This window comes from Larus michahellis, chromosome 21 (assembly GCF_964199755.1).
Source record: "Larus michahellis chromosome 21, bLarMic1.1, whole genome shotgun sequence".
Taxonomy (NCBI): Eukaryota; Metazoa; Chordata; class Aves; order Charadriiformes; family Laridae; genus Larus; species Larus michahellis.
In genome coordinates, this window is record NC_133916.1 from 3,038,833 (window position 1) to 3,102,392 (window position 63,560).

Genomic DNA, 63,560 nt, shown 5'->3' on the forward strand with positions numbered 1-63,560 from the left:
GAGGTCAGGCAGCATCTCTCTGCCCACCCCAGCCTGGAGCCAGCAGTCCTGCCCTGCCGGGGACCCCACGCAGCCTGGGGGGAGCCCTGCACCCGCAAAAGGCACCCGGGGTCCCATTGACGCCCTGTGCCCCCCGCAAGCTTCCATAGGGCCCCCTTTTCCTGGGATTACCACCCTGCCAGCTGCTCTCCCAGCAGGCCTGGCCGGCAGCCCCTGAAATCCTATTACAGAGTTTCAGGAGAAATAAAAAGTTAATCATCTCCTTCACCTGCTCTTCTTCTTCCTCCTCCTCCTCCTCCCACCCCAGGGGTATGTGGAGGCAGCCAAGCTGATGCTGCCCGGCCCCTGGGACCGTTGGCACCGCGGCTGAGCCCATGGATCGGGCCCCGGGCTGGTAGGGGCTGCAGCGCCAGGGGGGGTCAGCGGCCGGTGCCGGGGCAGAGGGAAGGAGGTCAGGGCAGGGAAGAAGGAGCCATCCCGCTGGGAGCCATGCCGCTGCAGACAGAGATCCTGCGTGAGGTCTGGGCTGCCGAGAGGTGAGTGTCGCTGGGCAGGACGTGACCCCTGGGGGGGTGGGCAACGTGCTGGGCATCCCCACCTGACCCCCGTCTCCTTCGGTGCCTTTCCCTCCTATTTTCAGTTTAAACGCAATTTAAGGAGCCGTTTTATCATTTTTTTTGGGCCTGGGGGTTGGTGCGATGATGCTCGTTGGCTTACAGAGAGGAAGACGGTTTGTTGGGGGGGGGAGGGGATGGTGTGTGTCCCCAAATTAGCCTCACCCTTGGCCATGGCAGAGCCCATCCCGGGCTCCCTGCTCAGAAGGATGCTGTCGGCCGAGCTCGACCCAGTCGAGACACCGGTGGCTGGTTCTGGAGCCAAACAAAGGCTGATTTCCCTCCCCCCAAATTGGGGTGGTGCTCGGCCAGAGGGTCTCAGCCCCCCAGGAGCTGTGGGGGGGCTGGAAGCCCTGACCCCTTTGCTTTCTATGCCCCACAGCCCCAGCGAGGAGCCGGGCAGCCCCCAGCTGCACAAACCCAAGCAGGTGAGAAAAAACACCCCCGGTGCCACTGTCCCCTGCTGCGGGCTGTCCCCAAGGGCTGGGGACATCAGAGACCCCCAAACCCCGTCCCCACACCGACATCAACTTAGCACTGGGCGAGCTGCTCTGTTGGGGTGCTGCAGACATGGGCGGGGGGCATGAGCTTTTGGGGACCCCCCCCTTCCAGAGCAGGTGGGTAGAGGAAAAATCCCACAGACCCCCCCGCTCCTTCCAACCCCCCCCTTCCATCACTTCAAATTACCTCATGAGGTGGGTTCTCAGTTCCTAATTAATGCTTTAATTAAGCCTCTCAGTTAAACCGTCAGCCGTGACTCACTTTCCCCATGCTGTGACCCCAAAGGCCAGACCCCCCCCCCCCCCCCCCCCAGCTTCGCTGCGTTTCGGCACAGCCCTTGGGTAAACCCCCGGCCCCCCCAGGGGTCTCACCAGCGATTTCATCAATCACCTGATTTAATCAGCAGCCCCTCCTCGAAGGGCTTCATTAAGTAATGAAGCAAGTGGCCGTCCTCCCCCCAGCTGCTTAAGGGATTAAAGGATGCGAAGGAGCTTTTCGGTGTGAGCTGATGACATGGAAGAAACCAGTCGGTTCCCAGCGCCGCTGTGGGACCCCCAGCTCCCCCCCAGTCCCCCCGCAAAATCCACAGCCCTGGGATCCAGACGGATCCCTCCTTTGGCAAAACACTGTCACCCATTGCGCTGGGACATCCCGGAGGGACGGAACTCCTGCGCGGGGGAAGGTGCTTTGTTGGGTGGTGGATGCCCTGGTACAACTGGATTTGCTTCAATCACTTTCCGAGGGCCCTGAGCTGACACCCACTCCCCAAATAGCTCCTGTCCGCAGTCAAGCGCTGCCCCACATGCTCCCTATTTGGTAAATCGGGGTTATTTATAGCCCCAGCTAACCGGGATTAGGTGTGCTGTGCCTAATCCCCCCGCTCCTGCTGACCTCCATCCCGGCTCCTTGGCTTTGACGGGAGCCTTTTGCATGGGCGAGAGGAGATGGAGGTGCGTAGCCGCGCTGCCTGCCCGTCCCCGTGTCCCCTGGCCCAGCTCAGGTCCCCCGGGACGCCCACCGAGAGATGAGCCGGTGCCCGGGGTGGCTCCTGGCTGGGGTCCCCACAGCACAGGGTGGCTTGTCCCTCCGTGCTGGCATGGTCCATGGTGTCGGGGCAGCACCAGCATCACGTCCCTTGTCCCCCGGGGCTGGCATGTGGCTGTCTGTCCCGGCGCTGACACTGTCCCGTCTGTCCGCTAACAGCCTTTTCTCTTTTCTTCCCTCTGCCTTCCCCGGGGGGGCTGCCCCATGGTAAGTCGCTCCCTTTGGGCTTGTTTGAAGGTGCGAGCGTGTCCCTGTCCCCGGAGCGGGTCCCCTGTCACCCCACCCCCGCCCAGGGCCAGGGAAAAGCCCAGCTGTATTTCGGAGAGGCAGCCGGTGCTGTGGGAGCAGGGGTTGCCTTGCAAAGGGAAAAGGGGAGTTAGGGCCGGCATTACCTCTGCAGCACCGGCCACGGGGGCAGAAAGGGAAGAAGAAGCGGCAGGAGCCCACACTGGAGCCCGAGGCCAAGCCCCGGCGGCTGCGGGCGAAGAAACTGGGTGAGGCGGGGGCTGCAGAGGAGCCCCGTGTCCCGGCACAGGGTAAGGACGGACCCTCCCAGCTCCCATGGCCCCCCCACGGCCCCATCCCGCACCCCCGGTGCTCTCCATCGTGGGCATTGCTTGAAACACGTAGGGGTGAAGAAGCTGAGGAAGAAGAAGGAGGAGAAGGGGGAGGAGGAGAGCGACAAGGACCCTTACTCCAAAGTCACCAAGGAGCCGCGGAAGAAGAAGGAGAGCCCGGCCCCCCGCTCCTGCGCGGCCAAGGGCCCCAAGAAGCAGCAAGGTGTGTGTGGGGGGGCAGCACCCACCCCTCTGTGGCACTCGCTCCTGTCCCCTCGTGTCCCCGTGCACCATGTCCCACCTGTGCCACCGATGGTCCCGGTGTCTGCAGGGGCTCTGCACATCCCTGGGGGGCTTTTTGGCCCAAACCTAGCTACGAGGAAAGGGGATGTGGCATGGGACCCGCGTCTGTGGCATCGGATGGGGAGCTGGGATGGAGCGGGGGGGACACGGTCCTTGGGGATGTGACAGTCGGCGGCTGGCCGGTGCCACCAGCTCCCGGGGCATCTTTCCAAAGCAAAGAGATGGGGTGAGCAAAAAGATGGGGCTGGTGTCGTCGTCTTCGTCCCCCCCCCCCCGCCCCAACCCGGCACCCCGGGGTTCAGCCGCGAGGTGGCGGTGTGACTTCGCACGCCGTGTCCGGCACTGGCCACCTCCGACGTGCCGCTGGCCACCGCCGCCGGCCCGGGCACCCACGGCCCCAGCACCCTGGCCGCGGTGGGGGGGTGGGTGCCCAGCCGGGGACGTTCCCGTCTCACAAACCACGGGGCTGCGGGTCCCCGACGCGAGAGGCCATCGCGTTGCTGATGCCATGGCGTCCCCTCTGGGCAGAGCCAGCCGAGGACTCGGAGGATGAGGAGGAGGAAGAGGAGGTGGAAAATAAAGACCCGCCAAAAAAGCTCAAGAAGAAGCTGCCCAAAGACCCCCCCTCGGGCGAGAGCCGGGAGAAGAAGCCGAAGCCGAAGGGTGAGTGTCCTGGGGACAGGGACAGCTCGAGCGGGGCTCTATTGTCACTTGCATCCATCCTTGCTGGGACGAGGGGACAGCCTGCGTCCTGTCCCCATTGCTGTCCTGGGGGGCTCAGGGGCAATCACCCACCCCCCCTCCCTGCAGTCTCACCCCTTCTTGCTGCCCCCTTGCCACCCCCCTGTCCCCTGTCCCCTCCTGTCCCCATCCCTCATCGGCTCCTCCGTCCTGCCAGGAGACAAGAGCGACCCCGATGGCAAAGCTAAACCTGCCAAAAGCACCAAGAAGGAGTCCATGTCCATGTTCCAGGTGAACGGGGAGAAGAAGGAGAAGAAAAGCAAGAAGAAAGGTACGGGGCGAGGGTGTGGGGGGGTGGCAGCCGGTCCCACTGCCCCACGGCATCACCCCAAGCCAGCAGTACCCGGTGCCGCATGACAGTGTCCCCCGTGTCGTCCCCCCCCAGCCGCCACCAGCAGCGACGAGGAGGATGATTCTGACGCCAGCACCAAACCCATCAGGTCGGAGAAGAAGAAAAACCCGGCGTCCCTCTTCCAGACTGGCGGGGACCCCCCCAAGGAGAAGAAAACCAAAAAGAAAGGTGAGAGGCCGGCACCGGCGATGCGCTGGGGGGTGGTGGGTGCCGGAGGGGCTCGGGGCCGGGGGGGCAGTGCGCGGGTGAGCCTGGCCACGCAGAGTGGGGCTATGGTCGATGGTGTTGCTGTGGGTCTGCGCTGAGCCCGGTTTGGGGGTTTGGCAGAGTCAGGGTCTTCCCCCGCCCCGCTCTGTGCCCCTGCCCGTTCCTGCCCCGCAGCCCCCCCCAAAGCGGCCGAGAGCGACGAGGACACCCCGGAGACCCCGCAGAAAAACTCCAACAAGAAGGGCAAAGGGAAGAAATCAAAGAAGGTATGAACCGCCCCCCCTCCCTCAGAGCTGCAGGGGTCCCGCGGGGGACCCAGAGTGGGTTGGGGTGGGGGCGGGGTGTGGATCATTCCCCGGAGAGACCTGCAGAGCATCATCCCCAAAACTGCAGCCCTGGGGGGGATCAGAAGCAAGGAGCGATGAGCTGGGAAAGGAGGGGAGGTCCTGGGGGGGCTGGCTTTGGCGTCACCATCCCCTCTTGCGGTGCAGGCCAAGGAGGAGAGGCCCCCGTCGCCCGTCATCGAGGTGGACAACCTGGAGGAGTTCGTGCTGCGGCCGGCGCCGCAGGGGGTGACCGTCAAGTGCCGAGTGACACGGGACAAGAAGGGGATGGACCGGGGGCTTTACCCCACCTATTACCTCCACTTGGATAACGACAAGAAGGTGAGCTGGGGCAGGGACCCCCAGGGCTCTGCGCCCACCCCGGGGAGCACCCTCAGGGTTGTGGGGGGATGTCTGCCTGCATCCCACTGTGGTGGGGGGTCCTGGATGCGGCTGCTCCCCCTCCCTTGCAATTCCTCTTGGGAATCACAGAATCCCAGAGTGGTCGGGGTCGGAAGGGCCCTCTGGAGATCACCCCCTCCAACCCCCTGCCAGAGCAGGGTCACCCACAGCAGGTGGCACAGGAACGCGTCCAGGCGGGGTTGGGATGTCTCCAGAGACGGAGACTCCCCCACCTCTCTGGGCAGCCTGTGCCAGGGCTCTGCCACCCTCACAGCAAAGAAGTTCCTCCTCGTGTTGAGATGGAACTTCCCATGGTCAAGTTTGTGCCCGTTGCCCCTTGTCCTGTCCCCGGGCACCACTGAGAAGAGCCTGGCCCCATCCTCCTGACACCCCCCCCTTTCAGTATTTGTCAGTGTTGATAAGATCCCCCCTCAGCCGTCTTTTTTCCAGGCTGAAAAGACCCAAATCCCTCAGCCTTTCTTCATCAGAGAGGTGTTCCAGTCCCCTCAGCATCTTGGTAGCCCTTTGCTGTCCCCTCCCCAGCAGTTCCCTGTCCTTCTTGAACCGGGGAGCCCAGAACTGGACCCAGTGCTCCAGCTGTGGCCTCCCCAGGGCAGAGCAGAGGGGGAGGATGACCTCCCTCCACCTGCTGGCCACACTCTTCTTGATGCACCCCAGGATGCCACTGGCCTCCTTGGGCAACTTGGGAAGTGCCCCATGTCGATGGTGCCTGGGATGGTGACCGAATATTGGCTGGAGAGTCACGCTGATGCCGGGCTGGGCTCAGACCCTCCCGATTTTGGGGATCATCTTTGCTCCATGACTTGCGCAAGGTCATGGCAGTGACCTCTTGGGCCAAGCCTTGCGCAGGGTGGCAAGCTGGAGACGGTGATGGCAATGGCCATGCCGATGCCCCGTCCCCACACGGTCCCACCGCCCTCCCAGGTGTTCCTCCTCGCCGGGAGGAAGCGTAAGAAGAGCAAAACCTCCAACTACCTCATCTCCATCGACCCCACCGACCTGTCACGGGGCGGGGAGAACTTCATCGGGAAGCTGAGGTAGGAGCGGAGGTGACACCCCGTTTCGGTGGCACCCCATTCCCGCAGCGCCCCGCTCCCGCTCTGTGGGATGCCGACCGCCCCGAGCGGCGGCTGGGTCAAGCAGGAGGCTAAATTCGGCATTCGGAGGAGGGTTTTGGGGGGGCCACGAGGGGAAAACAGGCTCGGCTGGTTCCTCCTGGCAGACAGGTCACGGCTAGAAGCGGCGCCCGGCAAGTCCCGGCCCGCTGCACCGCCGGCAGCCGCACGGCGACGCTGGGGGGTCCCCGCCGCAGCAACACGGTAGAACACCCTGATTTTAGGGTGCCCTGAACCCCAGAGAAGGGCTAAAGGGTGGGAAGGACCGTGTGGGTTTTGCATTCGGAGTGAAGCCAGGCCTGTGCCCGAAGTGCGGGAGGGGACGGGGAGGGTCGGAGGGGACTCGGTGGCATCGGCGGCGGCCACCTCCCCTCCTCGGCTGCAGGTCCAACCTGATGGGAACCAAGTTCACGGTGTTCGACAACGGCGCCAACCCCGACAGGGCCAACGCCAACTGGTCCAACGTGCGGCAGGAGCTCTCGGCCGTGGTCTACGTAAGGAGCAGCGCAGGGACCCCCCCCCTGCCCCGGGACCCCCGTGCAGGCAACGAGGGCGTCCCAACCCCGGCCACCACCCCGGGGGGGTTGCAGAGATGCAGGATGGGCTGGATCCGTCCCTGAGCCCTCGTTGAGCCACCGGGAAAGGCTGCAGCCCGTGGTGGCCGCTGGTTTTAAGGACGGGGTTTCTCTTGCAGGAGACCAACGTTTTGGGGTTCAAAGGCCCCCGGAAGATGACGGTCATCATCCCCGGGATGAATGCCGACAACGAGAGGGTGCCCATCCGGCCGCGGAACGTAAGTCTGGGGCCAGGCTGGGAGAAACTCCTCAGGGGCTGGATTTGCTGGGGTTCACCTTGGATTTTACCTCTTTTGGGGTGTGGAAATGCTTTCGGGTGTCCCTGAAATTCAAGGCACCTCCCTGGGAGGTGGGAGACGGGATGCCTGTATTTTGTTCTCCGTGCTGGATCCCATCTCCCATCGGGATCCTGCTGCGGAGCATCCCCCTGGGCACCCCATGGCGGGCGGCAGGGCTTGCAGGGGGGTGGGGGGGGATCACCCCAACTCCGCTCTCGCCCTCCCCAGGACAACGACGGCCTCCTGATGCGGTGGCAGAACAAGAACATGGACAACGTGATTGAGCTGCACAACAAGGCGCCGGTGTGGAACGATGAGACCCAGTCCTACGTCCTCAACTTCCACGGCCGCGTCACCCACGCCTCCGTCAAAAACTTCCAGATTGTGCACGGCAGCGACCGTAAGCCGGGGAGGGGACGGGATGGGACGGGGTGGGGGTGATGGTGGGGGAAGCTCTGCCATCAGCCAGCCCCAGAACCCCTTTATTTTTTTTATTTTTTTTTATTTTTTTTATGAGGTTTAGTTTTTCCCACACGTGGCCGCGTCGGGCTCCTGCTGCCCTGGGGGGACGTGCTGGCCCCGGGTGACGGCAGAGGGAGTGTGCGGGTCACCCTTGTTGCCAGGCAGATTAGGGCAAGGACAGATCCTGCGGGGGGCTGAGCCCCACTTTTACAGCCACCCACTCACCCCAGAGCATCTCCCCCCCCACCCCCGGCACGCACCCCACGTTGCCACCGGCCTCACCCCGGGGTGCATCGCACCCTCGGGGACAGTCCCTGGGGGGGGTGGCGGTGGCTGTGTCCCCGCACGAGCGGCCGGACGCGGCCGTTTGTCACCTGTCCGGCGCAGTCAGAAACCCTCGGCCTCCGGGGGTGTTGGGTTACGGGACAGAAAAAACCTCTCGGGGGCCCCTGGTTATTTTTACAGATTTCCTGTCACCCGCCCTCCGGTAGCAGCAGTCCCTCGGGGGGGGTGAGAGGGGTCCCTTGTCCCTTGGGGGGCTGCAGCTCCCGGGGACGGGGCGCTGGCGGGCACACCGAAGGGCGCCGTGGTCCCGCGCTGGACCACGCAATGGGAAAACGATGCTTTTTGGTACAACGCGCGGCCGTAGGGTGCGGGAGGAGCTCGGTGGAGAAGGGGTGGCTTTTTTTGGGATGCCGCTGCGTGGGTTCCCCTGGGGAAAAGGGGCGGGATGGGGGCGCGGGTGCCTCCCCAGCCGCTCGCTCTCTCTCCCGCAGCCGACTACATCGTGATGCAGTTCGGGCGCGTGGCAGACGACGCCTTCACCATGGACTACAACTACCCGCTCTGCGCCGTGCAGGCCTTCGCCATCGCCCTCTCCAGCTTCGACGGGAAGCTGGCCTGCGAGTAGCGCCCGCGCCGGGGTCACCAGGGCCACGTGCCGGTGCTGGGTGGATGCTCCTGCATCCCCATCCTGCTCCACACCCTCCGTTTCCACCTTCTGCACAGTGAATTCTCGTGGTGACAGTGGCTCCCGGCATGGCTCGAGGTGCTCAGTGCCCACAGACCCCTCCATGGGATGCTCAGCTGGCCACGGCCACCCTCTCCGGGCAAACTGGGGAGAGATCGCTGGTCTGGGGCAGATGGCAGAGTCAGGCCTGGGGTATATTTAGCAGATGAGGCTGACTGCGATCCCGATCTCATCCCTTTGAGACATTTCTTGGACTCGGATCCTGGAAACTCATCCCCCCCTTTAATTTTTTTTTTTTTTTTTTTTTTTTTAGGCTCTGGTTTGTATTTTGTAGCTCAGCCTCTTACTGAGAGGGGGGGGTTGGTGGTCTCCTCCGTTTGTGTTTCCTTACCCAGCATGGCCGGGCTCTGCCCAAGCTCCTGGCGAGGGACCCCTCCACCCGGCTCCATGCCCACCAGGCCCCGTTTTGCCCCATTTTGCCGCGGCACGGGTGGCTGTGCGGTGCTCACGGTGTCTTTGCACGCCCCGGGCTCTCCACCCATTGGAAGCCTTTGGGGATTCGGGTCCCCGGGGAGCAGCCTGGCACACAGGGCACCAGTGGCACGTGCCGAGGAAGCCGGCGGAGGGGCCGGTAGCCACGTGAGGCAGAGCCGGCATCACCGGCACGGGGCCGGGTTGGGTCGGTGCCACCAGGAGGGACCTGGAAGGGAAAACTCTGGGTGCACCAGGAAGCGCCGGGGTGACTCACGAGGTGTGGTGCGGTGCTGAGTCACGCTGGGTGCCCGGATGGGCACTGACGAGCCCCCTCCCCCCCCATGCCCATGCCACCCCAGCACTCTGCGGCATCCCTCCGCACCCCGCCGGGCTGGGGGTCCCATGGAGCCCCTGCACACCCCAGGTGTCCCCGCTGCCAGGACCGGCCCCGCTGGCGCTCCCTGCTCGCGGGGAGGTGGCAGAGGGGAGGTGGCACCCTGTGGCACAGACCCGTGGGGTGTCACTTGGGGCGGGGGGTCGTTGGGAAGGGGAGATGCTGGAAAGGGGCAGTTCAGGGGGGAGCAGGGCAGCCCGTGCCCCCATTTCCAGGATTTGGCTTCACAGACAGTCCCAAATCTGATTAATTCAGTGGTGAGAAACACCGGGACACGCCAAGGTGTCCCCAACCACCGTCCTCAACTCCCCGATAATGCTTCTCTCACCTGCTCGGCTCACACATTGCCCCCGGGGGGGGCTGATAAAATTTGGGGCCCCCTTCCCGGGACACATACAGGTCCTTCCCCCATCCTGGGGGTGATCTGAGCCCCCCAAGTTACCGCCCTGAGGGGCAGCTGGAGCGGGAAGGCCGAGGAGCAGGAGGCGGAGGAGACAGATGGAGTCGTACAAGAGCGATGCTTGTCCTCGCTGGGCAGTGTCACCACGCCGCCGTGACCTGCGCCCGTCCCTGTGCGGGGCTGGGGACAGATGACAGTGACAGTGGGACCACGGGCGGCAGACGGACCGTCGGCCAACATCTGCCCCGGTGGCTCTGCAGGCGGAGCAGAGGTTTTCCCACCAGCTGCACGAATCCAGGCTCCGTGATTCATCGTCGGACGTTCGTGACGGGGGCAGATGGAGGCGGGCAGCTCGGGGACAAAGTGGGACATCGTCCCGTACCCCTGCGGCCAGATCAGAGACCTTCTCGTGAGCTAAAGGGAGAACAAACCGCCGCGGTTCGGGGCCGGTATCCCCTGGCTAGGGATGGCCAGCAAATGTGGGGAAAGCAAGAGCTTTCTGCCCAAATCCAGCCCTGATCCCACCATCTGTTGGAAATCGGGAAAAGCTCAGGAAAGGGTTGAGGTAACGCTTGTCCCCATTTCCTTCGGTGGAAGCAGAAAAGCCGAAGCAGAAAAGCCAAAGCAGGGTGAGAGGGAGGGATTTGGGCTCCCCAAGCTCTCACTGGAACACAAGCTGCCGTTAGCCCAGCCGTTCCCCGCGGAGTTTCTCCCTCTCCGCACCCAAAAAGTCTCCGTGTTGCCCATTGTGGCTTGCAAACGCCCCCCCCCCGGCTTCCCAAGCGGAGCGAAAAAACCTGCCGTGGGTGTCCAAGGCGATGCCACCCCATCCCGGGACACGGTTACCGCACCAGCCGCCCGCCCCGAATCGCTTACACAAACCCTCTAACCCAAACCAACTGCGGCACGAGAAACAAATGAAAACAATTTAACAGGGGGACGGAGATTCGGGCCCTTTGTTTGCGCTAGCTGTTAACACCCGAGGAGCCGAGGAATGGAAGCAGTCGAAATGTGTATCTACTTTGGCCGACGGAAAGTGTGACGGATGCGCCGGCAGACCAATGGCTGGGGATGCTGGGGCGTGCGTGGGTGTGAAAGGAATGCTCGCTGCAAGAAAAGATCAAAAAAAAAAAAAAAAAAAAGACGAGAGAGAAGAAGGAGCCTTATCAACGGCGTTTGAGCCCAAAGTGCGCGCCTTCCTTGGAGAAAGGGTTTTCTCGATCCCCAGGGATGAGGTTTTTTTCCCTGTGGCGCGAGACCATGAGGCTTCCGCAGCTTCAATTTTAGGGGGCTGGTGGTGAGGATGGATTTAACCCCCTGAAGTTACAGCCGGCGGCTGGTCCAGGGAACCTCCTGGGAAATGCGTTTTATTTTTGCAAAGACGGTGATAAAGCAAAGGGAAAAAAAATCAGGTCCCACCTCGACGCCAAGTGCTGCATCCTACCCAGGACCAATGTGGCGGCGGTGCCGGTGGCTCCGGCAGGCGGTGGTCGCCGGCGTCCCCATTCCCTGCCGATGGGTGGGAAGATGCTGGTCCAGGGCTGAGCAGGAGGATGGGAGCTGGGGGCTCTTCTCCCACCGCTCGCTTCTCCCTCTGCCCCAAACCCCCGGGGCTCGGAGCGGGGGCTCCATGCACCCGTCCCCAAGCTCAGCCCCTGCACTCTTAGAGTGGGCTGCGGGGTAATTCCATGGGGCTCCAAAAGGCCAATGCCCCGCCGGCCGGGCAACCTGCAGAGGGAGAGGACTGGCCGCATCCCGGTGGGTGCGGGACGGGGGGTCAGCGCAGGGAAACCCATCGCCTGGCGATGGAAGGGCCGGAGCTCTTTGGTCCCCAGCGGAGAGCATCACCTCAGCCCATGGCTTTGAAGTGGTGATACATTAATTAATTAAAGGAGCGATCGTGACGGGGTGTTTTTCTCTCCCCTTCCCCTCCCCGCGTGTTTATTTCGGTGACCTTTTTTTAGGGGGAAAGGCCAACCAGTGGCCGGTAAACTGGGCTGCGGGTTTGCGGGACGGGCTCTTTCTGCAAGCGACGGGCAGTAATGGGAAAGCCAATGTTTTTCAACTGCTTTTAAAAAGGAATCGTTTTTTAATTAGTGAATCCATTCTGGAGAAGTGTTGGAGTTTTACAACGTTGTAGCTGTTCTTGGTGTCTTGCCTAGACTTGGATGTTCTGGCCATAAGAAAATATTATTTATGGCGTTGCTGCTTGCAGCTCTTTTATATTATAATTTGGGAAAGGAAGTTGCTGTTCCCACCAGCGGACGAAGAATAGCAGAAACGAGGATTACGGCCTTCTGAAGGAGGAAAAAAAAAAAAATAAAAAAAATTAAGAGGCAGGAGAGAAACAAACCACCGAGCTGGGCTTGAATCGCCCGGCTCCAGAACGAGCTCATCCCGACATCGCCAGCGGTTGGGTCGGATGCTGTAAGCGAGCCCAAGCCCCAGCCCGGCGCAGCGGTGACCCCCTCGGCACTCCCCTGCGCGGCGTTCCATGTGTTCCTAAACATTTGCAGATCAGGCTTTTCTTCACGGGCTAACGCATGCCTGTTTGCTCATGCCTTACTCAGCCTAAACTCCCATTGAACTCAATTAAGGCTGTCATCTCCAGGAGCAGTCAATGTCATTTTTGCCCAAGTAAGGGATGAGTAACGAGGGTTTCGAACGGCCCTTGGAGAATAGCAGCCATTTTGTTGCAGTTTTGGGTCCAGCTTTCTTACAAGTTAGCAGCAGGCCAAGGGGGGAAGAATGCGATACGGCTTTATTAATCACACACGATCGCTGAACGCCCTGGATGCTTCGGGGACTGGCGCTTTACGGGCTGCGGCATTGGCTGTCTTGTCCCGAAATGCTTGAATACGACCAAGCTCGGCAGGAAAATTAGAAAAATATGTTTCTAGAAGGGATGGGATGTAAAGAGCATCCCTTCTCCAAGAGGGGCGCAGGGACGCTCCCTCTCCCCGATTTACCTCTGTAGGTTTTGGGTTCCTCGGTGCGTGCGGGACGCGACGGCCGGTGGGGACAGGGTTTTTGCCGCGTGTTGCCCGTATCGGGGCCGCGGTTCCCGACATTGGGCTGGGTCGCGGCCAGGGACTCGCATGCAATCAGCCGGCTGCGGCTTAGCGCGTTACCACCCATCGGCTCGCTCCGAGGAAATGACCGTGGCCTGGCTCCTGGCTGGGTTCCCTTGGGAAATCAAACGGCGTGGGCTGAGATCCCTGTCCTGGGGGTCCGGGCGAGATGGGGAATCTGCATGCGGGCAGGGTGCGGGGGGGCTGAGGGTATCCAGGGAGGGATAAGGAGGGGGATGAAGGTGTTCGGAGAGGATGAGGGTGTGAGGATGGGGATGAGGAGGGGGATGAAGGTGTTTGGAGGGAGATAAGGGTGTTAGGATGGGGATGAGGAAGGGGATGAAGGTGTTTGGAGGAGGATGAGGATGTGAGGATGGGGATGAGGAGGGGTATGAAGGTGTTTGGAGGGAGATGAAGGTGTAAGGATGGGGACGAAGAGGGGGATGAGGGTGTGTGACAGGGCATGAGGGTGTACAGAGGACAATGAAGGTGTGTGGTAGGGGATGAAGGTGAGCACAGGGAGATGAAGGTGAGTGCAGGGACGAAGGTGAGCACAGGGATGAAGGTGTGCGGAGGGGGATGAAGGTGTGCGGAGGGGGATGAAGGTATCTACGGAGGACCGTGGCTGGCTGGTGACGAGACGGGACAGCAGCACCCTCAAGCCCCGACCCGGCGCTGCATCCCGGCTCTGCGGGCCGGAGGAGGAGGAGGAGGAGGAGGAGGGTGAGGAAGGCTCCTAGAGGGCGCTCCCAGAGTCCGGGCCGGGCCGAGCCGGGCTCCCGGGGCTGCCCTTTCCACAAAGTCCCCTCCCGGCGCAGGGGAAGCCCCGCGCCCCGGCGCCCGCTGCCCGTCGGGGAGCGCCGCCGCTCCGGGGGGGCGGGCGGGGAGGGAGGGTCGGGAGCAGGCGGGAGAGAGGGAGGGCCGGGAGGAGGAGGAGGAGGAGGAGGAGGAGGAGGGCAGCGGGAGGAGGGAGGAGGGTCGGCCCGGCCCCGCCGCCTCCTGATTGACTCCCAACTTTCTGCTCCTCCCTTGCATAAACTTTCCCGTCCCTGCGCCTGGCTCCGTGCGCGGACCCGGGAGCCCGCCGCGCTCCCCGCATTCCTGCCGCCCTCCCCGGCCCGGCCCCGGTCCCGGTCCCGGTCCGGTCCCGGTCCCGGTCCCGGTCCCGGCACCCGCGGCCGGCCCAGCCCCTCCGCAGCACGGAGCAGGTAAGCGCTCGCCGGGAAGAGACTCCCAACCCCCCCCTTCTTCCTCCTCCTCCTCCTCCTCCTTCTCCTCCTCCTCCTCCTCCGGCGCCTCCTTCCTCCCGGCCCGCAGCCCTCCGGCTGCACCGAGCCCCGACGGGCGGGCGGCGGGGTCGCACCACCCCTCGCCTCTCCCCCCCACCCCGCCACCCGGTGACACAGACACACACACACACACACCCCGGGGGGGCTCCCCCTATGTGTGTGGGGCACAGCCGGGGTGTCCCCACGGTGTCCCCAACCACCCCCCCACCCGTGGAGTCCCCAGGCTCCCGCCCCGTCGGGGCTGTGTGTCCCCCCCCGCCTCCCCTCCGGTGCGACCCCCCCCCCCCCCGCTGCATCCCCGGGGTGCGCGGCGGGCGCGGGCTATAGGGTTACAAAGAGGCCTTGTGTACGGTATGGCCCATACGTCGGGAGCGGGGAGGGCGCGGGCGCCAGGCCTTATATAAAGCGATAAACCGTCCCGTCTGTCTCCTGCCCCCCCCCTTTCCCCCCCCCTTCCCCGGCTCCCTCTCCTCCCCGGGAAACGGGGGTCCCGGGTGGGGTGCGTGTGTGGGGGGCCACACGCGTGTCACGTTACATGTGTGTCACACGCATGTAGGGGATGACCATACGCTGACTGTATGCTAAACACTTTGTGCCTCGTCATAGGGGCGCATTGCTAACGAGGCAGCAATTAGGTGTATAATTTTCAGCAGTGTGTCATCTTTATTATTATTATTATTTTATTTTTGCACCCGCCTCGGGTTTGGGGTGGTTGTGTTGTGTTTTTCCCCCCCCTCCCCCCCCCAACCCTCTTGGAAGGGAAATAAGGCCAAGCCCTCGCAGTGCCGCCCACCTCCGCCCCCCGAAACCGCTCAGGCCCTATGCGTTTGGCCTATACCAGCTGAGAAAAAAACCCCATATTTTGGGGAAGAATCAGCTGGAAATGGTACCGGAGGCTGTGCCACGGCGGTGGGCACCCTGCAGCCACCCATCGCTGTTGGGCGGTTGGCGTGGGGTGGCAAGGGAAAAGGCGCGGGAAGAGTTTTTGGGGGGTTTTGGTGCTTTGTGGGGAGCCGAGCCGGGCGGCCGTCCCACCGGCGAAGCGATAATCTCCGGTGTCAGGCGCGCCGGGGTATTTTGGGCTCCGGCGTCCTCTCTCCCCTCCTATCGCTTTACCCGGCGCGGGTACGTGCGCGCCGTGAGTCAGGGCTTTGGCACTGCCCGGCAACCCCGGGGGGCCCTGCCAGCGAGGCTGCCACCCCCCCGCACCCCCCACCCTGTTTTGGGGTGCTCGCGATGATGGGTGGAGAATTGGGGGTCTGCCAGGCTGGTGACCCCCCCGTGCACCCACTGGCCCTGGGGGCCTCCGTGGCCCCAAAGTCCTTCCCTGCACCCAGGTTTCAGGTTGGGTCATCGGGTTGGGTCATTTCCCCCCAGGGATGGGAGGAAGAAGGTCCCCAAATTGGACGGGGGGATGAGGGCTCGCCAAGGTCACCCAACGGCGAAGCCATGGGAGAAATGGGTGGGGGGTGTCGAGGCTGGGACGCCGCTGGCGGGGGCAGGTGACAGTCACCGCGGCACCGCCTGAGTGGTGTTCCCAGCACTTGCCCACCGGAGAGGACGGGCACAAGCGTCCCGTTGGGAGAAGGGGCTGGATTTGGCCCTGTTTGGGTTTGCAGAGCCGGCATTCCCGCGGGAAAGGACTGTGGGTGGGTGCGGAGTGAGTAGCTGCCCCCTCCCGGCCGGGTGGCACTGGGGGACGTTCCCGTCCCCAGGGGACCTCGGGCACCCAGCTCCCTCTCCGCGGCGGGCGCGTGGCTGGCACCGCACCGGCTTTTCTAACAAAAATAACCCTTCGAAAGCAGCGGGCTCCGTGGTGGGCTCCAGACACCTTGTGTAAGTGGCACCCGGGTATTTCAAAGACCCTTGTCCCGACCGGGGTGACCGCGGTGTCGGGGCTCAGCTCAGAGCAGGGGAGGATGCTTCAACCAGGGCATTTTGCGGGGGCAAAGGGGCTCAGAGGTGACCCCCCCCCCCCCCCCCGGCATCCATCCCACCTCTAACATCCCCCTCCCGCAAAGCAAAACCCCCTTCCAGCCTCCACCTCCGTCTCTAAAAGGGACTCGCGTCCATTTCCCGTGACGCACGGTCGCTATTTATCACGATACCAGAAACAGCATCTCCTTTTAATCGCCATTTTCAGCCTCACCGAGCGGGTCGTGAGGCAAGTCCCGGTGGCCCCGGGGCCGTGCCCAGGGAAGGAGCCTTTTCCCAGCGGCGTGTGAGCGGGTCATGGCTCTGGGGAGGTGGGGGTGGCAGTGATAATCAGCTATAATTAATGTATTAAAAAGCGAGTAACCGCGCAGCTCCCGTCAAACGCGCACCGGGCACGGGGCCGGCGGCAGGTGAGCTTGGCGGCGGGAGCGGTGCCGGCTGGAAAGGGGGGAAATGGGCAACTTTGGGCTGTTTGCAGGGGAAAAAAACGGGTTTTCCTGCCTTAGCACCTCTTCACCCATCCGTGGGAGCGGAGGATGGAGGGAAAGAACAGAGAACGAGCTGCAAAGCCCTAACCAAGGGTGCTCCCGGGATTTGGGAGGCAAGAGCCATCCTGGTGCTCTTTCCAGGTTTGGGATCCCTCTGTCCTCAACGGACAGGGTGGATGCCGTCCAAAAAACGTCCCATTTCTAGGAACTTCTCTCTCTCATTAAATCCTTGGCGGCAATTCCGCGGGGCTGCCACGGTGTTTGCACCACCTTGGGCGCTGCTGGCGGATGGGATAGAAGCAAATCCCTTGGATTCCGGGAATCTCCCATGCCCGGGGTGGCCAGGCCGTGCTCTGAGCTTCTCAACCGTGGGTCTCGGGTGTTATTTGGGGTCGGTGGCCGGGTCGGGGGCCGCGGTGGCCGAGCCCAGGCACCTGCGTGTTGCGGTCGGGGCAGGCACCTGAAGAGCGTGGGCGTTCGCTGTTGCCACCGTCACGTGGCGGCTTATGAAATGTTTTTTTGGAGGGAGGGAGGGAGGGAGGGAAGGTAATGATGGGGTGAGCCGGCGGGGCCGTGCCCCGTGCCAGCCTGCAGCGGGCACGCAGCAGGAGCTCCCCCCCCCCACCCCTGGCCCCTCTCCTTCCTCCTTCCATGATAACGCGCGGCCGGATCCTGCTGCGGGTCTGGACACGCCGTTACAGCTCCCGGTGCTTCGGTTTTCCCCGCCTGTGAAATGGAAGCGAGGGGCCCCCCAGTAAAACCCTCCTCGTGGTGCCGGACGGCCGCTCGCCTGCCCGTGGGGAGGTGGGCGGGGGGGGGGGGGTGTCACACCGTGGTGGGTGGCGTTTTGGGCTCACCCTGCAGCGCGTTGCGGGGTTTCGTGGTGAGAGCGCGTGGCTGAGCTCTCCGGAGGTGACGGGCCACGAACCCCATGGTCCCATCCCCGGGGGTGGCCGCTGGTGGCCCTGTGGGGACAGCATTCGCTCAGGGCTCCACATTGGCACAACCGATGGGGTCCTGCGGGCAAAGGGTCCGGAGAAATACGAGTGTCCGATCGCACGAAGCACGTCCCATCCCGCTGGTGCAAATCCCGCAGGAGCGTGTCCCTTCACCTGATCCCCGACGGATGCAACCCTGTGATGTCCCCGGCGTCCCCCGTTAACGTGCCGTGAGACAGCAGTGGTGCCGAAACCCAGCGCGCACGAGGCCGTCGCCTTCCAGCTGTCTGTGTCACGAGATGCGCCAGGTCTCAGCTGGCCAAAGCCGACCCGGAGCTCATCCTTGGCCATCCTTGTACGAGCCGGAGGCACAGAAGGTGACTTCCATGCATTTTAGGGCCACGCTTCACGCCGTAAGAACTAACGCTGGGAAAGGCTCGCTTGCAGGTGGCTCGCGGCTGGTGAGATGCGAGCGATGGAGGAGGCTGGTTTATCCCTTTCCCCCTTGTCGCTGGGGGGGGCGGTCGGTACGGAGCCGGAGCGTGTTTTGGCAGAGCTCCCCCGGCTGCAGGGGGTGGCTGGGGATGGGACGGCAGAGCTGGAGCTAATTTTAGGAGGTGGGCAGAGCCTCGCGGGACGCAGCCGGCTGGAGGGACTTGTTGTGCCATGGTGCCCACGAGCATTGAGAGCCGTTGCCGGATCTGAAGATGCTGCCATGGGTTGAGGAGGTGGCCCCGCACCATCAGCCTGGCTTTCCACCATGGTGAAGAGCCGTGCCATCGCTGGTGTCCCAGCTGCTGGAGGGGTGACAGCTCTAGGGACGCGGGCAGGGGATGCCTGGACTCCTGGTTTGAATTACCCAGGACTTGGTTGAGCCCCGCGCCGCTCCGTGCCTCAGTTTCCCCACGGCCGTCTCGCCGGCGCTCTCCCCCGGCGGGGTGCGGTGGAGGCAGGAGGGCCGGCCGGGCTCGGGGATCCTCGCCTGGGAGCGCCAAGCCTTATTATTTCCCCACGACTGTCTCCTCCTCGCTCCTCGTAAAATTAGATCCAGCTGTTCACAATAGCCACTAACTTCTCTCCGGAAGATGTTCAAAGTTTACAGACGCGGAGCGGCGCGGCGTGCGTGGAGGATGGGCTGCCGTTCCCATGCCAGCTCCTCGCCGCCCGCCCTTCCCCCAGAGGCAGCCAGCTCCTGCCTTCCCCCCCCGCACCCTCCCGCCCCCCCCCCCCCCCTCGGCTTAGGCAATTCGGGTTTAGGAAAAAGCACGCAGGCACGCGAGCCCCCGACCCAAGCGAGCGTCGGGTTTTTATTAGCAGGAAGATTTGGGCGCTTCGCAGGCCAGGAGCAAAGGTCTGGTGGCGAAACCAGACCGCTCTCTCCCTGCCCGGTTTCTTGCCCGCTCGCTTGGTGGACGAGTTGGGCAGGGTGCTCGCTTGGTGCTCGCCGGCGCCTGTGCTCCTCTATGGCGTGAGCTTGGTGCTCCCTTGGTGCTTGACGGAGCCTGTGCTCCTCTATGGCGTGAGCTTGGTGCTCGCTTGGTGCTCGCCGGCGCCTGTGCTCCTCTATGGCGCGAGCTTGGTGCTCCCTTGGTGTTCTCTTGGTGCTAACTTGGTGCTCGCCGGCGCCTGTGCTCATCTATGGCATGAGTTTGGTGCTCCCTTGGTGCTAACATGGTGCTTGCCATCACCTGTGCTCCTCTATGGCGTGAGTTTGGTGCTCCCTTGGTGCTCTCTTGGTGCTAACTTGGTGCTCGCCGGCGCCTGTGCTCATCTATGGCGTGAGCTTGGTGCTCGCTTGGTGCTCGCCGGCGCCTGTGCTCCTCTACGGCATAAGTTTGGTGCTCGCCAGCGCCTGCGCTCCTCTATGGCATGAGTTTGGTGCTTGCTTGGTGCTCACTTGGTGCTCGCTGGTGCCTGTGCTCCTCTACGGCGTGAGTTTGGTGCTCACTGATGCCTGTGCTCATCTATGGCATAAGTTTGGTGCTTGCCAGCGTCTGTGCTCCTCTGTGGTGTTAGTTTGGTGCTCGCTTGCTGCTCGCTTGGTGCTCACTGGTGCCTGTGCTCATCTATGGCGTGATTTTGGTGCTTGCTTGGTGCTCGCCGGTGCGTGTGCTCGTCTATGGCGTGCGTTTGGGCTCCGGCTCTCGCATGGGGTGGCCGCGGTGCCCCACTCGCAGCCTTTCCTGGGCGGCATCACAGAGCGGAGGGTCGGGGGCCGGCTCCGAAGTTTGGACATCAGTGTGCCAGGCAGGGGCTTAGCACGCCGTGCCAGGCTCTCCGGCACTTTTTGGGCCATCCTCCTTGCCGGAGCTCCTTCTTTTACCAAGAACACCGCCTTGGTGTATTTTTAGCAACTTGTTCCCCGAGGATTCCAGAGCCATTTTTCAATCTGCGGAGCGGGAGTCGCCGCGGTGCCCGTTTCCAGCTCTCGGCTCGGGCAGCGGCGATGAGAAGGCGATGCTCTGCCACGGGCACCCGGCGCGCTGCTGGCGTGCTCGGGGTTTTGCTCGCCGCCGGGCTGGGCCGGGGTGATGGCACGCAGGAAACCGGTGCTAAACTGAAATCTCCCTTTCTGGGAATAAATCGCCGCCGCGGTTCGTGCGGGGCAGTGGGTACCTGCTCGTACGGCTCCCGCGTTGAGTGCGGGACCTCAGCGTGGGGCTGCCCCGAGCTTCGTGAGCTCAGGGCAGGAGGGCAGGGAAGCGTGACTCCGGGCAGGGGTGACAGTGGCCAAGTGGCATTGCCCTGTCACCTTTTGCCCCGGCTTCTGGCGGCGGGGGACATCTCGGTGTCTCAGCCGGAATGGTTATGCCTGACATCCCCCCCCGCCCCTGCCACGAGCCTTGTGCCTGGGGTGCCTGGGGGGGGGGGGTCAGCTCCTGCACCCCCCCGGGGTGGGTTTCTCCTCCCGGTGGCTCCGACGGGTGCTGTGACACGGGCAGCGGGCGCAGCTGCTCCCCGGGCAGGGTTGGGTTTCGCGGGGGTGGAGGCGGCCGGGGGTGGGTGTGAAATGCATTTGCAGCCTTCCTCCTCCTCCTCCTCTTCCTCCTCCTCGCCTGGCAGCCGGCGTCCCCCGGAAGATGTTTTTCCCTGCTGCAATGGCGTAAAATGGGGTCAGCAGCACCCGAAACTCCTCCGTGGAGGCATTTCTCCTCCCAGGAGTGGGTCCAAAGGGTGACAGGACACCAGGGACGCCTGGCCCTGGGCTCCCCTGTGGCTTCCCCGACCCCAGGGACACTCGGCTTCCCCCTGGGACAAGCCGCGCTGGGAGCCTGGAGGGACTTGGGACACGGTGGCCACCCTGCGCTCATCTACAGGGGATTTCAGTGGGAGACATCCCAGGACGGGCTTATTTTGGCGCAGGAGCAAAGCCACTTCAGTGGTCCCCAGTGGGTGCCATGCCTGGGCACTGGCCGTGCCATGGGCCACCGATGCTGGAGGTGTCACGGGACGGCCATGGCGGTGGCCCGTCCCCAGCAGGCGACTCTAACCCTGTTGTTTCCATCCAGCTCGTTTCATAACGTGGGGAGCAATTAATGCTGCAAAAGCTTTCTATTTATGCGCTGCTGGGTGAAACGCCCCGTCCGGGCTGGGCAGGGCGGCCGTAATTGGGCCAGGGAGGGGAGCCGGGTTTATGGTGTCCCTCTGTCCCCTACCCTCAGGTCTTGAGCCCGGAGGCTTGAGCAAAACCGGCTCTCAGGTCCTCCAGCAGCCGAAACCCAGCTCCGCCGCCCTGCCGGGGCCGGAGGAAGAGGAGGAGATGGAGGGGTTGGTTTGCACGCCCGCGGTTCCGCCGTTAGGAGGGAGCATCTTGGGTTTGTGCCCTGGGGTTTGCCTGATCCCCCTCCTTCCTCCCTGCCCCAATTTTTTTCTGGGCAAATCGCTCAAGTTGTGCCCCGTGTTCGCCCACAGCCCTTTGGGACGAGGGGTCTGAGCATCCTTCAGATGCCGCTGAGTGAGGACCAGCCGCATCCCTGCCGGGAGGGGGCTTGGGGCTTCGCTGGGAGCTGGGGGACCCTTTGGGTGCTGGGGTCTGGATGGAGCTGGGGAGGGGGGGGGTGGTGGCACGTGGCTGGGGCGGCCCTGGCAGCGCCGCTGACCCCGGTGGGATGCTGCCACGTGGCCTCCTGTGGTTTCCCCGCTCCGATTGCTTCCTGAGCCGCCCGCCAAGCCGGAAGGGACAGGAAGCGATAGAGGGGAGGAAATTAGTCGGGCTGTCTCATGGGGAGCCGGCCCTGGCGCTCGGGGGGCTTTGCCACCGCCCGGGTCCCCAGCCCCTGCCGGGGGTCCCTTTGGGGAGACGGTGGCCGGTCCTCCCCGTCCGGGAGGTGCAGACCTGGGTGGGAGGGAGCAGGGTGGCCGCCCGTCCCTTTCCGAGCCGGGGAATCCCTCACCGCAGCCCGAGAGCTGTTTGGAAGAGGAGCGGGATGTAAACAAACCTCCTTCCACCGCCCTCCCCGCTGAGCTGGGTCTCGCTCGGCCACCGCCACCCGCCTCCATGGGTGCTGGTTGTCCCCAAGACAGTGCCGTGCCAAGCGGGACGGTGTCTCTTGCAGAGTGTGGGGCAGGACGTGGGGCAGGGTGTTCCCGAAGGGTCCCGTGGCGAGCTGACAGGGCGCCGGGGCTCCTGCGAAAAGCACTTGGCTGTTGCGAGAAAAGCGCTGTAGGGTCGTGCGCGGACGAGGCCAGAGCGTCCGGGCTCGGCGCAGGGTCTGGGGTTGGCAGCGGACGGGGCAGCGTCGTCCCTGGAGTGTGGTGACCCTGCCGGGTTCCCCCGGGATGCCCCGAGGCTGTCGGGATTGCTTGGAAGGGCTCTCTGGAGCCGGTGGCCATGTCCGCGCTGCGGGCAGTGTCTCTCCTGTCTCTGTTCCCAGCCGTGTCACGGGGTGGGCAGTGGGGAGGTGGCAGTGGGGACACTGTCCCCGGCCAGCCATCCCCTGCCCGAAACGAGGAGCACGTTAATGAAGTCCTCTGCCTGCCTTCAGATTCCTGCCTGCTCTCAGACCCACCCCCCCCCGCCCCCGGCTCCCGCTGAGCCCCGATGTGCCGGCGGGATGTGGGGAGGAGCTGGGGTCCCCAGGAGTCTCGGCTTTGGGGTCTTGCAGAGCCTGCTGCGTGACGGAGCATCCCCTCTGTGTCCCCGCAGGACATCTGTCCCTTGGGACCTCACCGCAGCGGGGCAGGGTGGCTTCGTGGCCCCCCATCCCGTGCCAGCCCCGGCAGAGGGCTGCCTGCCCAGCACCGGGCAGGATGGGGGCTCCTTTCCCCCATTGCCCCCGGGGTGCCATGGGTCACGGTGATGGGAAGGGGGTGACGGTGGCCTCACACGTTCCCCCTGCTGGGGGTGACGCAGGTGGCGGTGCTTGGCCTGTGCTGGTGCGAGGCTGAGCACCGTGTGGTGCCTGCCCGGGCTTGTCGGTGAACTTTTATCCTTTCGCCGTGGGGTCCGGGCGCAGGGGGAGAGGGAGGAGGGCTGGATCGCCCCAGGGCCTCCGCATGGGATGGCGGGATGGAGCTGGGGTGCAGCCGCCCCCCCAACCCCGCCTCCAACCCTTGCAGGGTCTGCTGCCCCCTCCAGTGTCCCCAGTGCCGTGGGGGATTGTCCCGTGGGGTCCCGGTGCTGCCCTGACGTGGGTCAGGGGAGCCTGGAGTAAGGAGGGGACCTTGGGGCTGCTCTGCCCCACACCTTGTCCCCCGCCGATGGTGTCAGCTGGGGACACGCTGTGCTGCAGGCCCCCTCGTGCAGTGGATGCCGGTGGCCGTGCCCCGCATCCGCGGGTGTTCGGGGGGATGCTGCGCCAATAGCCCCCACACCCGGTTTGCGAAGGGCGAGAGAGCGGCAGCCCGGGGACTGTGCCCAGGGAGGGGTGACACCGCCGCTGGCCGTGGGACCCGCCGGGAGGGCAGGGGTGGCCAGGACCAGCAAGGAGCATGTCAAGACGCATCGGTCCCTGCGCCGCGACACTGGCCCAGGCAGGGCTGGGTGGCAGGGGGGTGCTCGGCCAGGGCTTTGGGCAGACCCTCGTTCTTTGCAGCCGGGACATGGGGCTTTGGGACAGTTCAGGGGCTGCCGGGGCCGGGCACGAGGTGGGGCAACGCTTGTGGGGCTGAGCACGCTGGGGAAGCGGCACGCATCGCTCCCCCCAGCTCAGCAGCATGGGACAGGGATGGGGACACGGTGCTGCCCCGCGCCTGGGGGCTTCGCAGGGGTGATGGCATCTCTGCCTCCATTGCAGCCCCCCGCAGCCCTCGGCTCTGAGCAGTGATGTCCCTGCTCTCCCCCCAGCGCCGCCCCCCACGCCCCCGGCCCGATCCCTATCGCGGCTGGTTGTGCTGGTCCCGGCAGCACCCTGCTCCCGGCCTCGGCACCCAGCGGGGTGCCCACCGCCCCGCTCCAACCGCAGCTGCTGCCTTCGAAATTATTTCCTTCCCCCCACCACCCACCCAGCAGAAAACACCCGTCTCCCGAGCACCCCTCCCTCCTTGCACCCCTCCTTTTCGCTTTTGCAGGGTTCAAAGAGGCTTTTCCAGGCTCCCCAGCCCCAAGCGGCGCTCGCCGAACAGGCAGCTGCCTGCAGCCCTGCTGCCTGCACAAGCCCTGGGTCTCCCTCATCGTCCCCCCCCGCCCCCCGCCCTGGCCCCACACATGGTGCCGGGGCCGAGCTCGGTGAGGCCGTGGGAATGCCGTCCCCATCTCCTGGCACAGCCTTGGCCTCGCGGGGAGAAAAGGGCTGCCCCGGTGGCATCCTCCCCTGCGGGCACCCATCCCGCACCCCCTGGGCAACCTCGCAAGGGTGCAGCCCCCCCCCCCCCCCAGCACCCTTGGGCTGGAGCGTGGCACCCCGCAAAGGCAGGGTGCAGAGGAGCAAGTGAGTTGGGTGTGGGGGCTCCCTCCTGGCGGGGGTGCCGGCAGGCATGCCTGCTCAGGGGGTCTCGCATCCCTGCTCACAGGGAGCAAGCATCCCCACGGGGGGCTCGCACCCCACGGAAGGTGAGCGTCCCCATGAGGGTGAGCGTCCCCATGAGGGTGAGCGTCCCCACCGCGCATCGGTGGTCCTGGGGTCCCCAAGCCCCACAGAGCTGCCTGCGCCGGGGGAGGGGGCTTCTCCCCCTGGTCCCTGGGGAGCAGCCGGGAGGCAGGAGCCGGTGACATGTTTTCCGGCAGGTCCGGTCCCCTCCCTGCCCGGAGCAGGTCTGGCCAGCGGTCCCTCCGCAGGCCGGCCAGCCGTGCCGGTTTCCTAATTGCTCCTGTTGTTGGTGTTTTGTAAGGGCTGGGTGTAAGGCCTGGGTGGAGCGCGGCGCTCGGCCGTGCCTTGCGTCAGCGCGGTGCCTTGCACCCTCCCTCCAGGAAATCCAATGTCTCAGCCTGGCCAAAAGCAGGTTCGGTGGAGGAGGAGGAGGAGGAGGAGGAGGAGCTGCTTCCTCACACCTTGGCCGAGGCCCCGGCATCACCCTCCCTCCTCTCCCAGCTTCCCCAAAAAGGCTGGGCTGGGGTTTCCCTGCCGGGGGGTGGGGGGGTTGGGCAGTGGGGTGGGGGTGTCAGGGGGGCTGGGGAGCTCCTGGGGAGGGGGGGACGTGTGTGTGGGCACCGGTCACGCTGCTTCTTCCAGGAGTGCAGCCAGCCCTATAGATTTGCTCTCAGCCCTATAGCTCCATCCTTGGCCCTATAGCGTTGCCTTTGGCCCTATAGCTTCGCCCTCGGCCCCGAAAACACCCATCAGTTGGGGAGGGCAGGGGGTCTGGTGGGTCCCTGCAAACCGCCCCCCCCAGGTGCCAGCTCCTGGGGCTTTCCTCTCTTGGGGTGAGCTGTTGGCAGCCCCGTGGGGCTGGCGCAGGGCTGTGGGGGCCCAGGCTGCTGCGGGATCTTGAGGCTGGGGGCAGCTGGGGGGTGTCTCTGGTTCCCACATGGCTGGGGGGGTCCTGGGCTGCCGTGGGGACCCAGGCCACTGTGGGCCCTGGGGTCACTGCAGGGCTGGGGGGGGCTGGGGGGCTGCGGGGTCTTGGGCTGCTGTGGTGCAGCTGGGGGGGTTTCTGGTTCCCCCATGGCTGGGGGGTCCTGGGCTGCCATGGTGCCCCCGGGGCTCAGCCCCCTGCTGCGCTCGCTGGGCTGGGCAGAGCCGGGGGGGGAGTGGGAGGGTCCTGCAGGGGCCATCCCCTGTGTCCCTGCCATCCCCAACATCCTGCTTGGTTTGGACAACGCATCCCTCCTGGGGGCTGCCCCACGGAGCACCCCGGGATGATGTGGGACTCGGGGTGCCATGGGACTTGGGATGCTGTGGGACTCTCAGGGACATGGGACGCGGGGTGCTACAGGATTCAGGGTGCCATAGGACTCAGAGTGCCATGGGACTCGGGGTGCTGTGGGACTTGGGGTGCCACGAGACTTGGGATGCCGTGGGACTCACGGGGACATGGGACACGGGGTGCTACAGGATTCAGGGTGCCACGGGACTCAGGAGAAGGTGGGACCTGGGGTGCCACAGGACTTGGGATGCTGTGGAACTCCCAGGAATGGGGGACTCGGGGTGCCGGGGGAGTCGGTGGGACTCCCGAGGACACAGGACTTGGGATGCCGTGGGATTCCCAGGGATGTGGGACACCGAGTGCCACAGGACTCGGGGGGATGTAGGACTTGGGGTGCCAAGGGACTTGGGGTGCCGTGGGACTCCTGGGGACACAGGACATAAGGTGCCACAGGACTCGGGGTGTCGCGGGATCTGGGGGGACGTAGGACTTGGGGTGCCATGGGACTTGGGATGCTGTGGGACTCCCAGGGATGGGGGACTCGGGGTGCCAGGAGACTTGGGGCGCTGCAGGACTTGGGGGGACATAGAACTTGGGGTGCCATGGGACTTGGGATGTCCTGGGGACATGGGACACGGGGTGCCAAGGGACTTGGGGTGCCACGGGCTCGTCCGGCACCGCTGCCGCCATCCCTCCCTTGGCCGGCTGGCTCGATCCTACAATCCAGTTCTCCTTATTTGGCCACAGCGCTCGGCAAGAGGGGGAGCGGCGGGCGGCGGGGGGGGGGGACCGGAGGGGCTGACATCACATCACGGCGAGGGAGAGCGAGAGAGAGAGAGAGAGAGAGAGATGGGGACGGAGGGAGAGGGAGGGGGGGGGAAGTTTCTTTTTTTATAAAAGGAAAAAAAAAAAAAAAAAAAAAAAAAAAGGCCTCACAGCGCTCTTGAGCCAGGGGCTGCTGCAGTTCCTTTAAAAGGAGATGTCTGCGCCGGAGACCTTTGTACACTCCCAGCCCGTCCGGGAAGCGTGGCGGCACAGGAGACACCTCTCCGCTCCCACCGCCGCCAGCTGCCGCCAAACATGTTATTGCAAAACCCTGCGCCGAGAGCCGGGCAAAGGGAGGAGGAGGAGGAGGAGGAGGGTTGAAGGCTCCCCGGCATCACCCGCCGGCCGGGGAGTGCCCGGGGTCCTGGCTGAGCATCCTTGGGGCGGGGGGAGGCCTTTCCCGGTGCCAGGGGTAGGGCTGCCGGAGGGCTCCGGCCACCTGGTTCCCATTAGCGGGGTCTGGCGTGGAGCCGCCCAGCGTCTCCCTTCAAATCCCGGCTCTGCCTTTGCCAGGCGTGGCGGAGGGGGGATTTTTGGGGCTGGAGGGGGGAAATTCGGCGCCTGCTTGCCCAAGGAGGCAGCTGGGTGGCAGCGGGTGCTGGTGCAGGGTTGGGGCTGTTGCCACCCCATCCCGAGGTGTCACCCGTGGGCACCGTGTGCCCGAGCTCCTCATACAGAAACTGCAGCATCCAGGCTGCTTCTTTCCCAGACTTTATTTGGGTGGTCACCTGTGGCTTGGATGTGGGGGTACTCATGGAAAACATGGCTCTGTCCCCAAGGAAGGCCTGCTTGTGTCTCTGATGCCCCACACCGGGGTGATGCTCCCAGCCCCCGGTACGAATGGGGTCAGGGCCAGCACCGGCAACAGCCCGTGCTGTCACCGCAGCCCCTTACCCCCAGCAAGGGTCTAACGGGTGTCCCCTGTGTCCCGGCAGGTTGTCGTGTGTCCGTGGGGGCTCGGGGTCGGAGCCCAGAGCAGCCAGCACCATAGCGTCCAACAGCTGGAACGCCAGCGGCAGCCCCGGGGAGGGGCGGGAAGATGGCCAGGACGGCATGGACAAGAGTCTGGACAATGATGCCGAGGGCGTGTGGAGTCCGGACATCGAGCAGAGCTTCCAGGAGGCGCTGGCGATCTACCCCCCCTGCGGCCGGCGGAAAATCATCCTCTCGGATGAGGGCAAGATGTACGGTGAGTGATGGGGACGAGGACGGAGGCACCGCGCTGCCGGCCAGGATGAGGTGGCTGGGGCTGAAGCAAAACCTTCCTGCCCCAAACCCCCACCGGGGCATCGGCCTGGAGCACCCCCCAGCCCCGAGAGCAGCTTCCCTGGGCACATCCCGGAGCCGGAGCGGGGAGGTGGCAGTGACCCACGTCCCCTCCCTCTGCGCTGGCTCTCCCTCCCGCTCCCTCCCTCTCTCGGCCCTGCCGGACCGACTGGTTTGGTGAAGCCGTCGGGCAGGGAGCGGGTGCGGGAGCACGGGGCCAGCACCAGCCCTCCCGCTCCCTCGCGCCTCTGCATCACTCCCCAAACCCTCCCCAGCTGGACCCGCCGGTGGGGGGAGCACCCGGTGGCGAGGGCCACCCGCCCACCCCGAGCCACCAGCACCCAGCTTGGATTTTGGTGACTTTGTTGGTAGCTGGTTGGGCTCACTGGTGTGATGAGTTTGGGGGAGGTCTCAGCCTAGTTCCTGGTGTCTCCCGAAACACCTCTGTCTTGGTGGCTCTTTGCAATGGGGAGGAAGAGGATGAGGACGAACAATGCCGGCAAGGGGTGATGGTGGCACAGGACGCATGGTGCCACCAAAGAGTAGTGGGAGGTGCCCTGGTGACCCCATCCCTACTGGGGTAGGGCCTGGTCCCTCCTCCCCTCCACCTCCCATGATGTCACCCCCAGGGCTGGTGACCTCAGAGCTGGGGATGGGTTGTCACGTTACCGTCACCCCACGGTGACGAAGGGACCAAAGCCGGCGTCTCCGTCCCCAGCCTCCAAAATACACCCGCCTGGGATGCTGGCGTCACCGGCAATGGCTCACCCGCCGCCGGCGCAGAGGGGCGAAGGGGCCGAGGCTTTGCACCGTGTCACCGTCCCCGGCTCCACGCCGGCTCCCTGTGCCACCCCACTTTCTGGGCCCCCCCCAACCCGGGGCGTTGGGGCTGGCAGCCATGGCGGGGGGGAGCACAGGGCTTCCCAAGCGGGTGCATTTTTTGGATTTCTCCGGGAATAGCTGAAGTGCCGCCGGGAGCCTGGCCCTGCGCAGCACGCCGAGCCCCGACCGGTTTTTCCAGCCTTTCGGAGACATCTGGCAGCTGCTTAAAGAGGCAGCGGCCCCCGCCGCCCGCCTTTCATCTCCCCCAACCTCCCCAGCGCCTCCTCACTGGGACCCCCCGGGACCCCCAGCCGGTGGTGCTGAGCTTACCGGGACCCCCAGCGCCACTGGCAATGCCGGCGTCCAACATAAAGGTGTGCCGGTGCCGCTGCTCTCCACCCCCCCACTTTTCTGGGGGCTCCCATGGGACGCCTATGGCCACGCCAGCCCGTGCCCCACTGATGCCAGCGGTGTGGGGGTGGAAGAAGCAGGTGGGAGCTGGGGTGGGGGGGGGCGAGACGGGCATGCTGGCCCCCCGCTCTCGCTCGCTGCCCGCCGGGTTATTTTTAACCCAGCCCGTCCAACTGGTTCACGTGGTGGTGTCAGGGGAGAGGAATTTGGGGAATGTGGTAATTTGGACCAGGACGTGCCCTCTCGGAGGGAATGGCACACGGTCCCCCGAGGGAATGGCACACGGTGCCGGGTGAATCACGGGGGACGACCGACGGGGGCACGCGGGCACGTGGAGGGTTGCGGGGAGGCTGCGAGGGCGCAGCCCCGGGGCGGTGACTGGGACGCGGTGCGAGGCAGGATGGGTGCGGGAGATGCTGGGTGCTGGGCTGGCATCGCCCCACCGGGCTGCGTGAAGGCACCCGCATTTATTTCCCGCATTTATTTATTTCCCGCATTTATTTATTTCCCGCATTTATTTCCCATACTTATTTCCCATATGTATTTCCCCTATCTATTTCCCACGGGCTGGATGTGGGGAGGGAGGGGACAGGACTCGGGGCAGGGGGTACAGGGGGGGATGCTGCAGTGCTGGGTGAAGGCAGACCCCCAAACTGGGGCTCAGCACCAGGGTCCTCTATGCCCCCACCCCTTGGCAGCACCCTGTTGTGGGCATCATCTCACCCGGGCATAAAGGACACCCTTGGGGAACCTGGCCCTCGTTAGGCACTAACGAGGCTGAGGAGCTGGGGGTGGCAGGAGGGGTGGGAGCCGCTCTTGCTGCTTTGGGGTGGCACTGGGGTGCCACTCTGGCCATGCAAGGGGTGTCCCCATTTCTGGGACCCATGGTAGCCCCAGCCATGCACCCACCGGCCCGGCGCGGGCGCCCCAAGGCGCAGCCATCCCCGTGCGGCACCTGGCCTTGTCTGTCCCCATGTGTGTCCCCCGCCAGGAGCGCCCAGTTGCTCCGGGACTGGGAGGGGGCTGGCCAGGGTAGAAGCAGGAGGAGGAGGGGGGGGGGTATATATTTTTTTTAAAAGTGATTTTTTTTTTTTTTTTTTTTTTTTTTTTAAAGCCGAAACCCGCTCCAAGGGCATTTCGACAAGTTCCAACCGCGACCATCTGGTCCATTAAAATAAATCTGGCGTGCCTGGCCGCCCCCGTGCGCGGGGGGCGCGGCGGCGGGGGGGGGCCGGGGCCGGGGCCGGGAGAAGAAAGCTCCCAGCTGCTCTGACGTTTGAACGTAGATTGGCCACAGCTGGCCCCTAAAATGTGGCGCAAAAGCAACTTCTGCTTCAAATTAGACCCAGGACGTTAGGAAATACTGGTGGAAAGGCCAGCACGGCTTGCAGGGGGAAGCGGGGTGCTGGGGGGGGTGCCAGGCCACCCCAGCACCCCCGTGGGAAGGGCTGCGAGGAACGGGTTGATCGACTCCTCCGGGGCTGCTCCGGCCAGAATGGCTTTTGGCGGGGTGGCCATGGTTGCCCATGTTTGGGGACACCGCTGTGGTGGGGGTCCCTGCTGGCTGTCACACCCCCCCCCCCCCGCCTCCGAGCCCCCTGTGTCTGGGGGCTGCCAAACCCAGTGGGGTGGGAGCCGCAAGGTGGGGTCCTGCTGGCCTGGCAGGGGGGGGCCTGGCCACCACTATGTCCCCTCGGGCCACCCCGCTGTCCCCTCGGGCCAGACAGCTGTCGTGGCAGCGCCATCTCCCGGCAGTGCCGCCCTCATTAAGGACCAGCCTCATTAAGGACCGGCCTCGTTAAGGACCAGCATCATCAGGCCGGGGTGGGGGCCAGAGGTGCCTTTTGCGGGGGCCGATGGCCCTGGCCCCCCTCGATTCCCGGAGCTGACCCCTTGGCTCTGCCGGCAGGTCGTAACGAACTGATAGCCCGGTACATCAAGCTGCGGACGGGGAAGACACGGACGAGGAAGCAGGTGAGGCCATCGCTCTGCTTTTTCTCATGGGAGGGCTCTGGGGGAGGGTGGGAGGGGGACGGAAGGGGGGTGCCAGGTAAGCCCGGGGGGGCAGTGGGTGTCTGGCTGCGTCGCCCGTCCTCTGCGTCCCCTCCTGGAGCCACCATCGCTGCCAGCAGGACCCTCGTCCTCGGCGAGGAGCTTTGTCTGCGAGGACAAACGCCCTCGGGCTGCTCTGTCCCAACCTCACCCGGGGATGCCCTGAAATTCGGGGTGCCGGGGGCAGGCAGCACCCAGCGCCCCCCCCACCCCCCGGCCTGGCTGGGGTCACCCCAAGGGTGGCAGGAGCCCTGGAAGTGTCCGTCTGAGCAGCACGTGTGTCCGTGTGCATGGCTTTGCTGCTCCACCTGGATCCAGGGATCATTCCCACCTCTGCCCCTCGCCGGGCTTTATGCGGCGTGTGCCAGACGCCACGGTGAAGGCACCCCCCCCAAAGTCCCCAGCTGCGAGCAAAGTGTCCCCATCCCGGGCAGGGGACGGGCTGTGCGGGGTCTGCGACGCCGGTCCCGGGGGAGGGGCTGGGGGTATCGCAGAGCCCTCGCTCCTACCTCACTGCCCCGCGAGGCGGGATGCTGGGGCGGGCAGGGATGCGGGCAGGGATGCGGGCAGCAATGCAGGCAGGATCCTCCTCTGCCTGCACAGTGTGGGCAGGGGCACATCCAGCCTCGCTGCCCCCTTGTGCCAGAGACTAAACCTGTCCGAGGACCGCACTGCCACAGCCCTTGATGGGACATGTCTCTTTGTCACGCATCCCATGGCTCTTACCTCCGTGGTGGCCCCCAGTAGGGAGCCACGCCACAGGGCTGCTGGCCGAGGATGCTGGGGAGCATCTCCCACCGCAGGGGGACACTTACATTGGGACTGGCCCATGCCATGACTCCCCACAAAGGAGGGATGCTGGTCCCCAGGCACCGGGGGGGGACATCCCTCCAGGACTGATGCTGGAGGGAGAGGGACCAGGCTCCGGCCGCTGTCCCTGTGTTCAGACCAGCGCCAAGCAGCGCTTTATTTCTGGCTTAAAGCCTTAACTGGCCCCCTCGCCAAGGTCCCCCCTTCATGGGGGGAAGGATGCGGTGCTGGTGGAAGCGATGCTCCGGGGGGGGGGGGGGTCGACTTGGGAAAAGCACAGGGGAGAGTGCATGTGGCATTGTCCCCTCCGTGCAGTCGTGTCCTGGGGTCCCTTCTGGGGCAGCCTGGCGCTGGTGGGAGAAAGATCTCGGCAAAATCAGCCCCGGTGGGTGCAGGGACCGCCCCCCCAGCCCCCGCCACTGCCTGTGACTCGGGGCAGGCACCCCAGCCTCCGTGCACATTCATGCCTGTGCGGCAGCCCCTTTTCTTTGGATCCTGCTCTTATAGGGGTCTGGACACAAAAAAAAACCCAAAAAACCCACCCCTTTTTTCACCTTTTCGCCCTGCAAAACCAGCAGGAGCCCTGGGGGAATGAGCCGGTCCCCCCTGGCTCTCGGGACCGGTGGTCCCGCTGCAGCCCCACCTGGGGTAACCCAGGGGCACCCCAAACCTGCCGGGTGTATCCTGCGTGCAAGCTCACAGGGGCTGGGGGGGTCCGTGTGCAAGCTCACAGGGGCCGGGGAGGGGGGGGGTCCATCTGTCTGTCCAGGAAGCCCCAAGAGACAGTAAACGCAGACACCCCCCCACAACTGCAGCAGCTTCACCCTGAGGAGCTTCACCCCAACCGCGGTGGGGGCACAAACCAGCATCAACCAGCGCAGCGCCGGGGTCCCCCCCCCCCCCCGCACTTTTCCTCCCTCCAGCTGGCAGCAGGCGCCGGACCCCGAGCATCTCCAGGAGCGTCACCCCGGCAGCCCCGCGCGCTCCCCCTCCCACCACCACCCCCCGGCCTTTTTTCTCCGCGCTCCCTTCCCCGGGGAACAACATCCCACCTTGCCGAGGGCGGGGGAAACGTATCTTCACGCTCTCTGTATTTTCCTTTCCGAACGGCGTGGCGGGCGCTAGGTGTCCAGCCACATACAGGTTCTAGCTCGGAAGAAGGTGCGGGAGTACCAGGTTGGCATCAAGGTACGTTGGCGCCCTTGCCCAGGTGTCCGCGGCGGTGTCTCTGTGAGCATGGGCAGCCCCTCTCCTTCCTCCTCCTCCTTTCCTCTGGTTGACGGCTCTGCTGTTTCCCCCTCTCCTTCTGCTCTCTCTCTGCAGGTCTCTAGCCATTTGCAGGTTCTTGCCCGGCGGAAATCTCGTGAGATTCAGTCCAAGCTGAAGGTACGCGTGTCCCCCCCCTCAGCCCGGCCTGGCCCCCCCCTTGCCCCCCGCCCGCTGACGACTAACGCACTCGGCTCTGCGGTGTGCCGCTTGCTTTCTTTTATATCTCTCTTTTTTTTGGTGGTGGTTTTTTTTTTCTTCCCCCCTCCCTCGGCTCCTGGGACCGGATGGTTTTTTGGTGGCATCGTCGGGGGATGCCCAGAGAGAAGTGCCAGGGGGTGTCCGGCTCGAAGGCTGGGGGGGACACACCAGAGCCCTTCCCGCTCTCCCAGGAGGGTGAATTTGGGTGCCAAATCCTCTTCTTTAGCCCAGGCAAGGATCTCACCATGGGGAAGTGGGGGTTTAAACCCTCCTCCAGTGATGCTCGAGGGCTGCCCTCTCTTTTGGCCCATCAGGGGTTATCCCAGGAGGGGAAGGACCCCCCCCCCCAGAGCAGCCAGCAAGGCAAAGTGCCACTCAAGCAAAGGGTGCAAAGCTCTTCCTCCCCTAGCTGAGACCTGGCACCGCTCGTAACGGGTGCCAGGGGGGCATGTGGGCAGAAGCAGGGGGGTCCCGGGGGTCCCTGCAGGCTGCCAGCCCGGCGGCTTGCAATACACCAGGGTCTGAGTATGGCCCAGGTGGCGCCTCAGGGACGAGGGTGGCAGCGGGTCCGAATGGGGCCAGGCTGCCAGGGAGGGGGCACGGCGGTCCCGGGGAGGGGGCACGGTGGTACTGGGGCAGCCCGTGGTTCCAGGGGCTGAGGGAGCCGAGTGAGGAAAAACTGGATCATCCTTTCTTCTCTGGTTGGCTTTTCTTTCCTTCCTTCCTCCTAACTGGAGCCCGACTAACCCTTCCGTAACCGTCCCACCGAGCTTCGTGGCGGTGGTGGGGAGGGTGATGATGGGCAGGGGGGGCATCGCCGAAGGACCGAGCCCTGCTCGGGTTGGACCCACAAGGGACAAGGTGGGGGACAGAGCGGTCCCCACAGCCCACCCGCCCGCTGGGGACAGCCGGCTCCGGGCTGGGCTGCACAGCCCGGGATGCTCCTGGGTTTGTCCCCACACTGTCACACCGGGCAGCATCTCCCTGGGCAGGATCCCGGGGGGGGACCTGCTGCCTTGCCGAGGGTGTGGGAGCCTGGAAAACTTTCCAGCCCCCTGCCAGGCTCCAAGACCACACGGTCCCAAAAGCATCGCCACCTCCCTGTTCCCCCGTCTTCCCATCCCGGGTGCTGTCCCCAAGCCCCCAGCACTGGGGCTGGCAGCGGGGGCCACCGTGAGAGCTGGCGCTTGGTGTTTTGGTCCCCAAAGCTTCAAGGAGCTCCGGGTCGCGCTGCCCGGGAGCCCCCCACGCCATGCCCTGCAGCAGGGACCCCGGTGCCCCCATGAGCGGGGTGCCAGGAGGGTGCCCGCACCCCGGCAGGTTTGGTTTGCTGGGAGAAGCCGGGAGAGGGCACCCAAAACTCCTTTGGGAGATTCCTCTGGGCTTGTGCATCTTCAAGCCAGCTTCCAACCCCAAGGGGGGGGCAGTTGGGGCCGGGGCCGGTGGGGGAAGGAGGGGCGGGTGGCGCATCAGGGGCAGCAACAGCAGGAGCCTTTGCACAAAAAAATTAATTGGAACGGGATGGGATGGGATGGGATGGGATAGGATAGGATAGGATAAGATAAGATGGAATGGAATAGAATAGAATGGGAATAGAATAGAATGGGAATAGAATAGAATGGGAATAGAATAGAGTAGGGATAGAATAGAATAGGAATGGGAATAGGATAGGAATGGGAATAGGATAGGAATGGGAATAGGATAGGAATGGGAATGGAATAGGAATAGAATAGGAATAGAATAGAATAGAATAGGATTTCCTATTTCCAGCCCAGGGGAGGGGATGGGATGGGATAGAATAGAATAGAATAGAATAGAATAGAATAGAATAGAATAGAATAGAATAGAATAGAATTTCCTATTTCCAGCGCAGGGGACAGGGGAGTGAGAGGCAGGAGTGACCCCAGGGCTCCGGGGATGGCGGTTGGCATCCGTGGCTGTGCTCTCCGTCCCAGGCCACGCTGCCTGCAGGAATCCGGCAGGGAACAGCCCGGGCAGAGATCTCCCCAAGCGATAGGCTGTGGATGCAAAACATCCTTTTCCCAGCCATACTTGGAGGCAAATCCTGGGGCAGGCAGCCCTGTGCCCTCCCCCAGCGCTCGTCCTCTCGAATGGAAACTCCCTCCCGTCAGCAATATATATATATATATATATATATATATATATTTTTAAGCTGGTCCTGCCCTGCCCCAGGTGAAAATAAATGAAGCGATTGATCCCCGAGGAAGGTTCCGAGGGAAACCAGAGGGTGTGCGGTGGGAGCAGCCCGCACGTGTCCTGGCAATGCGGCACAAGGAGCAGCCCCGTCCCGGGGGCAAGACCTCGGAGCCCCCCACACCCCCCCGGGTCCTGCCCCAGCAGTGCTGCGACCTCCGGAACAAAAGGGAAAAGGGGAAAAAAAAAATTAGTCTCCTACATAAATGCACACAGGGCATGGAGGGGTGTGTGTGTGCCCAGGCTCTTCCTTACGGTGCCTATAGGGGAGTTGGTGCCCACACCCCGGGGAGCTGGGGGTCCTTTGCCGGGCAGGAGCCTCTCCATGCCCTGGATGCAAGCGCCGGGGGCTGCTGAGGGGTTGTAAAGGGCATTAAAGGCTGTAAAGGATATTAAAAAGCCAACAAAGGCGCAGGCCTGGCTCGCCACAGCGACCCCCTAAAATAGTGGGGGGGGCTTTGGCATCCCGTTCCTGGTGGGATTAAGCCCGGAATCGGTGCCCGTCCTGCGCATCCCCCGGTGACCGGCCGGGTCGAGGGGTTCGCTCCCCAAATCAGGCTGCGGCGATGAGCCGGGGTGGGGGGAGGGATACACAGCTCTGGGGGGGTGCCCGCGGGCTCCCACGATGCTCTAACCATTTTTTTTTCTCCTTTCTTTTGCGGACAGGCCATGAACTTGGTAAGTTGAGCTTGTGTTTGCGATGCCTTTCGTTTCCCCGTGGCCTTTCCGCCCCCTCCCACGGAGGGGCTGAACCCTCCGTGTCCCCCGGGGGAGCGGGGACACCTTCTGCACCCGACAGCTCCTGCCCGGGGGCCATTTGCAAGCTTAAAGCATTAATTACCATGGGTGTATTTTGGTGGTGGGGGGGGGCATCCCGGTCCCTTGGCCAGGGTGCACGGCCGGCTCCGTGCTTTGCAAAACCTGCCGGGCACACTCAGATTGGAAATGGGGGGTGTGTGGGTGTGGGGGTGTGTGTGTGTGGGTGTGTGTGTGTCTCCATCTGCCTGTGTAACCTCTGTGTCCCCTCTGTCCCATGTGTCCCCCCCCCACCTCCCAGGACCAGGTCTCGAAGGATAAGGCTCTGCAGAGCATGGCTTCCATGTCCTCCGCGCAGATCGTGTCGGCCAGCGTCCTGCAGAACAAGCTCAGCCCCCCCCCTCCTCTTCCTCAGGCCGTCTTCTCTGCTGCCCCCAGGGTGAGGACGGCCCCCCCGTAGGCGACACCCCGGGGTGGGGGACACGGATCCCCATGTGTACTGCACAGGGGGCAGGGGGGGGGGATGTTCGATGGCCCTTGGTTGTGGTGGCAATGCAAGGGGGGGGGGGCTTTGGGGGCTCCCTGTGGTTTGCAGCAGGTTGGGAGGGGAATTTGGGGGGGGGGGGGGGGCGTATCAGAAGCCGCTGACTCTTCCTTGTGCTGTTCCCTCAGTTTTGGAGTGGGCCTATCCCAGGACAGCCTGGACCCTCTCAGGAGTAAGTAGGAGCCCCCTCCTGTGCCGGCCAGGACCCCCCCTTCCCTTGGCAAGGGGCTGGGGCGACCCGGGCTTCGTTAACCTAACGATGCTCTTTGTTTTCCAGCATTAAACCGTTTGCACAACCAGCTTACCCCATCCAGCCACCCATGCCTCCATCACTAGCCAGTAAGTGCTGTCCTTGGCTCCCCCCCCCCCGGCACCCCCCCGCACCCCTCTCCCATGCCACCCTCCCACCCGCAGTGTCACCCACCCGCGGTCCCCTCCCCAGCCCAGCCGGGGCAAAAACCGGAATTTAAACCCAGCCAAAAGCCCCACAGGACCCCCCCTGCTCCCGGCTGTGTCCCACCCCCCAACCCAGTCCCTTTCCACCTGGGATGGGGACTGGCACATCCCATGTTTTGGACACCCGGTGGGAAAACCCCCACCATGCTGGGAGACAGGGGAGAGGGGGGGATGCGGTGGGGACAGCAGCGCCATGGCGGTGCAGGGGGGGGGGGGTCGTCCCAGCTCACGGCTGGCCCCCACACACACTCTGTGCCCCCATCACCTCCAGGTTACGAGCCCTTGGCTCCGCTCCCGCCAGCCGCCTCGGCCGTGCCCGTCTGGCAGGACCGCACCATCGCCTCCGCCAAGCTCCGGCTCCTCGAGTACTCCGCCTTCATGGAGGTGCCGCGGGACGCCGAAACGGTAACGGTCCCCTCCGCGTCCCCCCCCCTACCCGCGGTGGGACGGTGCCCGTCCCGGCGCTTGGTGGCATCTTGCTTTCATCTGACCTCTCGTTTTGATTTCCCCGCCCCGGTCCTTACAGTACAGCAAACACCTCTTCGTGCACATCGGGCAGACGAACCCCTCGTACAGCGACCCGCTGCTGGAGGCCGTGGACATCCGCCAGATCTACGACAAGTTCCCCGAGAAGAAAGGTGGCCTCAAGGAGCTCTATGAGCGTGGGCCCCAGAACTCCTTCTTCCTCGTCAAATTTTGGGTACGGTGCTGGGAGGGGGGAGGATGGGGAGGGTTGTCCTCAAGCCGCGGGCTCATCACAGGTTGGGCCCTGTGGGAGCATCCTGAGCAGCTCCATAAATGTCCCCTGTCGCCATTGAGAGCTGGGTGTGATGGCACCTAACGGGACCCTCTCCCCACTCTCATCTCTCCAGGCGGATCTGAACAGCACGATCCAGGACGGGCCGGGGACTTTCTACGGTGTCAGCAGCCAGTACAGCAGCGCAGAGAACATGACCATCACTGTCTCCACCAAGGTGTGCTCCTTCGGGAAGCAGGTCGTGGAGAAGGTGGAGGTGAGTCCCGCGCCCCACTGCATCGGGAAGGGGTGGGAGCTGGGTCTGCTGCAGGTCTCGGGATGGAGAAAGCCCCAGGGCTGGGTGTCGGACACGTGGGTGGGGTGGAGGGGACATCTCCACCACGTCCCAGTTGGCCACCCCGCCCCATGCCCGTGGCCGCCAGGGTGTTCGGGCTCCCCTGGGGCGGCTGCTCACTCGGCTGTCCCCCGCAGACGGAGTACGCGCGGCTGGAGAACGGCCGGTTCGTCTACCGCATCCACCGCTCCCCCATGTGCGAGTACATGATCAACTTCATCCACAAACTCAAGCACCTCCCGGAGAAGTACATGATGAACAGCGTCCTGGAGAATTTCACCATCCTGCAGGTACCTCCCCTCCTTTCCCAGGGAGCGTTTCCCACCGGGAGCACGGTGCCCACGCTTCCATTGACCCGCCGAGCTCTGCCCGGCCCCGGGGCACCCCGGCTTGGCAGTGCCTGAGCCCACGCAACCATCCCCCCCCCCCAAAAAAAAAACGTGTAGCAGATTTTTAGTGGTGCAATTGAATTGGCTGTGCCTGAGCCCGTAAAATGCTCCCAAAATCGGGAAGCCTATTTTTGGTGGTGCAAATAAAGTGGCCGTGCCCGAGCCCACGCAACCCCCTGAATAAATGGGGAGCGGATTTTTGGTGGCGCAAATAAATTGCACAGTGCCTGAGCCTGTGCAACCCCCGAAAAAAAACAGGTAGCGGATTTTTGGTGATGTGATGAAAGCGCCTGTGCCTGAGCCCATGCAGCTCCCTGAATTACAGGGAGCGAATCTTAATGGGGCAAATGCAGCGCCTGTGCCTGAGCCCGTTCAACTCCCCCAAATAACGGGTAGCAAATTTTTGGTGGTGCCCTTAAATTGCACAGCGCCTGAGCCCGCGCAACCCCTGAAAAAAGCGGGTAGCAGATTTTTGGCGGTGCAAATAAAGTGGCTGTGCCTGAACCCGTAAAATGCCCCCGCAAAATCGGGAAGCCTGTTTGTGGTGGTGCAAATAAAAGTGGCCGTGCCTGAGCCCACGCAACCCCCCGAATAATGGATAGCGGGTTTTTGGTGGCGCAATTAAATTGCACAGTGCCTGAGCCTGTGCAACCCCCAAAAAAACAGGTAGCGGATTTTTGTTGGTGCAAATAAAGTGACTGTGCCTGAGTCCATGCAGCTCCCTGAATTACAGGGGGCGAATCCCGACGGTGCAAATACAGCGCCTGTGCCTGAGCCCGTGAAACCCCCCTGAATAACGGGTAGCAAATTCTTGTGGGTGCAAATAAAGTGACTGTGCCTGAGTCCATGTGTCCCCTCCAAAACCGGGTAGCGGATTTTTGGTGATGTGATGAAAGCGCCTGCGCCCGAGTCCCTGCAGCTCCCTGAATTACAGGGGGCGAATCCCGACGGTGCAAATAGCAGCGCCTGTGCCTGAGCCCGTGAAACCCCCCCCCCTCCCCTGAATAATCGATAGGAAATTTTTGGTGGTGCAAGCCGAGTGCCTGTGCCAGAACTCGTGCAGCACCCAATCCCCTGGGCAAGAAAAAGGGGTAGAAAATTTTTCTTGGTGCAATTAAAAGGTTGGCGATTTAAATGCCTGTGCCCGCGTCTCCCTCCTGACGCCCGCTCTGCTCCGCTCTGCTCTGCCGCAGGTTGTTACCAACAGGGATACCCAGGAAACCTTGCTCTGCATAGCCTTCGTCTTCGAGGTCTCCACCAGCGAGCACGGCGCCCAGCACCACGTCTACAAGTTGGTCAAGGACTAGGGGCCCTCGGGGACAGGGTGGGGGCAGCGGGGAGGGAGAGGGGGGTGGGCCGTGCCGAAAAGCCACCCGTGCCGGTTGCCTCGTGAGAAGTCATTTGGAGAGAGGAGGAGGAGGAAGAGGAGAAGGAGGAGGAGGAAGAAAAACAATAGCCAAAAAAGACTGACTTGCGATCGCAGATGTTTTCCACTTAGGAACAGTTTCTTTTTTTTTTTTTTTTTTTTTTTTTTTTGTAAAATAAATTAAAAAAAAAAAAAAAGAAAAAGAAGAATGGGAAAGGAAGCGTAGGGAAAAAGGAAAACCCGCGTCCGGCGCTGGATGGGGATAAACCGGCCCTCGGTGTCGCCGATGAAGGCCGGGAGCCCGCCGTGCCACCGCCAGCAGCGGGATGTCGGAGCGGAGGACGACCCCCTCCTTTTGCCCCCCCCAGCCCTCGCTGGGATGGAGTCGCAATCCCGAGAGGAGGGAGCGCGGATGGGCTGGAGGATGTGGCGTCGCGCCAGGTCTGGTCCGAAAGCGGTTGGCGTGGCAGCGGCCGCGGCGTCGGTACTGCCCGGCGGTGGCAGGGATGCGGGGATGGAGGTGGCACGGCAGGAGCAGGGCAGGGTGGCAGAGGGGGGGATGCTGCCACCTCCCTGGGGACCCGCACCCGGGATGCTTCTTCTCCATTCCCGGCCGGGGCACCCGGAGCTGGCAGCACTGAAGGCAGGAGGGCATCCACGATGCAAACCAATTTTTTTATGGCTCATTTTTTTTTTTTTCCCCCCTTATTTTTTAATAATATTAAAGTGCTTTTTAATACTTTTTAAAAAGACACCATGCTTGTCATCAGGATTGTGCTCCTCTCTGGTGGCCGGGACCTGCTCCTCTCCCACCCTCCCCGTGCCAGTGACCGCAGGAGGTGACGCAGCTGTTTGCTGGGGGGGCGACGCGGGGAGCTGGCGTGTGTAGGGGGGCCGTGGGGGTGTCTCCGTCTCCCTGGGGCCGCTGCAGACCAGAGGCTGGTTTTTACGCGCCAGCGGGACCCCCCTGAGCTCTGCGTGTGCTTTCAGGGATTGCACTTTTGGGGTGGCCCAGGCTGAATTCCCCCCCCGCCCCCCCGCTGTGGTCGCTTGCCGAGGACTCATGAGGAGAGTGCAGCGAGGGCGGATTTGCCTGATTTACTTTGCATATGTACATTTTCCGTCTTTTTTTTTTTTTTTTTTCACCTTTTTCGCCTTTTTTTTTTTCTGCGTTGACTGCTCTGGTTTCAGCCGCTCCAGCAGCTCCCTGTATCCCATGGGAAGCGGCCGGGGAAGCAGCTGGCGCAGGGAGAAGCACGTCGGGCAATGCAAGGCCAGGCTGGCTACCAGCGGGCAGAGCTGGGGACAGAGAGGGGACAGAGAGGGGACGGGAGGGACAGCAGGACAGGGGACCGGGTCTGCTTGGAGGTATTTTTGTGGCTGAAGCCCAAAAGAAGCCGTGGCAGCGGGCCGGGTCCCGAGGCCGTGCCTGGGGACAGCATCCCCAGGGCGCGGGAGGGACGCAGAGGGACAGAGGTGGGGGTTTGTGACGGTGGCACGGAGCAGGGTGGCAGGGGGGGGGACACAAGGAGTCTGAGAGGGACAGGTCTGGCCGGGTTTCTCGTGCCGGCGGAGGAGCGAAGGCAGCGGGAGGTGCAGAGCCAGGTGCGGCGGGTCAGGAGCGGGGTTCGAGGGGTGATGGAGCCCGGAATGCGGTGCGGGGGGGGACGGACAGGGGGGAGGTTTAGGCTCGATGCTGCCGGGTGCGGAGGAGCAGGAGCAGCCCCAGAGCTCAGGAAAGGGCCACGGCTGCCATCGCGATGCCACGTGTCCCGCCAGGCATGGGGACTTCGACCTCTCGTTGCCGGGAAAAGTCACCCATCCCCGGGGGACAGGGCAGAGCCCCCCCCCAGCCCCGCGCCCGGGCGAGGACTCGGAGGCGAGCCAGGCGGGGAACGAGAGAGCAAAAAATCCAGGGAAAGACACCGGCATCCCATCCCAGGGCTGTGCCGGGGCTGCCGGGCCGAATTCTCATATGTAGCATGTTTATTTGTTGTTTTCGTGGTTCTTTTTTCTTTTTTTTTTTTTTTTCTTTTTCTTTTTTCTCCTTCCTTCTATTTCACTCGCTCATCTAAAACTCTGGGAATGAAAAAAAACTCAAAAAGTTCCCCACCGTAACACACAGGGGTGCCCCCCCTACATTCCCCCCCCCCCCCCGCCCCCCAACTCCCGGCCCCCCCGGGGCACGAAGCTCTTCGTTAACTGGACCGGTTTATGCCTCCATCCCTGCATCCCTCCATCCCCCCACGCACACGGTGCCCCCCCCCCCCGCAACGGCCCCCGCCGGGGTTTAGCCACGATCCCAGAGACACTTTCTCAACCCCCTCCCCCCCCCCCCAGCCCCTCTGTTCTCCTCCAGTGTATTTATGAATTTCACATGAAGTACTGTTTTATTTTTTTAAAGACTTTGTAAAGCTTTACCAGGGTTACAATCACCATTTTTAGAGCTGTGTCTGTCCACAATGTTAAAAATCCATTTTTTTTTTTATGTATTATATTTTGTGTATTTTTTTTTTTTAATCCAGCTGTGATGGGTTGTATCATATATTTGTTGTGTTTACTGTATCTGTCCAACTTCAAAGAGAGGAGACTGTGGAGCTCCGAGAAAACTACGGTCTGCTGAAAAAAACAAACAAACAAACAAACAAAAAAACATTAAAATTATTTGTTCATGGGTTGGCTCAAGTGGTTCTGAAGCTTGTTTTTTTTTTTTTTATTTTTATTTCTTGTGGTTTTTCTTCGACAGACAGGATTATAGGGCTGCTACAGCCCCCCGCTCGGCTGGGGATGGCTTCTCCCGGGACGCCAGCTCTGGGCATTGGGATGCCACATCCAGCAGTATTTTGGAGTGGTTTGCGTCCCCGGTGATGGGTTTGTTTGGGAAAGGTGACCGCTGGCTTAGCCCACCCCACGGCAAACGCTTCCCCGCAGCACCGCTGCGTTCAGGGACGCATATTTTAGGGGGTGGAATCCTCGCCCACGCTGGCACCAGGTGACGGAGGGCTGACTCTGTCCCACCGGTAAGAAACACCCATCAAAGCCTTGCAGGCAGCGCTTTGGCTACTCAATACACCCCGGAACCAAGGGCCCCAGGTGACATTTTTTACCACCAACCACTTTGCCCCTTTCTGCAAGCCAAAACGTGGTTATTTAGGTGCCCGTTCCCATCGCCGCGAGGGCAGAGCCTGGCACCCCGGCCGATCTCCGATGCCATTGGGGCTGGTGGTTTTGCACATCCCAAACGCCTCTAGACTTCATCACTGATATCCGAACCCTCCTACCACTGCTACACACGCGCCAGCCCAGCAAACCCCTGTCCTGCTGCTGTCCCTTCAGGCTTGGGTCCCCAAAGGAGGTGGGGGGACCCGGAGCCCTGTTCCTCCTGCTGCCACCCCCTCCCCTGCTCTGTGCCAGCAGTGGGGGGGGTCCTGCATGGCATTAAGGCATCCCAGAGACTTATTTGTAACGAGGTTCCCTGTGGAGCATAATCCAGCCTGGGTCACAGGCTGGGAAAGGCACCAAAACACACGTGATGGATCCAAAAAGAGTCCCCGACAGCACAGTCAGGCTCGGTGCCATCCCATGGGTACCAGCCCTCGCTGGGGACACCGGTGCCCCGGTGTGGGACATGTATGCGATGCTGGGCTGTGAAGGAGGAGAGCTGGCCCCAATATTGGGTAGGACCTGCTCCCTCCAAGAAAGGGGAAGCAGCGGGAGCGGAGGGGGCAACAGCCACGGGACCTATGGGATGCTCCTAAGGTGACGTGGGACTCAGGGGCTAACGGGAGAGGATGGCCCAGGAGGAGTGGGATGTCAGGGGGGATCCCACAGGCCTCCGAGGAGATGGAGGGAGGGGGCCTGTATAGGCAGGTCATGAGACCCCCCCCCTGCAGTGCTGCCTCCAGCGCTGGGGCACCAACAGCAGAAGGACACGGAGCTGTTGGAGCGGGGCCGGAGGAGGCCCCGGAGCTGCTGGGAGGGCTGGAGCCCCTCTGCTGTGGGGACAGGCTGAGAGAGCTGGGGGGGTTCAGCCTGGAGAAGAGAAGGCTCCGGGGAGACCTTCCAGCCCCTTCCAGTCCCTAAAGGGGCTCCAGGAAAGCTGGGGAGGGACTCAGGATCAGGGAGGGGAGCCATGGGATGAGGGGGAAGGGTTTTACACTGAAAGAGGGGGGATTGAGATGAGATCTCAGGGAGAATGTCTTTGCTGTGAGCCCCTGGCCCAGGTTGCCCAGAGAAGCTGTGGCTGCCCCATCCCTGGAGGGGTTCAAGGCCAGGTTGGACGGGGCTTGGAGCAACCTGGGCTGGCGGGAGGTGTCCCTGCCCAGGGCAGGGGGTGGCACTGGCTGGGCTTTAAGGTCCCTTCCAGCTCTGTAACCATTCTGTAATGACGGGCTGCTTTGGGAAGGCGCAGCGCAGGGCAGGACCCTGCACACCCCCCTGCCAGGCAGCGCGGGGGGGGAAAGGACGGGACACAACAACCCCAGGGGAAGAGCTGTGCGAACCCACCCTTACCCCTGATGAGGGCACCCCCCGTGTCCCTCCCCAGTGTCCCCCGCCCCACCTCCCGCCGCACCCCATCCCCATTCCCCCCCCGACCCGCCCCGGCCCCGCCGCGCACCGCCTCCCGGGGCCGGCCCTCCCCGGTCCCTTCCCTTCCCCTTCCCCTTCCCCTTCCCCTTCCGCGCCGCTGCCTGCCGGGACGCGTAGTTCCCGCGGCTCCGCGCCGCTCCAGGTCCGCTCCGCTCCGCGCCCCGCTCCGCTCCGCGCTCCCGTCCCGGTTCCGCCTGTTGCTCCGCGCTCCCCCCTCCCGCGCTCCGCCTGTTGCTGCGCGCTCCCGTCCCCGTCTCCGCCTGTTGCTCCGCTCTCCCGTCCCGTCTCCGCCTGTTGCTCCCGCCGGGCTCCGGTCCCGCGGGGAGCCGGGGGTGTGTGTGTGTGGAGGGGGGGTGCGGGGGGGTGGGGTGCGAAGCGCGGCCGGGGGTGGGGGGAGCGATCCCGGGGGGGCTCAGCCCCGGTAGGAGACGCCGGTATTAGCAGGGCGCAGGGATGAGCTGCTCGGTAATCCTGGGGGGGGCCGGCACAGCCCGGCCGCCTGTTCCCGGCTGCCTGTTCCCAGCTGCCTGTACCCCGCTGCCTGCGCTCGCTGCCTGCACTCGCTGCCTGTACTTGGCCGCCTGTACTCTGATGCCTGCACCCCGCTGCCGGCACTTGCTGCCTGCACCCCACTGCCTGTGCTCTGCTGCCTGTACTTGGCTGCCTGCACCCCACTGCCGGTACTCTGCTGCCTGCACCCCACTGCCTGCACTGGCTGCCTGTACTCTGCTGCCTGTACTCTGCTGCCTGTACCTGGCTGCCTGCACCCCACTGCCTGTACTCGGCTGCCTGTACTCAGCCACCTGTACCCAGCTCCCTGTACCCTGCTGCCTGCACCCCACTGCCTGTACTTGGCTGCCTGTACCCAGCTGCCCACCCCCAGCTGCCCTTACCCCACTGCCTGCACCCTGCTGCCTTTACATCGCTGCCTGCCCCCAGCTGCCTGTACTCCGCCGCCTGTACCGCACTGCTGGCCCCCGGCATCCCGGAGCCCCGCATTTGCTCTTTGCCCTTTCCAAACTGTCCCGTGTCCCCGGGAGAGGCTGTGGGGAGCCGGGGGCTTGGTAAACAGCGCCGGGGCTGCCGCGGGAGCTGCTGGGTGCTGCGGGGTGTGGGGTCTTCCACGGTATCCCTGGGCTTCCCAAGTGGGGAGGCAGGTGGTGGGGTGTCCCATGCCCGTGCCTCGCAGCGTCACTTTGAACCCCGGGTTTAAAGTCCATCCAGGAACAAAACTCGCTGACAGACAAGGGGTTTGAGCCTTGTATCCCATCCCTGCCCCACCCGCGGGATAGAGGGGTCACCCGTGTGGTTCGGGTACGTGGGTCCCTGTTTTGGGGCAAGTTGGGGTTGGGGATGGGCCGCGCAGGAGCACCCCGAGCGCTCCTCCCTCCCGGACTTTGCCTCGGCTCGGCCCCTGCGCTGTGGCACCCTGGCTCTGCCCCGCGCCCTGCGCCGGCCCCCCAGGGCTGTCACACCAACCCGCTCCCCGCAGGACCCCCTTCTGCCCGCCATTCCCCTCCGGCCCCGGCGAAGCCCTGGTGAGCGATGGAGGGAGAGCCCACCCTGCAGCTCCGCGTCTTTGACCTCAACTGCTGGTGAGTCCGGAGTCCGCCGCGGCCGCGCCGGGCTGCACGGGTGGGGACAGGGACCCCTGCACCGGGAGAGGGGTCCCACCTTTGCGTCACCTTCCCGTCCCCTTCTTTTCGGGGTCGCATCGTTCTCCCAGCTCCAGGTCATGAGGTGTTCGGCTGAGCAGTGCCCCCCATCCCCTCTGCGCCTGCCCCCTCCCTCCCCCCCAAGAAAAGGGTCCCCCATTCGCACCCCAACCGGCTGTTTCGATTTTGCAGGCAGGAAAAGCTGTCCCCAAACAGCACCTCCCTCTTGTCCCCGTGTCCCCACATGGCCTTTTTCCCCTCCTCTCCCATCTCCCCGAGTCTGCATCCTGCCCATACCAGTACCGGAGCCCTGTCTCCCTTGTTTTGGGTCCTGACATGCCCCGACAGCCCCCAGTCACCCCGTCCCCTGCCCCCCCCAAGCTGTGACATCCTACCTCTCTCCGGCAGGGCCATCCGCTACCTGAGCAAGCGGCGGCAGGAGCGCGTCCAGCTCATCGGGGACACGCTGCGCCGGGAGGGCTTTGACCTGGTGCTTCTGCAGGAGGTGAGGGCAGCCCGTGAGCTGAGTGTGTGCGTTAGCCCGTGAGCCGTGAGACGAGTGTGCCCGTTCTCAGCCCCTGAGACGAGCGTGTGCGTTCTCAGCCTGTGAGACGAGCATGCCCATTCTCAGCCCGTGAGACGAGCGTGTGCGTTCTCAGCCCATGAGACGAGCGTGACCGTTCTCAGCCTGTGAGCTGAGTGTGTGCGTCCTCAGGCCGTGAGACGAGCATGCCTGTTCTCAGCCCGAGCCGTGAGACGAGTGTGCCCGTTCTCAGCCCCTGAGACGAGCGTGTGCGTTCTCAGCCCGTGAGACGAGCATGCCCGTTCTCAGCCCATGAGCCGAGCGTGTGCATTCTCAGCCCGTGAGCCGTGAGACGAGTGTGCCTGTTCTCAGCCCATGAGATGAGTGTGCCTGTTCTCAGCCCCTCCCACTGTTCTCCAGGTGTGGAGCGAGCAGGACTACAGCGACCTGAAAGTGAAGCTGGGAGGCTGCTACCCCTTCTCCCATTATTTCCGCAGGTGAGAGGGGCTGGGCAGCCCCCCCACCCCCGGGGCTGTCCACGGGGCTGTGGCAGGGCTGTGCCACCTCCTCGGTGTTTGCCACGTGGAGAGACCAGTGCGGGTGCTGTAGGTCACCATGGGAGACCCCATCCCTGGAGAGCGGGATGCTCACGGGAGCACACTGGGGTCCAGGCATCCAGGGAGCCCCTTGGCTCAGGGCTGAGGGGGGAGACAGAGGAGCCGGGGGGGGCCCACGCTTCCTCACCGTGCTTTTCCCCTCCCGCAGCGGGGTGATCGGCAGCGGCCTCTGTGTCTTCTCCCGGTTCCCCATCCTGGACACCCTCCTCTACCAGTACTCGCTGAACGGGTACCCCTACATGGTGAGCGGAGCGGGGGGACACGCGGCGCCATGGGGCCCAGCCCCACGGAGCCTCGCCGACCCCAACCCGCTCCCCTTCCCCTCCGGCAGCTCCAGCACGGGGACTGGTTCTGCGGCAAGTCCGTCGGCCTCGTCATCATTAAGATCTCGGGGATCGTCTTCAACGTCTACGTCACCCACGTGAGCACTCCGGGGAAGGACCTGGCGTGGCAGGGGGACGATGGGGAGGGAGGGGACGAGTGGCCGTACCCCTCCTTCGCTGTCCCCTTGCTTTAACCGCTGCTCTGCACCGTCTCTCCTGGGACGACGCACTGATTTAATGAAATATTGCTCTGAGGGGGGCAGGGACCCACAACCTGGCTGCGCGGTGGGGTGAGCATCATCCCGGGCTGGCCCCAGGGGGATGGGGTGAAGACAGGGGTCAGCCAGACCCCAAAGGGACCGCCTGGCGGGGGCTGGGTGGGTTTGCAGGGAGTCAAGGGGCAGGGCAGGTGCCAGCATGGGGGTGCTGGCATCACGGCCACTTTTCCCCCCCTCTTCTTGCCAGCTGCATGCCGAGTACTGCCGGGAGAAGGACGCCTACCTGCCCCACCGCCTGGTGCAGGCCTGGGAGCTGGCGCAGTTCATCCGGTGAGCAGCCGTGGGGCATCCCACGGGGTCCCCCCCCTGCTGCGGGTCCCAAGGACATGTGCGGCCACCCCCACCCCTGGGGCTTGCGCTGCAGAGAGCTCCCAGTTGCACCAGTCCCAGCCAGGAGTAAGGCTGAGGAGCGCTGGCGGGGGGGTCCCAGTGATCCCAGTCCGGCGCCGGGCAGGGTGGGGAAGGGGGTTAGCCGTCCCCATCCCCGCAGACACACCTCGAAAGCAGCCGACGTGGTGGTGCTGGGGGGGGACCTGAACATGCACCCCGAAGACGTGGGCATCCGGCTGCTGCGCGGCTGGACGGGGCTGCGGGACGCCTTCGCCGAGGCCACGCGCTTTGAGGTGAGCGGCCGGGGGGTGAGTGGGGTCCCGGGGTACACACAGAGCCGCCCCCCGCCGACCCCAACCCGGGCGCTTGCTCGCAGGGCTGCGAGGACGGCTGCACCCTCGTCCCCAACAACTGCTTCACCGTCAATTCAGAGCTGCTGCCCTTCCCGCTGGGCATCCGCATCGACTACATCCTCTACAAGGTAACGGGGGGGCCCTCGGCCACCGGCTGCGGGTGGCAGGGGGCGTGAGGCATTGGTGTGACACCCCCCCGCCTCCCCGTCCCCTCAACCAGGCCGTCTCCAGCTTCACGGTGAAGTGCGAAGAGCTGAAGACCACCACGGGGACAGCCCCGGGCACGGACATCCCCTTCTCGGACCACGAAGCCGTGATGGCGACGCTGCACATCCGGCGGCAGGGACAGGCTGCGGGTGACACCCTCGCCACAGCTGGTACGGGGGGGGGTGTGTGCGCGCGTGGGGAATGCTGCCGGCGTCCCCCGTGTGCCAACTGGTGGAGTTGGGTGGAGGTTTTGGGGATGTCTCCCCTTGCTTAGAGCATCCCTTGGGGTGCTGCTTGCGGAGGGCTGCCCGGCCAGGGCGGAGCGGTGGGGATGGGGAGGAAAAGGGGTGCAAGGAGGGGGAGGGGGGTGCCACCCCGCTGAGGTGCCCCTGTCCTCCCGCAGAGCCGACGCTGGCCGACGTGGTGACGGAGGCGCGGACGGAGGTGGGCGTGGGGCTGCGGGCAGCGCGGCGGCAGCGTTACTCCGCGGGCAGGATGGCCGTGCTGGCCCTGCTGCTGCTGCTGCTGCAGGCGGCGGCCGTGCTGGGCGCGCTGGCGGGGCTGGCGGCCGAGCAGCCCTTCCCCAAGCTCTCCTTCTCCCTGCTGGCCTTCTTCGCCCTCGGCGTCCTCCTCCTCGCCACCGGCCTCCACCTCTTCCACACCATGGAGGTGAAGATGCTGCAGGGCACGGAGGAGCAGATGCGGATGGCCCTGCGGGCGCTGCAGGAGCGTCCCAGCGACGGCTGAGCTGAGGCCGTGGGTGTCCCACGTTGGCATCCACGTTGTCCCCGTTGTCGTCCCCCCGCCCCTGCCCCAGCCCCATCCTTCATCCTTTCAGTCCCTTTTTCTAGTCGACTTCTAGTTTTAGGTGAGCAGCGCTGCGGCCGGCTCGGTAGCGCAGGTTTGACGCTCTCTGTCTGAAATTAAGATTTTTGGGGCAGATTCATTGCATTGGCCCCCATGGGAACCACGGCAAGGGGCGGATTTTAATTGCTATTTTTTAATACACCCGTTCTACCTGGAACAAACCCGCCAGCGTGGCCGGGAGGCTCAAGAGGCTCAGCCTCCCCTTGCCCGGGGTGGCCTCGGGGGCTCCTGCTGAAAGCTGGCGACTGCTCCAGCGACCGGATTTGACTCGGATGGAAAATAAAGGCGTTATTTTAGCCCTTGTCGCCGGGTCGGGGAGACTTTATTCGAAGGGAAGCGGGGGGTTGCAGCAGGATAGTGGGGCTGGTACAAATGAAGGGTGGGCAGGAGTGTTTGGGGAGGCGCTGAAGGAAGCGGCAGCAGGAGCCCGTGCCCGGGACCCCCCCCCATGCCCCACACGGCTGGGGCTGCCATATGCACCGTTCGGCCGCGGAGGCCGCCCCGTGGCAAGCAGGGACCCCAGAAAGGTCTGAGAAGTCCGTGCAAAGGCCAGTTGGGCATTGCCAAGCAGGGGAAAACCCAAAGGGGCAAGGAGGACACGGCCGCTGGCATCCCTTGTCCTTGGTGTCACACAGCACCGGCCCTGGGCACGATCCCCACGGGGACCTGCTGGTCAAAAAGCCCCTTCCCCAGCCCTGGGGCCTTGCAGGGGGGTTCTGACCCTGGCTTCCTGCAGTGGCCGGGGACAACGTGGACGTGGCACCCAAAAGCAGTGATGGAGAGCGGTGGGATCAGCCCAGTCTGTCTGTCACTGACCCGACTCGTAGAGCCAGATGTCCCTGGCTGGGATGGATGTCCCTGGAAGAGATGGATGTCCCAGGCTGGGATGGATGTCCTGCATTAGGATGGATGTCCCAGGCTGCAATGGTTGTCCTGTGTTACGACGGGTGTCCTCAGCTGGGATGGATGTCCCAGGCTAGGATGGACGTTCCCAGCTGGGAAGGACGTCCGGGTTGGCTTCCAGGGGCTACTCCTGACATTGCCCCTCCACATTTGGCATCTCCACTGTGACCCGCCTGTGGTGGCCACAGTCATGTCCTTGCTGTTGGGAGCGAAGCCCTTTGCTGCCCGGTGGCGGCTGGGCAGCCATGGAGCATCTCTCCTGCCTGTGCTGAGGCAGCCAGCAGCGCAGCTCCAGCACAAAGGGCTCTGCTGGACAAAACGCTTTCGATGCCCTGACCAAGCCTCCGGGCAGCGTCCCCTTGAAGGGGTGATGGCTGTGGGACCTCCAGATCTGGTGGAGATCCCACTCCCCTGTGGGGGCTTCTTCCTCCTGTAGCAAGCCGCGGGCAGAGCCGCCGCAGTCCCCGTGTTCTGTAGCCCCCTGCAAATCTTGTTTTCAAGCAAGCACAAGGCAAAGGCAGTCCAGGCAAGCGCGGGGACGCCCTCTCTGCACCCCAAAGCTGGGGTACTCCTCGGTGTCTCCCCACATGGGCATTCACCAGCGGGTCCGGCCCCTCCACGGCAGGCTTTGGCAAGCGGGGACCTGGATTCGCCGCCGCAGCTCCCTGCGGGCAGCTCAGGCATCGCCACCTTCAGAAGCAGCTCAGGGTGATGCTCTGCTGGGGTGGGGACCACTCGTTGTCCCCCCCACCCCCGGGGAGGAACCGGTGGGTCCTGGGGCCGCGGGGCTCAGGCCTGCAGCTCGCTGAGCCGCTTCTCCTCCTGGATGTGGATGAGGACGTTGCGCTTGTTCACCACCTCCACCAGCTGCGCCAGGATCTCCTGCTCGGCCACGCGATCCTCGGGCGTCTTCAGGGATTCTGCAGGAGCAGGGGGCTGGAGCAGGACTGGGGGGGGGGGGGCACAGCCCCAGCACCGCTCCCCCCACCACACACAGGGACCCCCCCACTCCCCACGCATGTGTTGGCACTCACCCTCCATGTTCATGTAGAACCGGAGCCTGTGGTCCAGCTGCCACTGCTGCTCCTCCAGCTTCAGCTCCTGCACCCTGCGGGGAGGGAAGGCGGGGGGTGCTGGGCTCGGGGGGGGCTGGGGTGAGCTGAGCCCCCCCCGCACACACCCCCGGGGAGCATCCCCCCAAGCCTTACGCAATCATGAGGTCGGACTCCTCGGACATCAGGCTGTTCTTCTTCTGGACCAGGTACAGCAGCTGGTTCATCCACTGCGTCTTCTGGTCGGCCGGGGTGCCTGCGGGGCAGCGGAGGTGGGGGTGTGAGCAGGGGGCACAGACCCCCCCCCCTTCCCCCAGCCACGGGGGTCACAGTGGCCCATCCACCTTGGTCTTACCGTCCTCATCCCGGAGTAACTTCTCCAGCTTGATACCCTGCTGCTCCAGCTCCCGGAACGTCACCTCAATCTCCTCCAGCCGCCTCTGGATGGTCTGTAAGGGAAGGGCAGCGCTTGCCCACGGGCCGGCACCTCCTGGGCATGTGGCCACCGGCAGCGGGATGGAGGGGACAGGGGACGGCGCTGGGCTGGGGACCCTGCTCTCCCCCGTGGGGCTACCTGGGCTTTGCAGAACCGGTTCATCTGGGCTTCCCTGGCCCGGCGGGTCAGCGTGCGCTTCCAGGTGGGGTATTTCTCCTCTTCCCCCAGGTCCAGGCACTGCGAAGGGATGGTGGCACGGGCCGGGGGTCAGTCCCTGCGCCGGGCACCTCCGGTCCCAGCCGCCGCGGCAGAGCCGGAGCCGATGCCTCGGTGAGAGGAGATGCTGGCAAGACCCCCAGCCACCACCCCGGGAAAGCACTCACCAGCTCTGCCATGATGCTGGTGTCTGCGCCTTCCTCCTCTTCCTCCTCCTCTTCTTCCTCACTGTCACTCTCCTCCAAAGCTGCCCCAAGAAAAGGGCCATTTGGGGCCTGTGCCTCAACAAGCAAGACGTGGAGCACGGCAGGGTGCCAGGGGGACCCACAGCCCTGCTCGGCTGGAGACTCCAGCTTGCAGCCACCTACCTTCCTCCATGGCCGTTTCCTCCTCCTCCTCCTCCTCCTCCCAGGCACCTTGTTTCTGCCACAGGGCAGGGAGGACCTCGGGTGCCGCTTGGAGCCGCAGACGAGCCGGCTTCGGCGGTGGCTCGAGCTCCGCTTCACCAGTGAGATTCAGCGTGGACAGCTTGAGCTTCTCCAGGGGCGTAAGGACGATCTTCCTCCTGCCCCCGCTCTCCTCACCCTCCTCTGCCAGCCCTCGGGGCTCTGGTTCAGCACCCTCCTCCTCCTCTGCATCCCCTCCAGGCTGTGTAGGCAGCTCCTGCTCCTCCATGTCAGTGCACTCCTCCATGACACCATGCTCTTCTATGTCACCATGCTCCTCCATGTCACCGTGTTCCTTCATGTCACCATGCTCTTCTATGTCACCACGCTCCTCCATGTCACCATCTTCCTTCATGTCACCACCATCCACAGCATCCTCCGCTACCCCAGGCTCTCCCTCCGGCCGTGGGGCTGCTAGTGGGGGCTGCAGGGGACCGGGTGGCCCCTCCAGGGGGGACACACATGGGCTCCCAGCGTCCACGGGTGGGTGGCCAGCAGTGGCACCCTAGAGCAGAACCAGCAGCAGAGGGGTGATGCAGCGCGGGGCCATGCCCGAGCATCCCCCTCCGCCTTCTGCCTTGCCCCCCATCATCTATGGGGATTCACGGTGACTTACCCCATGGGGCAGCGCCGGGAGCTCGTCCTGGGGCAGGTCCATGCCGGGGGGACTGGGGTAGTGAAGCGAGCAGTAAAAATGACCTGGGCCAGGGTGGGGGGAGGAAACCTGTGTGATGACCTGCAAGGTGGAGAAGCCTTGCCCCTCGAGCATCCCCTCGCCCCAAAACCAGCCTCACCGTCCTCCTCGTCGAAGGCGTAGTCGCCCAGGCGCAGGGTGGCCCCGCAGCGCCGGCACTGGAAGCAGCCGCGGTGGAAGAAGCGTCCCTCGGCGCTGGCTCGCTCCAGGATGTAGACGCGGCGGCCGCAGAAGTAGCAGGCGTCGCTGCTCTCCCCGCGGGCGGGTGGCTGCGGCGGGGGGAGAGGACAGGTTGGGGTGGCAGCGGGGTGCTGGCACCCACCCTGCTCCGAGGCTTTGCCAGCAGCCCGGGGAGGGGGGGGGGTTGGAGGGGGTTTAGCCCCTCTTGCAGAGGTGGGTCCGGGTGCCCGGGAACGGGGTTGCTGGCACCAGCGAGGGAGCGGCAAGTCTTGGCTCCGGAAAACCAGTTGGGTCAGGAAACAGGCAGGGAGGAGCCGGGAGCCCGTGGGCGTTCGCTTGCGCAGCCCCGGTCCCAGCCCTTGGCTCGGCCCCACCAGCCGCCGCTGCCCCCCAAGCGCCCCCCCATGCCCAGAGCTAGACACCCCCCCCCCCCCCCCCCCATGGTGACGTGAGGACCGACCTGCCCTGGGTCCGTCGTGGCCGTTGGCGGCGGCTCGTGGGCACCGTCCGGAGTGTCTCCGTCCAGCCCCGTGTCCAGCTACGAGCAACCCGAGGGGAGGGTCAGCGCCCTGCTCCCCCCACCCGGGGATGGCTGCACCCCCACGGAGCATCCCCCAGGGAACCCGGGGCAGACCCACCTCGGCGTCCCTGCGGGTCCTCTTGGCCTCAGCATCCTTCTGGGCACTATCCTGCAAACGCAAACGGGGTGGCTAGGATGGGGGGGACACATGGTTTTGGGGTATCACGAGGGTCTGAGTGGGGGTCGCTCACCTGGGCACGTTTGTGTGTCAGGTTCCGGCTCTTCTGCAGCTTGCTGAGGAAGAGGATGGCCCCTCGTGTGCCGTGGGGAGACAGCGGCTTCTTCCTGACCTCCTCCGCCTCTGCGCAGAGGGGACACAGCCACGCTGGTGGGACCCTCCCTACAAAGCCGGGGGGGCACCCAGCCAGCCCCGGTGGGGCTCGGGGTAGGATAAACCTTCCCCCGCCCCCAAAATCTCGTACCTGGAGAGGTCTTGAAAGCTTCATAAAACTGGCTGAGGTAGGTGATGAGCCCCAGGCGGTCGGGTTCTGCCATGGTGGCCATCTCGGCGCTGGAGAGGACGGGCTGGATGCCCAGCTCCTGCTCCGCCACGTCCAGTATCATCTGGTGGGTCCGGATGGGATCCTGGAGGTCCATGGAGTTCAGGTCCCTGCGGGGAGACACGGGTGCCATCAGGGTGGGCTCCGCAGGGCGGGGGTGGTCCGGGGGGGCAGCAGGCACTCACACCAGGTCGGGGCGGAAGCGGTGGACGAGGGCGCAGAGGGCCAAGCCGCTGGTCCAGGAGCTGGTGAAGTCGGTCACCTCCACGCCGCGGAACCCGGCCGTGCTGGCCTGGCACCACCTCAGCAGCTCTTCGTAGGCGTCTCCGGAGACCGCTGGGGAGGCAGCGCACGTGTCCCCATCCCACGGAGGCAGGGGACAACCCCCCCCAGCCCACTCCCCCCTCCCATCATCAGTGCTTTAGCAGGGAAGGGGTCCCACAGGAGTGACATAAGACACCCCCCCCCCCGCCACGCAACCACCCCCCAGGGCTCAATAAATGGGCTGATAAAGCATCTGTCACGGCTGAGCATCAGTGCAGGCAAGAAGGAGGGGGACAACAAAGGCAGGTGGGGGGCTGTGTCCCCAGGGGGGCCACGGGCAGAGGGAACGGAAACCAGCGGTGCCACTGGGACGGAAACGTAGCCGCTGCTGGGAGGAGCACGGTGGCCAGCTGGATCCCGGCCAGGGCTCAAGAAAGAAGGATGGGGAGGAAAATCAGGGCAGGAGCGGCTCTGGCATGGGCTGCTGGGAGGAACGGGGGGTCCGGGCGCCGGGGGGGACGGGGCAGGACCGGCTGCTCCTACCGGTGCTGAGCTGGTTGCTGATCTTCCTCTTGTGGTCCACCTCCACCACACCCACGAGGTAGAGGTCCCGGACCTGCCGATGGGGACACATCGGTGGCAGGTCACCACCTGCCCAGAGCCAGCGCAGGGAGCTGACCCCGGCAAAGGAGACCCCCCGCCCCCGACCTCCCCAGGACCACCCGCATCTGCAACAGGCAATGCATTAAATGCCCTGGGGACCAACAGCTTCAGCCTCGCACCCTTTGGGGACAGGGGACGGAGCAAATCGGTGTCACCCTGACGCCTGGGGAGGCTGGGCTGGATGGCTGCCCCGCGGCAGGACCCGGGCCGGCTACCTGATTGGCTTTGATGGCCTGCAGGTTGATGTTGGGGTAGCGCGTGGCCGGGTCGATGCTGTACTGGCTGATGTTCTTGTGGGTGTTGTCCGGGGAGGTCTGCGAGAGGTGCTGGTAGATGCTCTCCCTTGGGTGCGAGGGACAGGGCTGGCCTCAGTGCCACCACCCCTGCCCCATCCAGGACTAGCTCGGCGGGACGAGGACACTCACCTCTCGGCCAGCACCTCCAGCGGGGGGGTCCCGGCTGCCCACCGCCGCACCATCCACGCCGCATCGAAGGCGGCGAGGAAACCCCTGGCCACGCCGGTGCCCAGCGGCCAGAAGGGCTGCGAAGGGAAAGGCAGAGAGAGATGGAGACGGAGCCGCGCGGCCGGTCGGGGCGGCTGGGAGGAGGCCGGGAGCTGCCGGGCTTGGCCGGGGATGAAAGCAGGGAGCGGCGGCGGGACGCGCAGGGAGCAGGGAGCCGGTACGGCTGCGTCTGGGGAGGAGCTGGGCTCCACCCTGAACCCACCCCACATCCCCAGTGGGGCTGGGGAAGGGGATAACCCCACCAAAGCATCCCGCTGCCGGGACTTGGGGAGCCTGCCCCCGGGGATGGGGTGCGCCAGGGCGAGAAGCGCTTAGGGAGGGGGAATATACTGCGACCGACACATCTCGCAGGGAGAGGGGAAACTGAGGCACGCGGTGGTGCTGCGAGCTGGCCCCTCACCTCCACCAAGCAGTCGCCCACCAGCCCGAGGAGCAGACGGGCCCCGTTGTGCTCCCGCACCAGCGCCGCGTTCTCCGAGCGCGTCATGCAGGTGAAGTCGAACATGTCGACGTCCGGCAGGTCCCGGTGGTTGAGGGCAAACTCCAGCTCGGGCAGGCGGTAGTTGGTGGAGAAATTGGCAGCTTCTTTGGCGTAGCTGAGGAGGGCGTCCCGGTTCACGTTCTCCGGGGACAGCAGGCTCTCGATGTCCGCTTTGTCCTGCGGGGATGGGGATGGGGTGAAGCTGGCCGGGATGCGGGAGGTGGTGTTTGTCGCCCCAGCCTGGGTGCAGCCAGCTCCGGGGTGAAGCCGTGCCACCAGGCTTGGGGCTGTGAGCCCCCCAGAAGGAGATTTTTCCCCTGGCACGGGACGCTGGCACAGTCAACGCTGTCGAAACCCCCACCAGCCCGGTGATTAGCACCCATGATCCGCATCCCACTCTCCAGGCTTTCGGCCGCCCATCCCTATGGGATGCCAGGGCGCGATCCTGCCCTCCTCACCTGCAGGATGACCCCCTTCTTGAGCAGGCTCTGCTTCTTGGCCGTCATGACGAAATAGTGAGTGTCGTCCTTGTAGTAGACGATGTTTTCCAGGTCGATGCCTGGCGATGGGGAAGGGGCTGAGCTGAGCCCCAGGGCAGAGCCGGGGCCACGGGGAGCCCCCGCGCTGGGCTCAGCCACCAAATGTCCCCCGCGACGGGGATGCATCCCATCACGCAGGGGACATCCCAGGGCTGAGCCTCCCATTGCACTGGCGGGGGGAGAGGGACACCACACACCGGGGGGCTGGGACCACCGACCTGTTTTGTTGTAGAGGTTTTGGAAGAACTTCTGGTTGTAGATTCGGGCCACGCCACTGATCTCGGCCACCTCCACCTCGGCCCGGCTGTGACGGTTGATGAAGTTGGTGGTGATGCCGATGGCCAGCTTCCCCCGCGTCTCCTTCCGCTTGAACCCTGCGGGACGGCAGAGGCGTGAGCCCCCATCCAACCCCCTCCCCCGAAACCAGTCCTGGGGGTGCAGGGACCCGCTGCTGTCACCTTCGGGGACAAATTTGCCGCCGCCGGCTGAGATGAGGACGTCGAACTCGTAGTGGCTGAGGGGAGAGGAGCCGGGCTGCAGCACAGCCCGCCAGCCGCCTGCGGGGAGAGGGACGGTCACGAGCGTGCTGGGTCTCAGCTGGGACCTGCTCCGGGGAGGCGGGGGGAGAGGTTTGCACCTCATCCTCTCCCCCCAGAAGGCATGCCCCGGGCTAGCAGAGGGACTGGGGGGCCCAGAGAGGCCACCTGCAGCCCTGTCCTTGTCCCTGGGGATGCCACCCACCCCGCAGTGATGCCTTACCCTGTCCGGCTGCCTTGCCCGCGGGGGGGACGAGGCCCTTGAACTGCACGTTGATGTGCACTTCCACCCCCAGGAGCAAAGCCACCTTCAGCAGGATCAGTTGGAGCTGCCGGATACCTGGGAGGGGAGAGGGGGCACTCAGGGATGCACCCCGCGGCCCCTGGGCTGCCCACGGCGGGGGGACCCTGGGGGCGCAGAGCTTGACCCCCCTCCACCCCCCAAAAAAACCCAACTCACTGATGTGGTCCAGCGTGCCGGTGCAGAAGCGCCCGTAAAACTTCTTGGCGCCCAGCGCCCGCAGGTCGTGGATGGTGAAGGGCCAGAGGTGCAGGACGTTGTTGCGGGAGAAGGAGTCCCGCTTCTCCAGCAGCACCACGCGGGCACCCAGCAGCGCCAGCTCGATGGCCGCCCGCAGCCCGCAGGGACCGGCCCCCACCACCAGGCACTGCGAAGGGGACGGGCGGCGTGAAGGGGACAGGCACCCCCCAGATCCTCCCCCCCCAGCCCCCAGCCCCGAACAGGGGTTTGGGGATGGGGTAAATCCCCAGAGAGCTCAGCACCACCGCAAGCAGCATCTCCCCCCTTCCCCAGGTCAGGATCCGGCCCCCCCCGCTGTTCCCATTTTCCCCTGGGGTGCAAGCACTGCTACTCCCTGCAATGGGGGGGCCTTGTGGGGTGCCCCCCGCCTCCCTGGCTGCCTGAACCTTGCCTTCACACGGGGCAATGGCAGCAATTAAAGCGCTCGGTGAGATAAGGCGCGCACGTCTGCCGGCTGCTGCAGCCCGGGAACCCGGAGATTTCACCAGCAACAGGATCAAAACTCGGGTCTGATCTCCTGCCAGCCCCTCACAGGGTGGGGGGACGATGGGGCACCAGCAGTGGGGACAAAAGCCATCAGCTCCGGGACAGAGGGACAGAAATAGGGTCCCCCAACCCCACGGGGACACACTCCAGTCCCCCAGAAGGGGCTCGGCCGGTCCCTCTGCCCCTTTGCAGCCCCTCCATGGGATGTCCCCAGTGAGGAGCAGCCGGGAGGAGGAAGGACACCGCTGGCTGGGTGGCACCGAGGTGGCATCACCCCGTGGCGAAGGGAGCGGTGCTAATTTGACACACTGTCCCATTAAACCCCATCAACCTCCCACCCGGCACATCCCGCGTCCTCCCTGGGGTCAGGGTCAGGATGCCCCAAGGGATGCCCTTCCCCCAGGGACAAGGACGCAGGGCGAGGAGGGACCCAAACCCCGTGGCCTGTGTCCCCGGTACCTTGGTGCTGGCACAGGCTGTGCCCTGGTCGTAGTCCTTGTGCCCGGCTTTCTTATCCAGCTTGCTCCACAGGGCCTTGGCACTCCAGTAGTTGAGGGCAGCTTTGAGGCCGTGGTAGAGCTGCAGCCCGCTGCCCTGCAGCCCCAGCTGCCGGCACAGCTCCCCGAAGCAGCCCAGCACCTCCCGGCACTCCCCGGCACGCAGGAACCTCTCGAAGATGGCATGGGCCGGGTTGCCCGGCTCCTCCACCGGCACGCTCATCCCGCTTCACCCGGCAGCCTGGCGAGGGGCGGCGGAGATAAGCGTGGGGGGTCCCAACCCCCCGGATCCCCATCCTCAAACCCATCCCGTACCAGACCTGGTGTCTCGGCGCGAGGTTTCCCAGCCAGGGGTGCCGCTGGGTGACGGTGCTGCCGAAATCGGGGTCCTTTCCGGCCAGAGCCTCCCCTGGGTGCTGCACCCAGCGAGCCACCGTGTCACCCGGCCGCGGTGACGTCAGGGGAGGGGACGGCTGCGGTGGCAGCAAGCAGCTTCCTCCATACGGTGTATACCTGCAGCAGCTGAGAGCAGAGCGTGGCGTTTTGGAGCGAAGATGCCGCGTCCTTCCTCTTCACCCTCTCGCAGGGGGAGGGGGGTCCCGGGGGCAGGAGGGAGCAGGGTGGGACCCATCCCGCCAGCCCGGCTTTTGCAACCCGACTGGAGTGACTTTTTCCCCCACCTCCGCCTCTGCCACCTCCAGCGCGGGGCGGAAGCAGATTAGCACAGAGGAAGCGCCCGTGGGGAAACCAAAAAAAGCCAAAACCACGGTACAAACAGCCCCGTCGTGCCAAAGAACCCGTGGGAGGAGGGGTGCAGCGCATCCCCTCCGCGGGCACCCCAAAACTCCCCTTCCCCTGGCATCTCCCGGGAGACCGGCACTCCTTGCATCTGCCTCCCGCTCCTGGCACCGTCCCCCCGGCACCGTCCCATGCCACCTTCCGTCTTGCCAAGCCCGAGCATGAAGCCCAAAGCTTTGCCCTTTCCAGCTGTTATTGCCAAGCCCCGAGGCTGGGAAAGCCTCCCCCAGCCCGGCACAGCAGCCGGCGGAGACTGGACGCTGCCAAGGAGGAACCGGTGGGAAGACTCGGGAAACCGGAGCGCTCCTACCTTTGAACCATCGCTCTTTGCCCTCTCGCCGCTCGGCATTACCGGCAGGCACGTGGCGGCACATCCCTGCAGCGGGACGCCGGAGGGGAAAGGATGCCGCGTCCGAGCCAAGCTGCCCTCGGTGGGGCGAGGGAAAGGAGGTGTTTAAGCCTGGGCTTCAATTTGGGCTGGAAAGCCGAAAATCTAGCTGGGTTTCAAGTTTGGTCTCGCTCCAGCAGCTTCCAGGCGCCTGCAGGCACTTTGCAAGGCCAAGCGGAGCCACGGAGGATGCAAAGCACTTCTGCAGGTCACCTTCCCTCCCCAGCACCACAGCCAGGAAATCCCGGTATTTTAACCTCATCCTTCCTGGGTAACACAAGGATAAAGCATCCAGCCAGGCTGGAGCGGGAGCTGGCACCCACCGGTCCCCAAAGAGGCGGCAAGGAGACGGAGGGACACGACCCATGCTGTGGGAGCCGGGGACAGATTTCTGCTCTTCCCCCGAGCGCTGACCGAGGGACAGAACGAGGAGCCTGGGGAAACTGAGGCAGCGCTGCAAATCCCACCGGAGAGGTCGGGCATGGCGTCCCATCAGCGTCCTGCCCTTCTCCTGCGGGAGGCTGGCCTGGTTCCAGCACCCCGTGCTGCCCAGGCAGGATGGGTTTTCCCCCGGGAGCTCAGGTTACGGTGCCGGCGCCCGCCAAGGCCACCCCGCAGCAGCCCCGGGGTGATGCTGGCGCTGGGAGCACCCACTCCAGCACCATCAGCCCCTGGCTCTGGAAAAAACCCAAGCCATCTCCAGGCCTCGATTCCCATCCGACGCGACGCCGGGGGGTGCATGCCGCCCAGGAAAAGCTTTCCAGCCCCGGCGCTTGGGCAGGGAGGCTCGGAGGCGGCAGAACAACAAGCCTTGTGTTACACCAAGTTTCCTACGGAAGCGATGCTCCTGCTGGCACACCACATCCCCTTTGGCACACTCGACCCCCTCCCTCCTACAATCGCAAGCAAGCACAGAAAGCCCCACGGATACTCAGTTCCTGCAGGATTGATGCAAATAAATGGCTTTCAGCCCACAAAAGCCAGTGCCGGTGAAGGGGGACATGGTGCTGGGCCAGGCTGCCTCCGGCTCCGCTCTTCCCATGGACGCCTTTCCCATTTCTTCTTTTAAAACTGCTCCTGCGAGCCAGAGGGAGGAGGTGGGGGGGGGTGCTGCAGCCAGCCCTGACTCAGCTCATGGTGACTCTGGCTGCAGGCATGCCCGTGGGGACATCTCCCAGGACAGGCACACGTGGAGCATCCCTGGAGCCCAGACACCCCATCCCGCTTCGCAGGTCGGGGTGTCCTCCCTGCCCTCGTATGGAGAAAAGCAGCCCCTGGGAGATAGTGGGGAGCGGGGACCGCCCCGGGGGTGCTGGTAAGCTCACATGGCTCCCAGGCACGTGGAAATGGGGTGGGAAAGGACGTGGCTCCATACGGAGCTAATGAAAGCCGGGAGGATTTCCAGCAGCAGCAGATCCCTGTCCAGCCCAGCCTCTCGCCTGGCCGCTGTGCCAGCTCCCGGCACGGACCAGGCTGCTCTGGGCTGGGGATCCAGTATGGAGAAACCCCGGGCCAGGCTGCTGAGCTGTGCTGGACACCGGGAAAAGTCCTTCCAGCAACTTCAGGGATGGCCCCGAGGCCGGCGGGGAGGATGAGGGGGTTTATTGTGACCATCCAACAAGTTAAAGATCCTGCTTCCGACCACTGGCTGAGCCAGGCCGGTGCTGGGAAGGCGCGAAGGTGGTGGGTGCTGCTCTTCCCGGTGTTCCCGTGCTCCGGGGAAACATCCCAGTGGGACTGGGCAGGGAGAGCGCCTTGGCCGACCCTGTGGAAGCCTGCCCTAATTTGGCTAGGTTTTAATCCTTGAAGGGAGGGGAAAAATCCCTGTCGGCTCCTCTGTTTTGTGCCGGGAATGTGGGTACACGGGCACACCCTGGCTGAGCCCCCCGCCTTAGCAAGCCCCCAGGGAGAAGGGACAAACCTGCCACCAGCCCTGGCCAGGGCAGAAGCTGGCAGCTGCAGGGACAGGGTGTCGTGGCGAAGGGGGTTCCCTTTCAAGGGTGCGTAAACCCTCCCAGAAAGTACATGCCAAAATCCCCCCCCCCCCGGAGGTGCAGGACCCAGCCACCGGCAGCAGAAGCAGAAGAAAATGCCCTTCTCCGGGACGTTTTGGTGTTGCCCTTTGCAGGGGATCCACAAGCCACAACCCGGCCGCGTCCCAGGGAGCCCTGAGCAACTTGGGGGTGGGAGCGAGCAAACCTGCCCCCCCTATTTTGCCCGCTCAGCTTTGCCCCCCTGCCCAGCACCAGCCCCACAGAGGGAGCTGCCTCTTGTAGCCGAATTTCGGTGCGAGGGGAAGTCTGCTCGCGGCCAGGCTTCGCATCCCACATCCTTTTCCTCCTCCGGCTTCTCCTTCACCTCCCCCCAGCCACAGTCATCCCCACGAGACGGGTCTTGGGGTACGGCGCTGAACCCCGGCTTCGGTTACCCAAAGGTATGGGGGTCTTCATCCCCCCCGCCAAGGGGGCTGAGGAATGTGTCCCCCCGCCTCAGTCCTGGGATGGGGCACAGCCCCGAACCCCCAGCCGGGGCTCGCTCCCGGGGGCCCATGGAGCATCCCTGTCGGATTTCCCCCATCCGGAGGGGCCGGGATGGGGGAAAAGCACTCCCCATCCCATCCCACTCGGCACTGGGAGCACTGGTGGTACTGGGAACGGAGTCGAGGAGGAGGAGCGAGGGCTGCTCTGTTTTCCCTTTGTCCCAGGGGGAGCAGAGCCCAGGGGCTGGAGGGGAAAAAGCAGCGAGGACGGAGCCGGGGGGACAACCGTGGACTCCGCTGCCGCCCCCGGGAGAGGCTTTGGGGAGGGGGCAGCCGGGGACGCAGCGCTGCCCCGCCACCGAGCATCCCCGCTCCGCATCCCGGGGACACGCAGGACACGGGTACGGCGGGGGTGGGCGCTCCCCCCTTCCCCAGCACCCCAAAATC

General features: G+C 64.5%; 4 protein-coding genes across 12 annotated transcripts; 3 read left to right on the top strand and 1 right to left on the bottom strand.

Moving 5' to 3' along the window:
• The first annotated feature begins 409 nt into the window (after positions 1 to 409).
• Positions 410 to 9,274, top strand: TULP1 (TUB like protein 1). Its single transcript, XM_074564266.1, has 14 exons — positions 410 to 536; positions 997 to 1,042; positions 2,560 to 2,695; positions 2,790 to 2,939; positions 3,548 to 3,682; positions 3,918 to 4,031; positions 4,146 to 4,280; positions 4,494 to 4,585; positions 4,811 to 4,984; positions 5,990 to 6,102; positions 6,566 to 6,674; positions 6,875 to 6,973; positions 7,262 to 7,433; positions 8,272 to 9,274. The coding sequence occupies exons 1-14, from the start codon at positions 490 to 492 to the stop codon at positions 8,403 to 8,405; spliced, it is 1,656 nt and encodes a 551-aa protein (XP_074420367.1). The 5' UTR covers positions 410 to 489; the 3' UTR covers positions 8,406 to 9,274.
• Positions 9,275 to 13,830: 4,556 nt separating this feature from the next.
• On the top strand, positions 13,831 to 42,852 carry TEAD3 (TEA domain transcription factor 3). 6 transcript variants are annotated; one of them, XM_074564363.1, is made up of 14 exons: positions 13,831 to 14,012; positions 27,459 to 27,712; positions 30,932 to 30,996; positions 33,010 to 33,072; positions 33,208 to 33,270; positions 36,232 to 36,243; positions 36,623 to 36,760; positions 36,994 to 37,037; positions 37,143 to 37,204; positions 37,593 to 37,726; positions 37,848 to 38,021; positions 38,194 to 38,334; positions 38,550 to 38,702; positions 39,995 to 42,852. In XM_074564363.1, the coding sequence occupies exons 2-14, from the start codon at positions 27,577 to 27,579 to the stop codon at positions 40,106 to 40,108; spliced, it is 1,299 nt and encodes a 432-aa protein (XP_074420464.1). In that variant the 5' UTR covers positions 13,831 to 14,012; positions 27,459 to 27,576; the 3' UTR covers positions 40,109 to 42,852. The 6 variants fall into 6 exon arrangements, with proteins under 6 accessions (XP_074420464.1, XP_074420465.1, XP_074420468.1 ...); XM_074564365.1 differs by lacking the exon at positions 13,831 to 14,012 and adding an exon at positions 17,754 to 17,831; XM_074564364.1 differs by lacking the exon at positions 36,232 to 36,243.
• A 1,985-nt stretch (positions 42,853 to 44,837) lies between these two features.
• Positions 44,838 to 50,214, top strand: SMPD2 (sphingomyelin phosphodiesterase 2). Of its 3 annotated transcripts, none has more exons than XM_074564204.1 (11): positions 44,838 to 44,899; positions 46,250 to 46,352; positions 46,821 to 46,917; positions 47,356 to 47,432; positions 47,701 to 47,794; positions 47,884 to 47,973; positions 48,341 to 48,423; positions 48,644 to 48,776; positions 48,860 to 48,964; positions 49,057 to 49,213; positions 49,447 to 50,214. In XM_074564204.1, the coding sequence occupies exons 2-11, from the start codon at positions 46,303 to 46,305 to the stop codon at positions 49,788 to 49,790; spliced, it is 1,230 nt and encodes a 409-aa protein (XP_074420305.1). In that variant the 5' UTR covers positions 44,838 to 44,899; positions 46,250 to 46,302; the 3' UTR covers positions 49,791 to 50,214. The 3 variants fall into 3 exon arrangements, with proteins under 3 accessions (XP_074420305.1, XP_074420306.1, XP_074420307.1); XM_074564205.1 differs by having other exon boundaries at positions 44,861 to 45,089; XM_074564206.1 differs by lacking the exon at positions 44,838 to 44,899 and adding an exon at positions 46,006 to 46,071.
• MICAL1 (microtubule associated monooxygenase, calponin and LIM domain containing 1) lies at positions 50,207 to 59,902 on the bottom strand. Of its 2 annotated transcripts, none has more exons than XM_074564199.1 (25): positions 59,769 to 59,902; positions 59,411 to 59,689; positions 58,385 to 58,592; positions 58,148 to 58,264; positions 57,847 to 57,945; positions 57,607 to 57,762; positions 57,308 to 57,408; positions 56,769 to 57,026; positions 56,270 to 56,385; positions 56,060 to 56,186; positions 55,725 to 55,797; positions 55,103 to 55,253; positions 54,840 to 55,027; positions 54,609 to 54,718; positions 54,476 to 54,526; positions 54,298 to 54,375; positions 53,758 to 53,926; positions 53,580 to 53,662; positions 52,886 to 53,468; positions 52,685 to 52,764; positions 52,440 to 52,538; positions 52,221 to 52,314; positions 52,022 to 52,121; positions 51,848 to 51,921; positions 50,207 to 51,733 (listed from the first exon to the last, which is right to left on the bottom strand). In XM_074564199.1, exons 2-25 carry the CDS (start codon positions 59,669 to 59,671, stop codon positions 51,603 to 51,605), a joined length of 3,507 nt encoding a protein of 1,168 aa, XP_074420300.1. In that variant the 5' UTR covers positions 59,672 to 59,689; positions 59,769 to 59,902; the 3' UTR covers positions 50,207 to 51,602. The 2 variants fall into 2 exon arrangements, with proteins under 2 accessions (XP_074420300.1, XP_074420302.1); XM_074564201.1 differs by having other exon boundaries at positions 59,764 to 59,881.
• Between the last annotated feature and the right edge of the window lie 3,658 nt (positions 59,903 to 63,560).

Bases quoted from the DNA above. Each gene is read 5' to 3' on its own strand.
- TULP1 (XM_074564266.1), top strand. From the start codon at position 490: ATGCCGCTGCAGACAGAGATCCTGCGTGAGGTCTGGGCTGCCGAGAG. The intron at 1,043-2,559 runs GTGAGAAAAAAC...TTACCTCTGCAG, and splicing joins AGCTGCACAAACCCAAGCAG to CACCGGCCACGGGGGCAGAA. The intron at 2,940-3,547 runs GTGTGTGTGGGG...CCCTCTGGGCAG, and splicing joins GGGCCCCAAGAAGCAGCAAG to AGCCAGCCGAGGACTCGGAG.
- TEAD3 (XM_074564363.1), top strand. From the start codon at position 27,577: ATGGACAAGAGTCTGGACAATGATGCCGAGGGCGTGTGGAGTCCGGAC. The intron at 27,713-30,931 runs GTGAGTGATGGG...CTCTGCCGGCAG, and splicing joins GGATGAGGGCAAGATGTACG to GTCGTAACGAACTGATAGCC. The intron at 36,761-36,993 runs GTGAGGACGGCC...CTGTTCCCTCAG, and splicing joins TCTTCTCTGCTGCCCCCAGG to TTTTGGAGTGGGCCTATCCC.
- SMPD2 (XM_074564204.1), top strand. From the start codon at position 46,303: ATGGAGGGAGAGCCCACCCTGCAGCTCCGCGTCTTTGACCTCAACTGC. The intron at 46,918-47,355 runs GTGAGGGCAGCC...ACTGTTCTCCAG, and splicing joins ACCTGGTGCTTCTGCAGGAG to GTGTGGAGCGAGCAGGACTA. The intron at 48,424-48,643 runs GTGAGCAGCCGT...CCATCCCCGCAG, and splicing joins GAGCTGGCGCAGTTCATCCG to ACACACCTCGAAAGCAGCCG.
- MICAL1 (XM_074564199.1), bottom strand. From the start codon at position 59,671: ATGAGCGTGCCGGTGGAGGAGCCGGGCAACCCGGCCCATGCCATCTTC. The intron at 58,593-59,410 runs GTACCGGGGACA...TCCCCTTCGCAG, and splicing joins CAGCCTGTGCCAGCACCAAG to TGCCTGGTGGTGGGGGCCGG. The intron at 58,265-58,384 runs GTGAGTTGGGTT...CTCCCCTCCCAG, and splicing joins CGGCACGCTGGACCACATCA to GTATCCGGCAGCTCCAACTG.